This window comes from Eleutherodactylus coqui, chromosome 11 (genome assembly GCF_035609145.1).
Source record: "Eleutherodactylus coqui strain aEleCoq1 chromosome 11, aEleCoq1.hap1, whole genome shotgun sequence".
Classification (NCBI taxonomy): domain Eukaryota; kingdom Metazoa; phylum Chordata; class Amphibia; order Anura; family Eleutherodactylidae; genus Eleutherodactylus; species Eleutherodactylus coqui.
The window spans coordinates 89,075,789-89,139,216 of NC_089847.1; the positions used below are offsets into that span (position 1 = coordinate 89,075,789).

The 63,428-nt window shown below is 45.2% G+C and overlaps 1 protein-coding gene across 3 annotated transcripts; it reads left to right on the plus strand.

Moving 5' to 3' along the window:
• The first annotated feature begins 6,138 nt into the window (after nucleotides 1–6,138).
• LOC136582160 (4-galactosyl-N-acetylglucosaminide 3-alpha-L-fucosyltransferase FUT6-like) lies at nucleotides 6,139–52,279 on the plus strand. Of its 3 annotated transcripts, XM_066582988.1 has the most exons (6): nucleotides 6,139–6,169; nucleotides 12,491–12,653; nucleotides 40,358–40,436; nucleotides 40,516–40,705; nucleotides 44,204–44,322; nucleotides 49,855–52,279. In XM_066582988.1, the coding sequence occupies exon 6, from the start codon at nucleotides 49,921–49,923 to the stop codon at nucleotides 50,980–50,982; it is 1,062 nt and encodes a 353-aa protein (XP_066439085.1). In that variant the 5' UTR covers nucleotides 6,139–6,169; nucleotides 12,491–12,653; nucleotides 40,358–40,436; nucleotides 40,516–40,705; nucleotides 44,204–44,322; nucleotides 49,855–49,920; the 3' UTR covers nucleotides 50,983–52,279. The 3 variants fall into 3 exon arrangements, with proteins under 3 accessions (XP_066439085.1, XP_066439086.1, XP_066439087.1); XM_066582989.1 differs by lacking the exon at nucleotides 40,358–40,436; XM_066582990.1 differs by lacking the exons at nucleotides 12,491–12,653; nucleotides 40,358–40,436 and having other exon boundaries at nucleotides 6,145–6,169.
• The last annotated feature ends 11,149 nt before the right edge of the window (nucleotides 52,280–63,428 follow it).

The following is a 63,428-nucleotide window of genomic DNA, read 5'->3' on the forward strand; positions in this document are numbered from 1 at the left end:
AGCTGAGTAGTTTCAGCACGGCCTGCTGACGCTTGCCCAACGCTGTGCTGCCACGCCGCGCGACACCAACTGCTGGTGACGTGCTGCTGCTGACTCATCTTGATTGCGAGACAGAGGTTGCGTAGGAGGAGGGTGGTTTAGTGGAGGAAGCATACACCGCCGCAGATACCACCACCGAGCTGGGGCCCGCAATTCTGGGGGTGGGTAGGACGTGAGCGGTCCCGGGCTCTGACTCGGTCCCAGCCTCCACTAAATTCACCCAATGTGCCGTCAGGGAGATATAGTGGCCCTGCCCGCCTGTGCTTGTCCGCGTGTCCATTGTTAAGTGGACCTTGGCAGTAACCACGTTGGTGAGGGCGCGTACAATGTTGCAGGAGATGTGGTCGTGCAGGGCTGCGACGGCACATCGGGAAAAGTAGTGGCGACTGGGAACCGAGTAGCGCGGGGCCGCCGCCGCCATCATGCTTTTGAAAGCCTCTGTTTCCACAAGCCTATACGGCAGCATCTCCAGGCTGATCAATTTGGCTATGTGCACGTTTAACGCTCGAGCGTGCAGGCGCGTGGCGGCGTACTTGCGCTTGCGCTCAAACACTTGCGCTAGCGACGGCTGGACGGTGCGCTGAGAGACATTGGTGGATGGGGCCGAGGACAGCGGAGGTGAGGGTGTGGGTGCAGGCCAGGAGACGGTAGTGCCTGTGTCCTGAGAGGGGTGTTGGATTTCAGTGGCAGGTTGGGGCACAGGGGGAGAGGCACTAGTGCAAACCGGAGGCGCTGATTGGCCTTCGTCCCACCTTGTGGGGTGCTTGGCCATCATATGTCTGCGCATGCTGATGGTGGTGAGGCTGGTGGTGGTGGCTCCTCGGCTGATCTTGGCGCGACAAAGGTTGCACACCACTGTTCGTCGGTCGTCTGCACTCTCAGTGAAAAACTGCCAGACCTTTGAGCACCTCAGCCTCTGCAGGGTGGCATGGCGCGAGAGGGCGCTTTGGGAAACAGTTGGTGGATTATTCGGTCTGGCCCTGCCTCTACCCCTGGCCACCGCACTGCCTCTTCCAACCTGCCCTGCTGCTGCACTTGCCTTCCCCTCTGAAGAGCTGTCCTCAGTAGGCTTAGCAAACCAGGTGGGGTCAGTCACCTCATCGTCCAGCTGCTCTTCCTCCGAATCCTCTGTGCGCTCCTCCCTTGGACTTACTGCAATTACTACTACCTCACTGATAGACAACTGTGTCTCATCGTCATCGTCCTCCTCACCCACTGAAAGCTAATGAGACACTTGCCGGAAGTCCCCAGCCTCATCCCCCGGACCCCGGGAACTTTCCAAAGGTTGGGCATCGGTCACGACAAACTCCTTCGGTGGGATATGAACCATTGCTGCCCATTCTGGGCAGGGGCCCGAGAACAGTTCCTGGGAGTCTGCCTGCTCCCCAGAATGTGTCATTGTAATGGAGTGAGGAGGCTTGGAGGAAGGAGGAGCAGCAGCCAGAGGATTCAGAGTTGCAGCAGTGGACGGCGTAGAACTCTGGGTGGTCGATAGATTGCTGGATGCACTTTCTGCCATCCATGACAGGACCTGCTCACACTGCTCATTTTCTAATAAAGGTCTACCGCGTGGACCCATTAATTGTGAGATTAATCTGGGGACGCCAGAAACGTGCCTCTCTCGTAATCCCGCAGCAGTCGGCTGCGAAACACCTGGATCAGGAACTCGGCCTGTGCCCACACCCTGACTTGGGCCTTCGCGTCCTCGCCCGCGTCCATGTCCTCTAGGCCTACCCCTACCCCTCAGTATGGTGTATTACGAGTAGAGCAGAAACAGAACGCTGTAATAAAATGTGCCGCTTATTGGCCTGTGGTTGGAGGCTGACTTCGCTTACGGAACGCACAGCAGAGCCAGGAAAGAATTTTGCGCACGCCTGTAGTGAGACGTAGGTGCGTATGACTGAGATAGTGGAATTCACAGCGCAGAAGCAGTCAAGTGGCCAGACGCCACTAGTAGGCCTTAAGTATTCTGCTTCTATTTTTTGAACGGCAGAGCTGAGACAGTAGACAGATACTATAGGCAGCGTATATATGTATACTGTTTCAATGTGGACAGGATGACGACAATGATGTAACAGGCACCGCAGAGCCAGGAAACACTTTTGCGCACACCTGCAGTGAGACGTAGGTGCGTATGACTGAGATAGTGGAATTCACAGCGCAGAACAGTCAAGTGGCCAGACGCCACTAGTAGGCCTTAAGTATTCTGCTTCTATTTTTTGAACGGCAGAACTGAGACAGTAGACAGATACTGTAGGCAGCGTATATATGTATACTGTTTCAATGTGGACAGGATGACGACGGTGATGTAACGGGCACCGCAGAGCCAGGAAGCACTTTTGCGCAAGCCTGCTGTAACGCTTAGCTGCGTATTAATTAGGACTACTACCCCCAGCAGACACGCAGTAAACTGAGGACGGTCACAGGCAGCCCAAATATAGTTTTTTTTTCCCAAAATTTGTTTGAAAAAGCCCACTGCCTATATAGACAGTATATCTCTTTCACCTTTTTCACTGTCCCTGCCTCACCAGTACTGGCCCTATACTATGTACAATGACTGCAGACTGAGGACGCAATGCTCTGCACGGCCGATATACAAAAAAAAAAAATGGACCGTTGGGGTTCTTGAAGCCTAAAATCACTCCTAACGCTCTCCCTATAGCAGCTCCGGCACCAGCAGCACTTTCCCTGAGCTATGTCAGAATGCATCTGTGGCGAGCCGCGGGAGGGGCCGATTTAAATACTCGGGTGACACCTGATCTCCCCAGCCACTCACTGCAGGGGGGTGGTATAGGGCTTGAACGTCGCAGGGGGAAGTTGTAATGCCTTCCCTGTCTTTCTATTGGCCAGAAAAGCACGCTAACGTCTCAGAGATGAAAGTGAAAGTAACTCGAGCATCGCGTGGTGCTCGCCTCGAGTAACGAGCATCTCGAACACCCTAATACTCGAACGAGTATCAAGCTCGGATGAGTACGTTCGCTCATCTCTAATTAGGATCCTTTTAAACTTTTCCCATTTGTCCTCTGTACTGTTATTTTTGAGCGTGTTGTCCCATTTAATGTTACCGATAGTAGTTCTAAGCTGATCAAATTTTGCTTTACCAAAGTTTAGTTTGTTTGTCACTCCCTAATAAGGCTTCTTATTGAATGACAGCTAGAAGTTGATTATATTGTGGTCACTGTTCCCCAAGTGCCCCTCAACCTGTACCCCCTTTATTCGGTTCGGTTTGTTAGTTAGAACTAAGTCCAGAGTGGCCCTCCCTCAAGCTGGTTCAGGTAATTATTTTTAATTAATCTCAAGAACTTATCACCCCTATGAGATTTGCAGGTCTCATTTTCCCATATTATGAACTGCTCACATGAGGTGATTAGGATCCTTTTAAACTTTTCCCATTTATCCTCTGTACTGATATTTTTGAGGGTGTTGTCCCAATTAATGTTACTGATAGTAGTTCTAAGCTGATCAAATTTTGCTTTACCAAAGTTTAGTTTGTTTGTCGCTCCCTGATAAGGCTTCTTATTGAATGTCGTTATTATATTATAGATTTCTCTAAATAGATGTAGACGTTCATTATTTCTTAAAGCAGCTCCTAAACAAGTTCTTATAGAAGAACCTGAAGCAGTGTTTGCCCATATCAATAAGCAAAACATGTTACCAAACGTTGTCACTTCTAGCGAATGCTGATGCCGACCGCAAACTGAGACCTTGGAGACACAATTGAGATCCGCTGTATTATTTATACATGCACTGCCATATTACCAAGCTATACACCCATGTGTGTTGACAGGACACGGGACCTCAGTGCGGTCACTGTCCCGATAAAAAGTGCTCAGCGTACATTGTGAATGATAGATAACAAGTACATACCTCCTTCCTTCATAGACCGTACAGTTTTAATACTTTAGGCTGTCAGAATCATGTTTCATTTTTGAAACTGTTATTGTATCTTGTTTTGCTATTTTGTGTTTCATGGATGTTAGACCTCCTTCCCACAAGTGTATATCAGCCAGCCGTGAAGACAAGATCACATGCATCAGATCACATGGCCGTATTCCTGAGATGCAAAAGCACCCGGCTGGGCCAATATAGCGCGCGCGGGGGGGGGGGGGGGGGGGGGGCGTTTTTTCATGTCGGGCCCAAAAGATAGTCCTGGAACTATCTTTTCGGCCGGAATACGTTGGCTCCTATGGGAGCCCATGACAGCGGCCGCAGGTGGGAGAGAGTTTAAATTAAATTCTTTAGGAATTTAATAGATTTGGTATAGTTTGTAATTTCTGGGTAAATACCCCAAAGTCTGAGACAATAAACATTACCTTACTGACCCGGGAGATGAACCATCTTCAGAAAGTATTTCCTTTTAAATGGAGGGATACACTGATTAAATATCTAGGAATTCATATCTCTGCAGATAGAGATCAGGTGTCCAAATTAAATTACAACCCGCTTCTGAATACTCTTGAATCTGATCTCACAACTTGGGATCGGTTGACATCCTGGTTTGGCAGGTTTAATCCCCTGAATATGAACATCCTACCCAAGGTACTATATGTGTTTCAGACTGTTTCCTGGGTTTTGCTTAGGAATCATCTTTTTAAATTGTGTAAGCTGGCAATGCAGTGTCCGAGGAGCGGGACACGGCCTAGGAGACAGCGGGGTAGAGTTTGGGGCATTGTCACAGTGGCTCTACCGTCTCTGACCCAGAGGGTAACCAGTGTCACGTCCAAGGGCCGAGGGCAGGTTAATAAACGGGGAACCCAATACTGGATTACTATAGTTCTGTTTTGTGTCATGCGGCACATGAACGTTTCTTCAGCCGAGGGAGAATTCCTGCATGGAGGAGTAAACTCACCCTCGTGCGCCTCCATGAGGGAATTCCTAGTAATGGAATCCACAAACACACACACAGGATTCTTTTAAGACACAGCCTCCAGAAATGGACTGGCGACTGGTCGCTTTGCTTGATTACAACTTCAAAATACACGCCAGCAGGAAAACAGTGCAAAATGTCAAAGTGGTGTGACAGGGAGGACTCACGGGTGGACAGGAGAAACCACAGTCTTGTTATCTGTAGGTCCTGATCCCGGCAACACAATCTTTTTTTTCCAACACTCTACCGGTCAACACTCACATTTGATAAAAAGGGTACGCTATATGGCAGTTCCTCACTTTCTCTCTCTCAGTACGGATGGAGTCATTTAACATTTCCTGGTCATAGGAGGCCCAGGGCAGGGTGGGTATTTCTTTCAGCCTCGTCCATTCTGGGCCACACAGGCTAAAGGTGCCTGTGTGGTTCTCTTGTGGAACTCCCCAGAACACACTCTCCTCTTGCAAGCCCAGAGCAGAACAGGGCAGAACCGGACAGAGCAGCTCATGCACACACCTTGCATCGACATATATACAGCATGGTCAGGTGACCATCCACCCACAGCATAAAACGATACATTTCTAGACAGACAGCTCACATACCAGACAATTAACTCTTTCAGTGCTGCAGCTATGCAATACACACCAATTATGCAACACAGAAGACACTGACATTACAGTGGAAAAATGCATACATACTGTTATGGAAGGGCATCATTGTTCTGGGCCACTACAGTTAGTCATTTTATTTGGAAGAACTCTACTTCACACCCAAGCTAAGGACTTCTAACTAGGCCTTAAGCCTGCTTTACATGCACAGATAATCATAGACTTCCCTGGGCAAGAATAGTCCAAAAATATATATGGAACTTATTCACTGGTTTGGACTATAAAACGTAACTTTTAATCATACTGTGACTCACAAACATCTCATATACATGAGAATTTAAAACCATAGAGCATTACTCACTTATTTTAGTGAGTGATAGAGTCAGAATTATGTCGAAAGTTATTTATTCCACTTTATTAGACAGTTGTATGATTGTGTTTTCTGTCACTATAACCTTATGACGAATAGTTAATCCTATGCAGCACCTCCCTGAGGTGAAGGGAAGGTGCCAGTTTGGTCAACCCAGAACAAGAGTATATTCTGGTACTTTGCCAGGATTTTATTGCTTGTATCCTAAGATCCTCCTCTAGGTACTTGTTGAACTAGTTTGTTCTCGGTTATGCCATCACTCACAACGCTCCAGAGTCAGGCACACAGGTACGTTGCTCCCAGCTCTATAACAATCCCATCGTTTATTATAGATAAACCTAATTTCTGAATTAACCTAAATGACTAGATTCTCTGGGACTCTCATATTTAGCTGGTTTTATCACTTTACATTTGTCTTGAGACTGATCACATGGTGTGATCGAAACGTTGCTGTATTTGTCTATGGAGGAATAAAAAGTTCTATTACATCTGTTTGGCACCCGTATATGCTGCTGCAGAACCATTCTTGGATGTGTTGAGACAGGATTTTATTTTATAGATTACTCATTGTATGTGAGACGATATTAAGATGTTTGATATTTAGATTGGTAAATGAACTATAATACAGATTATAACATAATAAGACTAGAATTTCTATTTCCTGGGATGTTTTCTACATATTATATATGGGGAACCGCTGATGTTCTGCATTAGTATTCTAATTACATTTGTTCTTATATTTATAGTATGTAAACACCATTAATAGTCTTGATTTTACATATGATTGGGTGAATTACCGTATGATGCTGGTGGATTAAATAGTGGACTATATTGGATATCAATTATTTTATTCTTGTACGACTTCAGTATTTTAACGGATTCAAAATGCATCTTATTACAATATTATCATTTATAAATGGGAGCCTGGAATACAACAATCATAATATTTTGAAGTGAAGGAATATTGTATTTTTATCAACAAATTTTAATTAAATTAATGATATGCTAATAATAATAATGGTATCATTTCTGGCCTCATTTAGTAGTGAAGTACATATTATTGTATCTCTAGTCGTACATTTTTCTGACTTGGACTTCTTAAATAAATGTTTGGTGACTTATAATTCTAATAATCATATTCGAACATCAGAGTCTAAAGTTATTTGATACAAAGTATTTCTGTATTTTTGCTGTTACATATTTGCCGATAATAAGCGATAATCTATTGTTGCACTTGTTTCTGTCCATTACGTAACACCTCTACACGTTAAGCCACATAATTCATTCTTTCGTTTCTCAGGATACAATTAATTATAATTTAATATTAGAAGAGAATTGTTCGGTTGTTTTTTCATTAGTGAAACATTAAATAAGCATGTATCTAGAGTAATAAGTCACAGAATGATGGAAGAAGCTGATAACTATATAATTATTATATTATAGAATTCCCTAAATAGATGGAGACGTTCATTATTTCTTAAAGCAGCTCCTAAACAAGAAGAACCTGAATCAGTGTTTGCCCATATCCATAAGCAAAACATGTTACCAAACGTTGTCATTTCTAGCGAATATAACAAGTACAGACCTGCTTACTTCATAGACCGTACAGTTTTAATACTTTAGGGTGTCAGGATCTTGTTTCATTTTTGATACAGTTGTTGTATCTTGTTTTGCTTTTTTGTTTTTCATGGATGTTAGACCTCCTTCCCACAAGTATATATCAGCCGTCCGTTTTCACGGCCAGCTGATATACGCTGTGATCTAATGCATCAGATCACATGGCCGTATTCCTGAGATGCAAAAGCACCCGGCTGGGCCAATATAGCGCGGGGGGCATCTTTATGTCGGGCTCAAAAGATAGTCCTGGAACTATCTTTTGGGCCAGAATACGTTGGCCGCTGTATGGGCTCCTATCAGAGCCCATGACAACGGCCGCAGGTGGGAGGAAGTTTAAATTAAATTCTTTATGAATTTAATAGATTTGGTTTAGTTTGTAATTTTTAGGTAAATACCCCAAAGTCTGAGACACTGAACATTACCTTACTGACCCGGGAGATGAACCATCTTCAGAAAGTATTTCCTTTTAAATGGATCAGTGTATGGAAAAAATAGATCTGCGCTCCGAGAACTGGCACTTCTAACAAGTTTATTTACACAACGCGTTTCGTCCCTCCGTGAGGATTTTTTCAAGTGTAACAATACATTAAACACAGTCTATTTATAATAAAATCCACATACCTTCTCTTCATGCGGTCTGCTCCGTCCTGTGCCTCCTCCAGCGTCCTGCGGCGTCACGCCTCCTCTGTGCGTGTCACATGACCGGGATCACATGGTGTCGTGACGTCACATGATCGGGCGCTGCTCCTTATGTGGGAGAGAGTATGGACGGGCACGATCGCATCTATTAGAATACATCAGGAATATAAGTGTTACTGGCCTACACCTATATTGATGCTTTTCTATGATTAAAACATTCCATTTTACTGTCATTACTATTGAATCTATATTTAAATCAGTTTTTTTAAAATATATATATATATATATATATATCTCATATCCACTATTGTTATTATCTCATCATAAATACCTTAAAATGTTCACATGACTTAATATAAAACATATATGTATAGGGTTTGAATCGACTCACTATAAATTTCATAATATTACATATCATTTAAAATCATGCATTCATAATATCATAATATAATATAATAATAATAATATATATTAATAAAAATATGATAAAACTAGGAACCATCTGTCATTCCTTACTGCTTAATATCTTTTATAACTTCTCTAAAACTTCATTCAGGCCTCTGGGAACCAGGGTATTAAGATGAAATATCCAGAACATTTCTCTTGCTCTCAATTTTTCTATTGATCTTTCCTGGATATGCTCAATAGGAGTAACCTTTAACAGTGAAGGGTCTTTGGCGTGGTGTGTACTGAAATGTCGTGAGATACTATGCTTTTCAAAACCTTTCCTTATATTGCTGCGGTGTTTATTCAGCCTTTCACGTAACGCATTTATAGTCCTTCCTATGTACTTCAGCCCACATGAGCATTCTAGCATGTAGATTACTTTCTTCACACTGCATGTCATTTTTTGTTGGATCATAAAGTCTTCTCCATCTGGTAAATGTATGTTCTTGGTACCCTGGTTAATGTTTGTACAACACATGCATCTTCTTTCTCTACACTTATATACCCCGCCTTCTTCTCCGTCTTTTTTCCGTTTCCGTTCTTTTTCTTTTTTTGGGTAAGATGGAGCTATGAGATTCTTCAATGTTCTGTTCTTTCGAAAGATGCATAACGGTCTTACTGCTAGTTGTTTCTCTAGGAATGGATCTTCCTTCAGGATGGTCCAATTCTTTTTCAATATACCGTTAATTAGGCCTGAATGTGCACTAAACTTAGTGGTAAAAGCTGTTTCATATCTCTCCTGTTTCTCTCTGGAGTCTTTGTTGGTCTGTTCGTATTAAATCCGTGTGAAGTGGAGAATTTATTATTTAATTCTCCCATGGTAAATTCACCTCCGGAGATGAACGAGATATTAGATCTCAGTATGAGTAGAAGATTGGAAGATTACAGAAGGGAATTGGTAAGATTATCAATAGAGAGCAACCACAATAGTACAGTTCCTTTTTTAGGAGGGAGAGGACCGCTCACCCCGAAAGAACCAAGAACAACCTCATCCCCCAACCGAGATATAGGAAATATAAAATTGACTCCACAGAGGAATATGTTGAATATGCAGCCATCCAAGAAGGTGAATATATCCCAAAAAGAGAAAACGAAGATTCATCAATTCTACCAGCCAGTACGAACAACCTCGACCAACGCAAGAAGCGCAAGAGAAAACGGAGAGGGAAGAGGGGGGGCACTCGTACTTCTAAAATCAGCAACAGGACCGAATCATCCTGTGAGGAAGTAGTGTCCTTTGATGAAGCCAAACAGAATGGGATATATAACATAACAGATTATGCATTAAGAAGAGATGAAATGGAAGTTCTCGCAAAAGGCCTCTCGTTTAGCCCAACTAAAGGGGCACATTTATTTGAGCTCTTTGTGGATCTAAACGCCTTTATTAGAAAGATAACTTTAAGTAGATATTTTTCTATCCAAGAAATAAAAAAATATACAAATGATGAAAAAACAAGATACGGAAGAGAAAGAGTTCAATATAAATGACCCTATAATCACAGATCTGAAACCGAAAAACAGGTTTTTTCCAGTTGAAGCGAAGGGGGAATATGTGGACCTATTCTATAATAAAACTATGAAGGACTTCACGAAAATGTGCAAGGATAATAGACCCATACACCACAATCTAACCAAGAAACAAAGGAACATCTTGAAGAAACTGAAAGAAGAAAAATCAATCGTTATAAGACAAGCAGACAAAGGGAGCGCCACCATAATCATGAATTACCAGCAATACCATGAAGAAGCAGTAAGAATCCTAGGAGATGAAGGATATTATGAGAAATTGAAGGAGGATCCAACGAGCAAGATAACCAAAGAATTCAATTTGCACTTGCAGGAAGGTTATGAAAATAACAGTATATGCAAAAAAGAATACATCTATATGAAAGAAACTCCCATAGGGGTCTCATATTTTTACCACGCACCCAAGGTGCATAAAAACTTGCATCATCCACCGGGGAGGCCAATAGTGGCATGGATGGAGTCCATTACTCACAGACTATCGGAATATATAGATCGCCAGCGGCAGAAATATGTAGTTAGTTTACCATCCCATATTAAAGACTCAGGACACCTTCTAGAGATCATCAGAGACATAGAATGGCAACCCACCTACCTATGGTGCAGTGTAGACGTTGAAGCACTCTATTCTAACATTGAACATGAAATTGGAGTAGAAGCAGTGGAGAAAGTGTTAAGGGAGGACATACTCATGCCAGACCATCAGAGGCAATTCATCTCAAAAAGTATAATGTTCATTTTAAGGAACAATATTTTCATGTACAACGATAAATATTACAGACAGTGCACCGGCACCGCCATGGGAACTAAATGCGCACCTACTTTTGCAAATCTTATCATGGGTTCATTTGAAAAGGAAAGATTCATGGATAAATGGATACAACTGTATAAACGATTTATAGATGATCTTCTCATCATTTGGGATGGAACAAAAGAAGATCTCATTAAATTTGTGGAAAATCTGTCAGATAATGAATTCAATTTCAGATTGACACATGAGATTTCAGCTACAAGGATAGTTTATCTGGATCTGGAAATAAAAGGAAAAAACAACGAAATTATTATGCGAACCCACTTTAAGAAAGTTGATGCCAATAGTTATTTGAACTATAAAAGTTGCCATCACAGAAATGGGAAAAAGAATGTTCCCTATGGGCAATTCCAACGGATAAGGAAGAACTGCACTAGAGAAGAAGATTACAAAGAACAAGCGAAAATAGTGGAGAAAAGATTGAGAGACAAAGGTTACCCTAAAACATTAGTGGAGGCGGCTTACATCAAAGCATTGAATCAGGAAGACAGAACAAAAAGGAAAGAACAGACCAACAAAGACTCCAGAGAGAAACAGGAGAGATATGAAACAGCTTTTACCACTAAGTTTAGTGCACATTCAGGCCTAATTAACGGTATATTGAAAAAGAATTGGACCATCCTGAAGGAAGATCCATTCCTAGAGAAACAACTAGCAGTAAGACCGTTATGCATCTTTCGAAAGAACAGAACATTGAAGAATCTCATAGCTCCATCTTACCCAAAAAAAGAAAAAGAACGGAAACGGAAAAAAGACGGAGAAGAAGGCGGGGTATATAAGTGTAGAGAAAGAAGATGCATGTGTTGTACAAACATTAACCAGGGTACCAAGAACATACATTTACCAGATGGAGAAGACTTTATGATCCAACAAAAAATGACATGCAGTGTGAAGAAAGTAATCTACATGCTAGAATGCCCATGTGGGCTGAAGTACATAGGAAGGACTATAAATACGTTACGTGAAAGGCTGAATAAACACCGCAGCAATATAAGGAAAGGTTTTGAAAAGCATAGTATCTCACGACATTTCAGTACACACCACGCCAAAGACCCTTCACTGTTAAAGGTTACTCCTATTGAGCATATCCAGGAAAGATCAATAGAAAAATTGAGAGCAAGAGAAATGTTCTGGATATTTCATCTTAATACCCTGGTTCCCAGAGGCCTGAATGAAGTTTTAGAGAAGTTATAAAAGATATTAAGCAGTAAGGAATGACAGATGGTTCCTAGTTTTATCATATTTTTATTAATATATATTATTATTATATTATATTATGATATTATGAATGCATGATTTTAAATGATATGTAATATTATGAAATTTATAGTGAGTCGATTCAAACCCTATACATATATGTTTTATATTAGGTCATGTAAACATTTTAAGGTATTTATGATGAGATAATAACAATAGTGGATATGAGATACATATATATATAAATTTTTTTTTAAAACTGATTTAAATATAGATTCAATAGTATTGACAGTAAAATGGAATGTTTTAATCATAGAAAAGCATCAATATAGGTGTAGGCCAGTAACACTTATATTCCTGATATATTCTAATAGATGCGATTGTGCCCGTCCATACTCTCTCCCACATAAGGAGCAGCGCCCGATCATGTGACGTCACGACACCATGTGATCCCGGTCATGTGACACGCACAGAGGAGGCGTGATGCCGCAGGACACTGGAGGAGGCACAGGACGGAGCAGACCGCATGAAGAGAAGGTATGTGGATTTTATTATAAATAGACTGTGTTTAATGTATTGTTACACTTGAAAAAGTCCTCACGGAGGGACGAAACGCGTTGTGTAAATAAACTTGTTAGAAGTGCCAGTTCTCGGAGCGCGTATCTATTTTTTCCATACACTGATTTTTCTGAGCGGCTCTCTGGCTGAGAGACGGAGGACGAACGCGGCTCCCCAGCTGACTGGCCCAGCAGGACACCAGGGAACTAGAGGCACAGTATATATAAGACGATCCGGATAAGGGGTGTGAGTGAGGATCCCACAAACAGGATCTTCACTGTGCACCGGGTGAGTGCGACATGATATTATCAGTATATTCATAATATGATTTACCTGTTTACTCTGGAAGCGCTATCCTGATTTTTTGCATACTGTTCTCCTTTTTAATGGAGGGATACATCAGTTAAATATCTAGGGAGTCATATCTCTGCAGATAAAGATCAGGTGTTCAAATTAAATTACAACTCTCTTCTGAATACTCTTAAATCTGACCTCACAACTTGGGATCGGTTGCCATCTTGGTTTGGCAGGTTTAATGCCCTGAATATGAACATCCTACCCAAGGTACTATATGTGTTTCAGACTGTTTCCTGGGTTTTGCTTTGGAATCATCTTTTTAAATTGTGTAAGCTGGCAATGCAGCGTCGGAGGAGCGGGACACGGCCTAGGAGACAATAGGGTAGAGTTTGGGGCGTTGTCACAGTGGCTCTACCGTTTCTGACCCAGAGGGTAACCGGTGTCACGTCCAAGGGCCGAGGGCAGGTTAATAAACGGGGAACCCAATACTGGACTACTATAGTCCTGTTTTGTGTCATGCGGCACGCGAACGTTTCTTCAGCCGAGGGAGAATTCCTGGATGGCGGAGTAAACTCACCCTCGCGCGCCTCCATGGGGGAATTCCTAGTAATGGAATCCACAAACAAACACACAGGATTCTTTTAAGACACAGCCTCCAGAAATGGACTGGCGACTGGTCGCTTTGCTTGATTACAATTTCAAAATACACGCCAGCAGGAAAACAGTGCAAAATGTCAAAGTGGTGTGACAGGGAGGACTCACGGGTGGACAGGAGAAACCACAGTCCTGTTATCTGTAGGTCCTGATCCCAGCAACACACTCTTTTCTCTCCAACACTCTACCGTTCAACACTTACATTTGATAAAAAGGATACGCTGAATGGCAGTTCCTCACTTTCTCTCTCTCAGTATGGATGGAGTCATTTCACATTTCCTGGCCATAGGAGGCCCAGGGCAGGGTGGGTATTTCTTTCAGCCTCGTCCATTCTGGGCCACACAGGCTAAAGGTGCCTGTGTGGTTCTCCCCAGAACACACTCTCCTCTTGCAAGCCCAGAGCAGAACAGGGCAGAACCGGACAGAACAGCTCATGCACACACCTTGCATCGACATATATACAACATGGTCAGGTGACCATCCATCCACAGCATAAAACGATACATTTCTAGACAGACAGCTCACATACCAGACAATTAACTCTTTCAGTGCTGCAGCTATGCAATACACACCAATCAAGCAACACAGAAGACACTAACATTACAGTGAAAAATGCATACATACTGTTATGGCGGGGCATCATTGTTCTGGGCCACTACAGTTAGTCATTTTATTTGGAAGTACTCTACTTCACACCCAAGCTAAGGACTTCTAACTAGGCCTTAAGCCTGCTTTACATGCACAGATAATCATAGACTTCACTGGGGCAAGAATAGTCCAAAAATATATATAGAACTTATTCACTGGTTTGGACTATGAAACGTAACTTTTAATGATACTGTGACTCACAAACATCTCATATACATGAGAATTTAAAACCATAGAGCATTACTCACTTATTTTAGTGAGTGATAGAGTCAGAATTATGAGGAATATTTTTTCATCCACTTTATTAGACAGTTGTATGATTGTGTTTGCTGTCACTATAACCTTATGACGAAGAGTTGATCCTATGCAGCACCTCCCTGAGTATAAGGATATTTGCTCAGCTGGAAGATGATACTAATTATTATGTTATAATTATAAGTTGTAAAGTAGGTGCGTTTAAACTGGCAAAAGCTCTTACCGTATATACCGGCGTATAAGACGACTTTTGAACCCCGAAAAATCTGCTCTGCAGTCGGGGGTCGTCTTATGCGCCGGTAATACAAAAAAAAAAAAGTGTAAAAAAAAAAAAATTTATTACTCACCTCCCACGGCGTCCTGTCGCGCTCCGGCAGGATGTCGCTCGCTCCGGCAGGCTGTCGCTCGCTCCTCGTCCCCGCCGCAGCATAGCTTTCTGAATGCGGGGCTTGAAATCCCCGCTTCCAGAAAGCTAATACACACGCCGGCAGCCATGACAGCATTGAATGGCTGTGATTGGCTAAAGCACACGTGGCTTCAGCCAATCACACTATTCAATGACATCATTGAATGGCTGTGATTGGCTGAAGGCGCACGTGTTAGCAATCACACCCATTCAATGATGTCATGGCTGCCGGCGTGTGTATTAGCTTTCTGGAAGCGGGGATTTCAAGCCCCGCATTCAGAAAGCTATGCTGTGCGTTTTCATTCCACACAGAAGTCTATTGGCAAAATGCCCCCCCCCCCCAAAAAAAACCCGCCATAACCCAGAACAGAACATGCTATGCTTTAACCCCTTCCCGCTCCAGGACGTACCGGTACGTCCTGGGAGCCTGGTACTTCCCGCAACAGGACGTACCGGTACGTCCTGGGGATAGCGCGAGATCACATAAGATCCCGCGCTATCCCGCAGCGGGAGCCGGCTGTGAGTCACAGCCGGCGTCCCGCTGCAACAGCGGGGGGACATCGGAGATGCGCCCCCCGCTGTTAACCCCTTCCCTGCCGCGATCTAAGTAGATCGCGGCAGGGAAAGAGTTCACAGAGGGATCGCGATCCCTCTGTCTCCGGCCGGCTCTCGCGATGTCATCGCGAGAGCCCGGCCTGTCACCATGGCAACAGGATGCAAGACACTGGCGTCCTGTATTGCCTGTGCCTATAATCGCTGTACAAGCGATAAGGCATGGCAGGGCAGTAGCTCTGCCATGCCTTATAACAGCGATCATCGGTACAGTGATGTAAGTCCCTCAGAGGGACTCAAATAGTATAAAAAAAGAAAAGAAAAGTGTAAAAAAAAGAAAAATGTAAAAAAAAATGTAAAAAAAACCCTTTTTATGCTTTTTCTAATATTAGCATAAAAAAAGGGAAAAAAAATTAAAACCCCACATATTGGGTATTGACGCATCCGTAACCATGTGTACAAAAAGTTGAACATGCTTTTTATTTTTGTAAAAAAACACGCTAAAAAACAGACAAAATGCTAATTTTTGGCATTTTGCCTCACAAAAAATGCAATAAAAGTGATCAAAAAAGCTGTATATTCCCCAAAATGGTACCAATAAAAACTACAGCTCATCTTGCAAAAAATAAGCCCTCATAGAGCTCCGTACATAGAAAAATAAAAAGTTACAGGACTTTGAATGCAGCTATAGAGAAAAAAAAAGATTTTAAAAAAAAGGGGGTTTTATTGTAAAAAAGTGTAAAAACCTAAAAAAATATAACAATTTTGGTATCGTAACTGTACCAACCCGCAGAAAAAATTTAGTGTGTCATTTATGCTGCATGATTAACGCTGTAAAAAAAAGAAAAAGAAATCTATGGCAGAATTGATGCGTTTTCTCTCCCTGTTATCATAAAAAATAAAATAAAAAATTTTACGATATTGTCTATGTACCCAAAAGTGGCACCGATAAAAACTACAGATCGCCACGCAAAAAACAAGCCCTTATACGGCCACGTCCACGGAAAAATAAAAAAGTTATGGCTTTCGAAAAATGGAGATGGAAAAATACCAAAAAATCGCTTGGTCCTCAACGCCAAAAGAGGCCGTGTCCTTAAGGGGTTAAAGAAAAACACCACTTATGAAAAATGAAAATATAAAGCCACCAGAATGTAACAAAGAAAAACATATTTTGTAGTACCTTCAACCTATGCAGCCTGCACGACAGAAGGCAAAAGTGATTAAAAACTATTCTGCCTTCTCCTCAGGTTCCTCGGCTGTGATTAAAAGCTGAAGACCTGACTTCTTCCTGCTACATTGCAGGAGCAAAGCTTTAACCCCGCAGCATATTTTTGCTATTAGCCAGGATTAAAGCTGAGGACTAAGTGATGTAAATTTACAGGGCTCAATCATTAACCCCTTAGTGACCAGCCTATAGTGTTTTTACGTCCTGCCCAAGTGGGCTTTATTCGCTCAGGACGTAAAAACATGTGTCCTGCAGGGAATAAAGCCACGTAGGCTCTGGGCGTGACAGCTCCATGCTGTCGGTGCCCGCAGGTAGCCGACAGCATGGAGCTGTCATCCTGGCCTGTTTGAAAAAAGTTAAAGATTCAGCTACCCTCATGGATCGGATCCATGGGGGCAGCTGAAATTACTCACCCATGTCCTCCATGTTGTCCCCCAAAGATCTGGTCCTCCAGGACCCACCGCCACTCTTCTGTGCATGCGCGCCAGACGGATGACGTCACGCGCATGCGCAGAAGCCGGGGAGCCCCCGGCAAATTTAAAGTCTCCTGGCTCCCGGCTCCTGAAGGCAGCCAGGAACCAGGAGATGTCGCCGGGGACCGCCGTGAGCGGTCCCGGGCCCTTGATTGCCACTATGCAATGGATAGCGGCGATCACGAAAAAATGTAATAAATTTTTAAAAAGTACAAGTTTCACCTCCCCTCATGGATCGGATCCATGAGGGGAGGTGAAAAGACTCACCTCGGATCCTCCGCCATGTCCCGGTGTTACGGGACCTGAAGTCCCCTTCTTCGCATGCGCGCCCGATGTCAATCATCCGGCGCGTGTACAGAGGAGCTCAGGCCCTGGGAAATTCAAAATCCCTCTGCTCCTGGCTACCATGTGTAGGCAGGAGCAGAGAGATGTCACTGGGCACATGATCACTGTTATCCAACGGATAACAGTGATCATTTAAAGTAAAAACAGAGTGTAAAAAAATAAAAAGTTTTAAAAAAAGTTTAAAAGGCTTACGTTTCATCTCCCCTCATGGATCATATCTTTGAGGGAGGATGAAAATACGTACATAAGGCCCCCGGATTTATTTTACTGTGGATATCCGCAACATAGAGCCATTGTGCTCTATGGTCATAGATATACCCACAGCCCATACGCAACTACATTGTGTACGGGCTGCGGGAACCCGCGTCATCGCTAAGCGACGGCGCGAGAAATACAAACAAAAAAAAGGCGTACTGCGCAGGACCGCCTGTGTAAGTAGGCAGTTATGCGCAGTACATTGCGCGGTCGTACGCAGGGTCACAGCCGGGCTCTCAGCTGGGATCCGCTGCGGGCCTCCATAAGCGGATTCCACCTACGGCTGCGTGAGCACGGCGTTCTTCAGACCGCTACCTGTAATACGTATTTTACAAGAAGCCCTGGGAACGCTCGCTTTCCTGCAGTTCCAGGAGCAGCTTGTTGAGTGCCTTCTGTGTGTGACCGCCGCACCTCAGTGAGCTTACGAAGACTCACAGAGCGCCACTTTTTACACCCCGTCCCCGCCACTGAGGTCAAAAGATACCCCCCAAAAAGCATGAGAGGAGGGGGGATACCCAGTTTTATTGCCCCATGTACCCATCCCAACCATCCTCCGTAATTACACCTGTCTTTGGAAATACCACACAGTTCACATTATTACTTTTATCTAAGATTTGGGGAGCGCCGAAAAGGGCGCGCGGGGGGGGGGGAGGGAATTTTTAGGGAGTCAATTTTTATTCCGTACAAGTGAGCAATGGCGCCTGGAATTTATTCAGTTGTGCCGTGCAATCCAACTGGTGTTCCCTCCATTATGGGCCTTACAATGTGTGTAAGTAGATTAGGGCCACAATGGGTATGTTTCTGAACACGGGACAAACAGGGGGATCCATTCTGGGGTGAACGTCTTCATTCCTATGTACACTGTACAAAAAAACTATTTTTAAATTGACAAAATTGCCAAAAAAAAAGAAAATCGTAATTTTTTTCCTTCTGCTTTGCTTAGATTCATTCAAATACTATGGGGTTAAAATATGCAGTACATGCCTAGAGGAACTTGTTAAGGAGTCTAATTTTCAAAATGAGGTCATTTGTGGGAGTTCCTTATCGTTTTGGCCGCTCAATGCTCTATAAGTGGGCAATGGAATGGAATTTATTCAGTTGTACCCTGAAATCCAACGTGTGCTCCTTCCGTTATAGGCCTAGCCATGTGTCCCGTAAGAAGATTAGGGCCACAATGGCTATGTTTCTGAACACGGGACAAACGGGGGGATCCATTCTGGGGTGAATGTCTTCATTCCTATGTACACTGTACAAAAAAACTATTTTTAAATTGACAAAATTGCCAAAAAAAAAGAAAATCGTAATTTTTTTCCTTTCTGCTTTGCTTAGATTTATTCAAATACTATGGGGTTAAAATATGCAGTACATGCCTAGAGGAACTTGTTAAGGAGTCTAATTTTCAAAATGAGGTCATTTGTGGGAGTTCCTTATCGTTTTGGCCGCTCAATGCTCTATAAGTGGGCAATGGAATGGAATTTATTCAGTTGTACCCTGAAATCCAACGTGTGCTCCTTCCGTTATAGGCCTAGCCATGTGTCCCGTAAGAAGATTAGGGCCACAATGGGTATGTTTCTGAACACGGGACAAACGGGGGGATCCATTCTGGGGTGAATGTCTTCATTCCTATGTACACTGTACAAAAAAACTATTTTTAAATTGACAAAATTGCCAAAAAAAAAGAAAATCGTAATTTTTTTCCTTTCTGCTTTGCTTAGATTTATTCAAATACTATGGGGTTAAAATATGCAGTACATGCCTAGAGGAACTTGTTAAGGAGTCTAATTTTCAAAATGAGGTCATTTGTGGGAGTTCCTTATCGTTTTGGCCGCTCAATGCTCTATAAGTGGGCAATGGAATGGAATTTATTCAGTTGTACCCTGAAATCCAACGTGTGCTCCTTCCGTTATAGGCCTAGCCATGTGTCCCGTAAGAAGATTAGGGCCACAATGGGTATGTTTCTGAACACGGGACAAACGGGGGGATCCATTCTGGGGTGAATGTCTTCATTCCTATGTACACTGTACAAAAAAACTATTTTTAAATTGACAAAATTGCCAAAAAAAAGAAAATCGTAATTGTTTTCCTTTCTGCTTTGCTTAGATTTATTCAAATACTATGGGGTTAAAATATGCAGTACATGCCTAGAGGAACTTGTTAAGGAGTCTAATTTTCAAAATGAGGTCATTTGTGGGAGTTCCTTATCGTTTTGGCCGCTCAATGCTCTATAAGTGGGCAATGGAATGGAATTTATTCAGTTGTACCCTGAAATCCAACGTGTGCTCCTTCCGTTATAGGCCTAGCCATGTGTCCTGTAAGAAGATTAGGGCCACAATGGGTATGTTTGTGAACACGGGACAAACAGGGGTATCTATTTTGGGGTGAAGGTCTTTATTAGAGATGAGCGAACGCGTTCGTCCGAGCTTGATATTCGTGCGAATATTAGGGTGTTCGGGATGTTCGTTATTCGTAACGAACACCATGCGGTGTTCTGGTTACTTTCACTTCCTTCCCTGAGACGTTAGCGCGCTTTTCTGGCCAATTGAAAGACAGGGAAGGCATTACAACTTCCCCCTGCAACGTTTAAGCCCTATACCACCCCCCTGCTGTGAGTGGCTGGCGAGATCAGGTGTTCGCCTAATATAAAAGTCGGCCCCTCCCGCGGCTCGCCTCAGATGCCTGGTGAGTTAGATGAGGGACAGTGCTGTTTATACCGGAGCTGCTGTAGGGAAAGAATTGGTAGTTAGTGTAGGCTTCAAGACCCCCCAAAGGTCCTTATTAGGGCCACTGATAGCTGTGTGTTGGCTGCTGTTAGCAGTGGCATTTTTTTTTTCTCAAAATCGGCTCTGCAGAGCGTTGCACCTGGCATTAGGGACAGAAGTGCTGCATAGGCAGGGAGAGTGTTAGGAGTGAGTGTAGCCTTCAAGAACCTCAACGGTCCTTTCTAGGGCCATATTTATCCGTGTGCAGTACTGTCCAGGCTGCTGTTAGCTGTGCTGCATTTTTTTTGGGCTTCTCAAAATCGCCTCTGCAGAGCATTCCACCCTCCATTGATACTGCAGGGAAAGAATTGTATAGGCAGGGCCACAACACAGTTATTATTCATAGAATATACGCAGTGCTGCCTTTTGGTGGAAAAACAAGTGAAAACAAATCTATTTGTCCAGCCTCTGTCCGTCCTTACGGGCGGTGGACACGTGTGAGCTGCGTGAAAAACATTGCTAAATCATACGCACCCAGCTACGCTTTACTGCTGGCTTCGCCATTTGCTTTCCTTAATTGGGAAAAAAAATACCTGCTCTGCCAGAGTTATAATAACTCTGCTACCCTCACGTTCTGTGACACATTAGCAGGGACACAGCACAGTTATTAAACTTCTCATGTTCATTGAATATACGCAGTGCTGCCTTTTGGTGGAAAAACAAGTGAAAACAAATCTATTTGTCCAGCCTCTGTCCGTCCTTACGGGCGTTGGACACGTGTGAGCTGCGTGAAAAACATTGCTAAATCATACGCACCCAGCTACGCTTTACTGCTGGCTTCGCCATTTGCTTTCCTTAATTGGGAAAAAAAATACCTGCTCTGCCAGAGTTATAATAACTCTGCTACCCTCACGTTCTGTGACACATTAGCAGGGACACAGCATAGTTATTAAACTTCTCATGTTCATTGAATATACGCAGTGCTGCCTTTTGGTGGAAAAACAAGTGAAAACAAATCTATTTGTCCAGCCTCTGTCCGTCCTTACGGGCGGTGGACACGTGTGAGCTGCGTGAAAAACATTGCTAAATCATACGCACCCAGCTACGCTTTACTGCTGGCTTCGCCATTTGCTTTCCTTAATTGGGAAAACAAATACCTGCTCTGCCAGAGTTATAATAACTCTGCTACCCTCACGTTCTGTGACACATTAGCAGGGACACAGCACAGTTATTAAACTTCTCATGTTCATTGAATATACGCAGTGCTGCCTTTTGGTGGAAAAACAAGTGAAAACAAATCTATTTGTCCAGCCTCTGTCCGTCCTTACGGGCGGTGGACACGTGTGAGCTGCGTGAAAAACATTGCTAAATCATACGCACCCAGCTACGCTTTACTGCTGGCTTCGCCATTTGCTTTCCTTAATTGGGAAAAAAAATACCTGCTCTGCCAGAGTTATAATAACTCTGCTACCCTCACGTTCTGTGACACATTAGCAGGGACACAGCACAGTTATTAAACTTCTCATGTTCATTGAATATACGCAGTGCTGCCTTTTGGTGGAAAAACAAGTGGAAACAAATCTATTTGTCCAGCCTCTGTCCGTCCTTACGGGCGGTGGACACGTGTGAGCTGCGTGAAAAACATTGCTAAATCATACGCACCCAGCTACGCTTTACTGCTGGCTTCGCCATTTGCTTTCCTTAATTGGGAAAAAAAATACCTGCTCTGCCAGAGTTATAATAACTCTGCTACCCTCACGTTCTGTGACACATTAGCAGGGACACAGCACAGTTATTAAACTTCTCATGTTCATTGAATATACGCAGTGCTGCCTTTTGGTGGAAAAACAAGTGAAAACAAATCTATTTGTCCAGCCTCTGTCCGTCCTTACGGGCGGTGGACACGTGTGAGCTGCGTGAAAAACATTGCTAAATCATACGCACCCAGCTACGCTTTACTGCTGGCTTCGCCATTTGCTTTCCTTAATTGGGAAAAAAAATACCTGCTCTGCCAGAGTTATAATAACTCTGCTACCCTCACGTTCTGTGACACATTAGCAGGGACACAGCACAGTTATTAAACTTCTCATGTTCATTGAATATACGCAGTGCTGCCTTTTGGTGGAAAAACAAGTGGAAACAAATCTATTTGTCCAGCCTCTGTCCGTCCTTACGGGCGGTGGACACGTGTGAGCTGCGTGAAAAACATTGCTAAATCATACGCACCCAGCTACGCTTTACTGCTGGCTTCGCCATTTGCTTTCCTTAATTGGGAAAAAAAATACCTGCTCTGCCAGAGTTATAATAACTCTGCTACCCTCACGTTCTGTGACACATTAGCAGGGACACAGCACAGTTATTAAACTTAGATTATTCATTCACTAGAGGCAGTGGGGCCTTTCGTTTTCCAAAAAGGGAAAAAATTATATTTGGCCTGCAGTCTTGCGCCAATTTATTTCCTGCCTGTGAAATCAAATCACTGGTAATACAGCATGCTGAGGGGTAGGGGTAGGCCTAGAGGACGTGGACGCGGCCGAGGACGCGGAGGGCCAAGTCAGGGTGTGGGCACAGGCCGAGCTCCTGATCCCGGTGTGTCGCAGCCGACTGCTGCGCGATTAGGAGAGAGGCACGTTTCTGGCGTCCCCACATTCATCGCCCAATTAATGGGTCCACGCGGGAGACGGTTATTAGAAAATGAGCAGTGTGAGCAGGTCCTGTCCTGGATGGCAGAAAGTGCTTCGAGCAACCTATCGTCAACACGCAGTTCTGCGCCGTCCACTGCTGCAAATCCGAATCCTCTGTCTGCTGCTCCTCCTTCCTCCCAGCCTCCTCACTCCACTACAATGACACCTGCTCAGGAGCGGGAACACTCCCAGGAACTGTTCTCGGGCCCCTGCTTAGATTGGGCAGCAGCGGTTCCTCTCCCACCAGAGGAGTTTATCGTCACTGATGCCCAACCATTCGAAAGTTCCCGGGGTCCGAGGGAAGAGGCTGGGGACTTCCGCCAACTGTCTCAACAACTTTCTGTGGGTGAGGAGGACGATGACGATCAGACACAGTTGTCTTGCAGTGAGGTAGTAGTAAGGGCAGTAAGTCCAAGGGAGCAGCGCACAGAGGATTCGGAGGAAGAGCAGCAGGACGATGAGGTGACTGACCCCACCTGGTGTGCAACGCTTACTCAGGAGGACAGGTCTTCAGAGGGGGAGTCAAGGGCATCAGCAGGGCAGGTTGCAAGAGGCAGTGCGGTGGCCAGGGCCAGGGGTAGAGGCAGGGCCAGACCGAATAATCCACCAAGTGTTTCCCAAAGCGCCCCCTCGCGCCATGCCACCCTGCAGAGGCCGAGGTGCTCTAAGGTCTGGCAGTTTTTCACAGAGACGCCTGACGACCGACGAACAGTGGTGTGCAACCTTTGTTGCGCAAAGCTCAGCCGGGGAGCCAACACCAACAGCCTCACCACCACCACCATGCGCAGACATATGATGGCCAAGCACCCCACAAGGTGGGACGAAGGCCGTTCACCGCCTCCGGTTTGCACCCCTGCCTCTCCCCCTGTGCCCCAACCTGCCACTGAGATGCAACCCCCCTCTCAGGACACAGGCACTACCGCCTCATGGCCTGCACCCACACCCTCATCTCCGCTGTCCTCGGCCCCATCCAGCAGTGTAGTTCAGCGCACCGTTCAGCCGTCGCTTGCGCAAGTGTTCGAGCGCAAGCGCAAGTACGCCGCCACGCACCCGCACGCTCAAACGTTAACCGTCCGCATAGCAAAATTCATCAGCCTTGAGATGCTGCCGTATAGGGTTGTGGAAACTGAGTCCTTCAAAAGTATCATGGAGGCGGCGGCCCCGCGCTACTCAGTTCCCAGTCGCCACTACTTTTCCCGATGTGCCGTCCCAGCCCTGCACGACCACGTCTCCCGCAACATTGTGCGCGCCCTCACCAACGCGGTTACTGCCACGGTCCACTTAACTACGGACACGTGGACAAGCACAGGCGGGCAGGGCCACTACATCTCCCTGACGGCACATTGGGTGAATTTAGTGGAGGCTGGGACAGAGTCAGAGCCCGGGACCGCTCACGTCCTACCCACCCCCAGAATTGCGGGCCCCAGCTCGGTGGTGGTATCTGCGGAGGTGTATGCTTCCTCCACTAAAGCACCCTCCTCCTCCTCCTCTGTCTCGCAATCAAGATGTGTTAGCAGCAGCATGTCGCCAGCAGTCGGTGTCGCGCGGTGTGGCAGCACAGCGGTGGGCAAGCGTCAGCAGGCCGTGCTGAAACTACTCAGCTTAGGCGATAAGAGGCACACGGCCCACGAACTGCTGCAGGGTCTGACACAGCAGACCGACCGCTGGCTTGCGCCGCTGAGCCTCCAACCGGGCATGGTCGTGTGTGACAACGGCCGTAACCTGGTGGCGGCTCTGCAGCTCGGCAGCCTCACGCACGTGCCATGCCTGGCCCACGTCTTTAATTTGGTGGTTCAGCGCTTTCTGAAAAGCTACCCACGCTTGTCAGACCTGCTCGTAAAGGCGCGCCGGCTCTGCGCACATTTCCGCAAGTCCCACACGGACGCTGCCACCCTGCGCACCCTGCAACATCACTTTAAGCTGCCAGTGCACCGACTGCTGTGCGACGTGCCCACACGGTGGAACTCTACGCTCCACATGTTGGCCAGGCTCTATGAACAACGTAGAGCTATAGTCGAATACCAACTCCAACATGGGCGGCGCAGTGGGAGTCAGCCTCCTCAATTCCTTTCAGAAGAGTGGGCCTGGTTGGCAGACATCTGCCATGTCCTTGGTAATTTTGAGGAGTCTACCCAGGTGGTGAGCGGCGATGCTACAATCATTAGCGTCACCATTCCTCTGCTATGCATCTTGAGAAATTCCCTGCAAACCATAAAGGCAGCTGCTTTGCGCTCGGAAACGGGGGAGGGGGAAGACAGTATGCCGCTGGATAGTCAGGGCACCCTCCTGTCTATTTCTCAGCGCGTACAGGAGGAGGAGGAGGAGCATGAGGAGGATGAGGAGGAGGGGGAAGAGACAGCTTGGGCCGCTGCTGACGGTACACCGGCTGATTGCCTGTCATCCTTTCAGCGTGTATGGCCTGAGGAGGAGGAGGAGGTGGAGGAGGAGGAGGATCCTGAAAGTGATCTTCCTAGTGAAGACAGCCATGTGTTTTGCGTACAGGTACCCTGGCACACATGGCTGACTTCATGTTAGGATGCCTTTCTCGTGACCCTCGCGTTGCACGCATTCTGGCCACTACGGATTACTGGGTGTACACACTGCTCGATCCACGGTATAAGGAGAACCTGCCCACTCTGATTCCCGAAGAGGAAAGGGGTTCGAGAGTGTTGCTATACCACAGGACCCTTGCGGACAAGCTGATGGTAAAATTCCCAGCCGACAGCGCTAGTGGCAGAAGGCGCAGTACCGAGGGCAAGGTAGCAGGGGATGTGCGTAGATCGAGCAGCATGTACATCCCAGGCAGTGCAACAGTCTTTAAGGGCCTGGCCAGCTTTATGGCTCCCCACCAAGACTGTGTCACCGCTCCCCAGTCACGGCTGAGTCGGCGGGAGCACTGTAAAAGGATGGTGAGGGAGTACGTAGCCGATCGCACGACCATCCTTGGTGACGCCTCTGCCCCCTACAACTACTGGGTGTCGAAGCTGGACATGTGGCCTGAACTAGCGCTGTATGCCCTGGAGGTGCTTGCTTGTCCTGCGGCTAGCGTGTTGTCGGAGAGGGTGTTTAGTGCGGCTGGGGGAATCATCACAGATAAGCGTAGCCGCTTGTCAACCGACAGTGCCGACAGGCTAACACTCATCAAGATGAACAAAGGCTGGATTTCCCCAGACTTCTGTTCTCCACCAGCGGACAGCAGCGATACGTAAGCAATACGTAGGCTGCACCCGCGGATGGAAGCTACGTTCTCTCTCACCATCCAAAACGGGGACATTTCTGCTTCATCAATCTGTGTCTAATATTCCTCCTCCTCCTCCTCCTGCTCCTCCTCCTGAAACCTCACGTAATCACGCTGAACGGGCAATTTTTCTTAGGGCCACAAGGCTCACTCAAATAATTTTTCAGAACAATTTTTATAAGTTTCAATGCGCTTAAAAGCATTGGAACTTTAACTTGAACCAATTTTTCGTTACACTGGGCTGCCTCCAGGCCTAGTTACCACTTAAGCCACATTAACCAAAGCGATTAATGGGTTTCACCTGCCCTCTTGGCTGGCCATGGCCAATTTTTGGGATGTACATTAGTACTGTTGATACAGCAATTTTTGTGGGCCCTCGCCTACAGTGTAATCAAATTAATTTTTAGGCCACCTGCATTACAGCTGACGTTACCTCAGCTGTGTTGGGCAATGCAATGGGATATTTTTATGTACCGCCGGTGGGTTCCAGGGAGCCACCCATGCTGTAGGTGCACACTGAGTTTTTAATACATCTGTACACTTCTAAAGAACCCGTCTGACTGGGGCATGCAGTGTGGGCCGAAGCCCACCTGTATTACGCACGACATTACTACCTCAGCTGTGTTGGGCAATGCAATGGGATATTTCTATGTACCGCCGGTGGCTTCCTGGCACCCACCCAGGCAGTGGGTCCACAGGGAGTTTAACCTACATGTGTCCACTTGTAAAGAACCCCAGTCTGACTGGGGCATGCAGTGTGGGCCGAAACCCACCTGCATTAACCCTTTCCAGTCCACTGTGTGACCTGTGAAGACATTAGGGTTTAAGGCTGTACAGCTCCGTTGTTGGTAGACGTCCGTCGGGGTTCTCTTACTGTATATTGCCAGCCTCTCTGCTGTCGGAGCCTATCCTACGTGTCAGCTCATGCAGTACTGGCTTTAGCCAGCATATAGCGCCGTTGTATAACAGCAGAAAAAGAGTAAGCCCCCTAGGAAAACCATATACAAATTGGATTGGAAAGGGTTAAGCACAACATTACTACCTCAGCTGTGTTGGGCAATGCAATGGGATATTTCTATGTACCGCCGGTGGCTTCCTGGCACCCACCCATGCTGTAGGTGCACACGGAGTTTTTACTACATCTGTACACTTATAAAGAACCCCAGTCAGACTGGGGCATGCAGTGTGGGCCGAAGCCCACCTGCATTAAGCACGACATTACTACCTCAGCTGTGTTGGGCAATGCAATGGGATATTTCTGTGTACCGCCGGTGGGTTCCAGGGAGCCACCCATGCTGTGGGTCGACAGGGACTTCACAATAGGGAGTTGTACCTGCCTGTGTCTATGAATTAAAAAGCCCGGTCTGACTGGGGCATGCAGACACCTTGACAGAATGAATAGTGTGTGGCACATAGGTTCCCCATTGCTATGCCCACGTGTGCAGCTCCTGATGGCGGTGGCACAGGATTCTATTTCTCATTGCTTCTGTACAGCATTGTGGGCTATCGCTCCGCCACTTTTAAAGAGGGTCGCTGCCTAGCCGTGCCAACCTCTGCAGTGTGTGCCTGCGGTCCCTCGTCATGGCAGACGCAATTCTAAATAGACATGAGCGTGGTGTGGCATGAGGGCAGCTGAAGGCTGCCCAGGGACACTTTGGTGTGCGCTGTGGGGGGGGAGGGGGGGCGGTTGGGCAGCATGTAACCCAGGAGAAGTGTCAGTGGAGTGTCATGCAGGCAGTGATTGTGCTTTGTTGGAGGTAGTGTGGTGCTTAGCAAAGGTATGCCATGCTAATGAGGGCTTTTCAGAAGTAAAAGTTGTTGGGAGGGGGGGGGGGCCACTCTTGCCGGTATTGTGGCTTAATAGTGGGACCTGTGAACTTGAGATGCAGCCCAACACGTAGCCCCTCGCCTGCCCTATCCGTCACTGTGTCATTCCCATCACTTTCCTGAATTGCCCAGATTTTCACACATGAAAACCTTAGCGAGCATCGGCGAAATACAAAAATGTTCTGGTCGCCCATTGACTTCAATGGGGTTCGTTGTTCGAAACGAACCCTCGAGCATCACGGGAAGTTCGTTCCGAATAACGAACACCCGAACATTTTGGTGTTCGCTCATCTCTAGTCTTTATTTATATGTGTGCTGTATAAAAAAAACTGTTTTTAAATTGACATAATTGCCAAAAAAATGAAAATTGTAATTTTTTCCAACTGCTTTGCTTAGATTTATTCAAAAATTGTAGGGTTAAAATACACAGTACACCGGTAGATGATTTTGTTAAGGGGTCTAGTTTTCGAAATGAGGTCACTTGTGGGGGTTCTCTATAGTTTTGGATGCTCAAGAACTCTACAAGTATGGTATGGGACATAAAAGGCCTTCAAGCAAAATTTATGTTCTAAAAGCCACTGATTACTCCTTTCATTTTGGGCCCCCGTTGTGCATCCAGACAAAAGATTAGGGCCACAATGGGTATATTTTTGAAAACAGGACAAACAGGGGTCTCCATTTTGGTGTGCAAGTCTTCCTTCATATGTGTGCTGTACAAAAAAGCTGTTTTTAAAATGACAGAATTGCCAAAAAAATGAAAATCACATTTTTTTCCTTTCGCTTTGCTTGAATTCATTCAAAAACTGTGGGATCAAAATACACAGTACACCCCTAGATAAATTCGCTAAGGGGTCTAGTTTTCAAAATGGGGTGATTAGTGGGGGTTCTCTTTGGTTTTGGCCGCTCAAGAGCTCTACAAAAGTGCTATGGGGCCTAAAACGCCTTCAAGCAAAATTTCTGTTCTGAAAGACACTGACTACTCCTTTCATTTTGGGCCCCATTGTGCATCCAGACATAAGATTAGGGCCACAATGGGTATATTTCTGAACACAGGACAAACAGGGGGATCCATTTTGGTCTGTAAATCCTCATTTTCATGTAAACTACAGGGAAAACATATGTCTTTAAAATGACATATTTGCAAAAATATAAAATTTTACTTTTTCTCCTCTAAATTGAGTTAATTCCTGAAAAAAACTGTGGGGTCAAAATACTCATGACACTCCTCAGTGAATACATTAAGGCCTCCTTCACACGGGCGACAAAGTCACGCGATTTTGTAGCATTGCTATGATGCTACAAATCGCATGTATATGAAGCCCATGGTTTTCTATGGGTTCCTTCACACATGAGATGTTTTGTAGCATGCTACAAAACGACACACAAACCTCACAGGTCCGGCGATATGCCCGCGACATGCTAGGTTTTGTAGCCCATGTTTCTCTATGGAGCCTTCCTCTCTGTTGTATCGCATCGCACGAAAACGTGGTTTGCATGCGATGCGATGCAACTTTGACAGTAGCGGATGCTACAAAGTCGCGTGATTTTGTAGCATCACATGCGACTTTGTAGCGCTACAAAATCGCGGTATTGCTGCGAGAAAATCGCAGTGATATCATACAGTGCAGCGATGCGATATCGCTGCGATTTTCTCGCAGTGATGCGGTGTCGCCCGTGTAAAGGAGGCCTAAGGGGTGTAGTTTTTAAAATAGGGTCATTTGTTGGGGTATCTATTATTCGGATACCTATGAGCCTTTGCTATCTTGGCTTGGTGCAGGAAAACAAAGTGTTCCTCAAAATACTGAAAAGTAATGTTAAATTTGTACGTCTCCTTAATGGTTAAAAAAAACATAAAAGTTTTTCAAATGTGCATTCAGAATAAATTTAACATATGGAAATATATATATCTTAGCAAAAGTTTGTACAGTATGTTTGCACATATTTGATATATTACAATTAAAAATGTGAAAAAACGATAATTTTTTCAAAATTTTCCCAATATTGGCACTTTTAATAAATATACGCAAATTATATCGGACTATTTTCACCACCAAAATGAAGCACAATATGTGGTGAAAAAACAAGGCTATTAGTATATGCAGTCACTCCTCCCCAATCTGGGCTGGGTTGAGTGGGTGACTGCATATTGCCTGCCAGGAACAAGCTGCTCCTCCACATTATTGTCTGGCTAACTGCATATCTTCAGGGCTTATGGCCATTGCGCCTGCCCTACGGCGATTGTGCCGGTGGCAATTGTGCCTGCCTTATGGCGATCGTGCCTATGGCGACCATGTCTGCTTTGCAGACCTTCACGTATTGTATTTTTGGCTTTTTCTGTGAATAAAAAACAATGTCAGAATCACTTGGATATGCAAAACCTTTACGGAGTTATTCTATGTTAAAGTGACACATGTCAGATTTCCAAAATTGGGCCTGGTCATTAAGGCGCAAACAGGCTTGGTCACTAAGGGGTTAATGACTTAAATCTGCATCATGTGAATTTATGCTGTGGATTTTCAATGCAGATTTCACTTTTTCAAATGAGGGGGTGAAATCCATTTCAAAAACTTCACTTGCATAAAGTCAAATACAGATCTCCATTAAGATCGGCAGTTGAATTTCAGCTGTTGAAATTCTGCATGCGATTATACACTTAGGTTTATTTCACACGGACTATCACAATTTTGCCATAAGAAAATCACAGCAAAATTGCGTCTTTTTTGTGCAATTTTGAGCGTCAGCGCAAATTTTTCTCACAAAATCATCACTGCCACTTGCAATTTTCTGTCTTTTTTTCTTATTTTTTGTGAAAGTCAATAGGACTATCTAATGTTAAAGTTGCATTGCAACACAAGTTTGTTGCATTGCAGTACAATAAAAAGGAGGCTCCATAGAGAAACATAGGAGATAAAAAAAATTTTTTTAAATCGCACATGGCAGAAAGGTAGAGCATGGCGTTGCATGAGTGAAAACATCGCTAATGGGAAGGAAACTATTATAAATCATTGGTTTCAGAATCTGCTTTTTTACTGACTCTCGCATCACACGTAAATTGCGCAATATTCTCGCCCGTGTGAAACCACCCTTATTGCAAATAAGGGAGATGGAATAAATCCTCCACAGTGCCACCTACTGAAAGGCAGCATTCCTTCGAGTCAAAGTGGGACTTTTTATACAAGTCTTGTGGGACCACTTTGACTCGAAGGAATGCTGCCTTTCAGTAGGTGGCACTGTGGAGGATTTATTCCATATCCCTTATTTGCATATTACCCAGAGGAGCGTGCGTGGCCATTTGAGTCTCCTCACTTAGTTTATAGTATATAGTTGCTCTCCCTAAGGAGAAAAGAGCGTTTCTGACCCCTGTCCCAGGCCTCTCACTAGCAAAAGCCAGACTCCTACTGTACACTGATGATGGGCAATAACCCGGAAACAGCTGTATGTACATGGGGTCTGGCTTTGCTTTTGATTCCCAGTCATTGTAGCAAGACTTGTATAAAAAGTCCCACTTTGACTCGAAGGAATGCTGGCTTTCAGTAGGTGGCACTGTGGAGGATTTATTTCATCTCCCTTATTTGCATATTACCCAGAGGAGCGTGCGTGGCCATTTGAGTCTCCTCACTTAGTTTATAGTATATAGTTGCTCTCCCTAAGGAGAAAAGAGCGTTTCTGACCACCCTTATTCAAATAACAATATGTCAGCTCGCCCAGTCCGGGGTAAGTTTCTAAAATATTCTAGCTAAATGCAATTTTGAAGGGTGCACAGAAGTTCTAGTGGATGGCTAGAACAAGATCCAGCACCAACTTGATAAATAAAAACTTCACTTTATTATGGCATCTGTAAAAACAGTTCTGACAGGCAGCACTTGCCCCCTAGTCAGTGTGTTTCCAGTGTGACCGCTCTTAATCATGGCATATATATATACAAGTGAGTACACCATAATATTAAAACCAAGTAACAACCAATCAAAAAAGCGCAAGCAAGGTCACATGTTCTGACTCAATATAAACATTCCATATGCACATTTATATAGAATTATAAACCAATAAAAATACATCATTCATAATTAGAGATCAGCGAGCATACTCGGTAAGGCGATTTACTCAAGAGAGCATCGCCTTTTTCGAGTAACTGCTGGCTCGTCCCTGAAGATTTAGGGGGGGGCGGCGCGGGGCAGCGGGGGAGAGAGTGAGAGAGATCTCTCTCTCCCTTCCGATCCCCTGCGCAACCCCACGCTCACCCCCGCGCCCCCCTGAATCTTGAGGGACGAGACAGCAGTTACTCGAAAAAGGCGATGCTCTCTCGTGTAAATCGCCTTACCGAGTATGCTTGCTCATCTCTATTTATAATGCAATTCAGTAAATACAGTAAATATGCAAAATGTCAATTTTCAAACCCAGTGGGTATCTTGTGTTCAAGGTTAAAATCCAATACGCCTCCCGGAGGGGGGGTTGCTTCCGTCTATCACCTCCACTTGTGGGCCTGTTAACTGTTTCAATATCATAATACCGAAAATAACTTGTATCCCCCATGTATATTTACGAAGTGTTTAGCAGCCCCAGATATATTTCTATCAGCAGGGTTATTGAAGTCTACAAGATGTTCTGATACTCTGCACCTAAGTTTACAGGTAGTACATGCTACATAGTTTAGCCAGCAGTATGTCATCCACTCAATGATATACACCACATATTACACATCACAATTGATGTATGACTGTTTTTTGTTCACACTGATGTCATATAATTCATATAAATTTGCGTTTTATGTGAAAATTGACTTGGGTTCTGGTGGGCCATCGCATACAGCAGTTAGTAACATCTAGTAAAAGTAGGAGGGACAATGACAGCTCAGCAACATGTTCAGGACATCCTGTACCCACAAATGTTGTCTCTCCTGGCATCTTCCAAGAGACATTTTCCAGCAGGATAATTTTTGGCTGCACACAGCAAGGGTGTTGTAATACCCCAATGCACTTACAGTTGGTATGGCCGGAGGCCTTTTGTTGTCACGGTGACACCACACTCTATTTGGACACTCCGGATGATGATGACGCAGAAATAACGGAGACCAGTCCAGTGTAGTTTAGTAAACTGAGAGTGAGCAGTTTTACTAACTTTGGTATCGATAAACGACAGGTTAACTTTACAACTTTTTGTGAAGGGCTTTGTCTCAGGTAAACACAGATGCAATATAAGACAGGCAAGATACAGTAAGATTGATTGGATGATTCTCTGATTTTTAACACTCTATTATTTAGCTGAAGGCTGATTTGCTAGACAACTTTCCCCGCTACTGAAGTTAGATGGACAGATTTGAATTTACTTTAACTGAAGGTATTTTGTGAAGCAGAGAGACTAGTGATGATTTGCTGATCCTGGCTTTGATTTCACTGGGTAGCTGTAACGCACTGTTTGATGAAGATGCACCTCTGAAAGGGTCTTCTTGAACTCTGCTGTAAAATAAATAACAAGGGAGCGGGTTGTGCACCACACTCGACCTCAGGTGAGAATAACTCACTGAACACTCCTCCTCGCCGACTACGGAAACTGCAACCCCTCCTCACACGCTTTTGGCTGAGTCTGCTAACTGCTCTGTGTCATTTCCTTTTATCACCTCTCCCACTACCTGCCCGCTTTTATAGGGACTTGTATGTTTGTTTCCCGCCCTTGGGGCTCTGCACCAGTGAGATTAAACCTGACTGTCAGCCAATGAGACGCCAGCTGACGTCAGTGATGAGCTCTAGCTTAGAGCAGAAGGGACGACACCCACAGACGGCACCTTTTGTATCCAGGGGTGGCATACAGACAGGTGAGACAGGACAAGTGTGCTTCTAGTGTTCTGTAGTCCCGGCTGGGCTACAACAGTGTCACAGGAGCCTCCACAACATTGTCACACTTCCTTGGCCTGCCTGGTTGCTAGATTAATCGACAATAGATCATGAAATGACCATCTTGGATGGCAACTTCAACAGCCTACAAGCTTGCACAATCTAGAGGCTCAGTTGCAGAAAATGTAAACCAATATGTCACAGTATACAATATGGAACCTGTATGCCTCCATGCCTTCCCGTATCACATCTTGCATCTAAGCTAGAGGTGGTTCAACAGGTTACTAGAGCCTCTATGCCCACCTGTATCACATCTTGTATCCAAGAGAGAGGTGGTACAACAAAGTACTAGAGCCTCCATCCCTGCCCATATCACATCTTGTATCCAGGCTACAGGCAGTATAACAGGATACTAGAGCCTCCATGCCCCCCATCTTGCATCCAAGCTAAAGGTGATACAACAGGGTACCCGTATCATATATTGCATCCAAACTAGAGGCAGTACAACAGGGTACTAGAGCCTCCATGCCCACCCATATCACATCTTGCATCCAAGCTAGAGGCGGTATAATAGGATACTAGAGGCTCCATGCTTGCCCATATCACAACTTGTAACCAACTTAGAGGCGGTACAACAGGGTACTAGAAGCCTCCATGCCCACCTGTATCACATCTTAAATGCAATCTAGAGGTGATACAACAGGGTACTAGAAGCCTCCATACCCACTCCTATCACATCTTATATCCAAGCTAGAGGCAGTACAACAGGGTACTAGAGCCTCCATGCCTATCTGTATCACATCTTGTGTACAAGCTAGAGGCAGTACAACAGGGTATGAGAGCCTCCAATTCTGCCCATATTACATCCTGTAGCCAGGCTAGAGGAGCAACAGAGCCTCCATGCCCACCTGTATCACATCTTATATCCAAGCTAGACGTGGTACAACAGGATACTAGAGCCTCCATGCCTGCCCGTATCACATCTTGTATCCAAGCTAGAGGCGGTACATCAAGGTGCTAGAGCCTCCATACCCCCCATCACATCTTGTATCCAAGCTAGAGGCAGTAAAACAGGGTACTAGAGCCTCCATGCCCATCCATATCACATCTTGTATCCAAGCTAGAGTCAGTATAACAGGGTACTAGAGCCTCCATACCCACCTATATCACATCTTGTATCCAAGCTAGAGGTGGTACAACAGGGTACTAGAGCGTCCATGCCTGCCTTTATCCCATCTTGTATCCAAGCTAGAGGCAGTACAACAGGGTATTAGAGCCTCCATGCCAGCCTGTATCACATCATGTATCCAAGCTAGAGGCAGTAGAACAAGGTACTAGAGCTTCCCTTCAAGTGTTCAGTTTTATGCAATAAATAATCTTTTTGCTCCGATATTGTAATCACTTACTGATTACAATGCTATAATCACACATAGAAAGCGTCACTTGATTCCAAAAACTCCTAGGTGCTTCATTTTTTTTTAGAATGAGTGTTGTGAGACACTGAAGGAGTTAATAGTGGACGGTCAATATGTTCCCCCTCGATTTAGATGTTCGTGTCTCACTGTATGGGACACAGGGAAAACCAGGGTGCAATATGATCTCCAGCAAGAGTAGTTGCTGGAGATGTTTTATAAAACATGTTTGGGCCTGTTTTTTTGGAATAGATGGCAGGCTTGGTAGTGGGGCTGTCCATATACCCATCCGTATAGTCAGGGATGGACTCTGTATAGAAAGATTTTTGTTTTATGCCTGAAGTTAAGGCTGTATTTTGTTTATTTTTACGCCTTCTAATAAACACAGGCCAAGCCTGTATGGACTTTATATGCTGTTGTGGTCTCTGAATGCCGCTCACCCTGCAACCCCGCGCTCTACCTGAGCAAACTCTCTCACATATGGTGCTTCGGAGCGGGCAGTGAGCAAACGCAGTCTTAAAGAGACATATCAGAAAAGGACTGTTATGTTCTGCTGACCCTTCATGTTCTGGGTGAAAGCGGCAGGTGACTTGCGTAAAAAGGCTGCTAACATGGAGGACCTGGTCAGACAGATTGTGCAGGGGAGCCACCCAAGGGAGCCGGTAAGACTGCTCCTTTTACTTCTGGCGTGAGGTAAAGGGAGCTGGCTCAGAGGCGGAGCCAGCGGCTGGGCCTCCACGGGGGTCTCATGACAGAGGTCCAGGCCACGTACAGTGCTGGAGGTGTCATGAGTGGGGGCACATAGCAGCCCACTGTCCCCCTACTACCGAGCCCATAGACTGCAGCACCTCCAGACATGTGTCCCTATATGCACGCCCCGTTCTGGCCGCAGAGACTATGGCAGAGACTGAGCCACAAGTGTGCACCGTGTGCATTGGAGGTCATCCCGTACCGGCTTTGCTGGACTCTGGAAGCCTGGTGACACTAGTACATGGAACTCTGGTCAAGTTGGGGGCATACACAGGACAGAAATTTGGAGTGCTTTGCAGCCACGTGTTCCAATAAAGGTACCAGAACAAGTGGATGAATATCCCACTTCTCGTTTTATTTAGAATATTAAAATTAAAATCCAGCTTAAAAAAGTGTTTTGGGGTAAGCCCCTTCATCAGTAGTGCTGGGATGACTTCACTCTCAGGGAAGGGAACTCATAACCCTAAGTACTGAGTGACAGAGTCTCCCTTGGACATCCGCTGTGCTCCAGTTCATGTCATCCAGACCCTCGGAAGCCCTTTTTTGCGGTGGTAGACGCTTCGAAGGTTGGGGTGGGGGCAGTCCTCTCCCAGAAATTGGGGGGCCATTCAGGGTATAGTCCGTGTGCATTCTTTTCCTGTAAATTCAGTAGCGCCGAGCGAAACTATGATGTTGGGAACAGGGAACTGTTTCGGATTGGGGGGTGCAATTCGTGGCCCAATTTTGGAGGGCCTTCTGTAAAAACTTGGGAACATCTCTGTCTTTCTCATCAGCTTTTCATCCGCAGATGAATGGGCAACGGAACGTAAAAATCAAGACCTAGTACAATATTTGCGTCTTTTTCTGAGCAAGAGGGTCAGTCGGTGGGTAGAGTTTTTACCTTTGGCCGAATTTGCCATAAATAATCGTATCAGTTCTGTGACGGGGGTGTCACCTTTCCCCTGTGTGTTCGGTTGGCATCCCCGGTTCCTGACTTCCATTCCAGTACCTACAGCTTGTCCCGCTGTTGTTACTAGTGAGGTCTGAAATGGTGTTCACAAGAATCTGGAGGAAGCAAGTGGTCATATGCAACTATGTAGTTGTAAAAGTTCCACTGTGTCTGAGCCATTTGAGGTCAGTTAGAAGGTCTATCTGTCCACAAAGAATTTAAAATTGAAGCTCCCCTCGGTAAAGCTTGCGCCGCGTTTTATCGGTCCCTTTGCCATAATGTGAGTCATTAATCCTCTAGCTTATGAGTTTGATTTACCGAGTTCTTGGAGGGTGCATAGGGTGTTTTATAAATCCCTTTTGAATTTGATTATCCCTCCGGTTGTTCTCCTGTTCTCCAGGAAGTTTCAAAGATTATGGCGAGTGGTTCAGCAATTACCTCTGCTGCTTCCTTTAGTATCCTAGGATGTAATTTATCTGGACCTTGAGACTTGAATTCATTAAAGTGAGCCAAGAGTAACCTCAGCATCTCTCTGCTTATAGATAGCCTACATTACTTTATTCCCCCAATAGCACAGGGAAGATCAGTTGATCTTCCATCTACTTTCTGAGAGAAAACAGACGCAAAATAGGAATTCAAAAGTTCGGCCTTCTCAACATCATTTTTAGCAAATTCACCATTTTCATCCTGTAAGCATCCAATAGCATCTTTAACTTTTCTTTTGCTTTTAACATACCCCCCAAATCTTTTTTTATTGCTTTTGGCCTCTCTTGCAAGCCTCATTTCATTATTAGCTTTAGCTTTTCTAACACTTGTCCTACAGTTTCTGCAGACCGCATTATATTCTTCTTTAGATATTCCACCCTCTTTCGATTTGATAAACATATTTTTCTTCATTTTTAACATGTGTGCAAATTCTGTGTTCATCCATCCTGCTTTTTTTTTAAGGCTTTCCATTCTTCCTTCTTTTAGGGATTGTTAACGATTGTGCTTTGAGAATCTCATTTTGCAATGTTTCCCAACCTTTTTGAACATTTCTGTCCTTTAGAAAATCAAGCCATTTGATTCTTCCTACCCTCTTTCTGAGTTCATTGAAATCTTCCTTTCTGAAATCCAACATTGAGGTCTGAGTTTTCTCAGGTCTTCCTCCTTTTTTTATCCAAAATTCAAGGATAGCATGATCACTGCCTCCTAAGGTCCCAGCCACCCTTACTTCCTCAACCATTTCCTCCCTGTCGGTAAGAATTAGGTCCGAAATAGCAGATCCCCTTGTTTTCTCTTTGACCTTTTGGAAGATAAAGTTGTCAGTAAGAGCGGATAAGAATTTGTTGGATCCATTACTTTTACCTGAGAGAGATTCCCAACAAATGTCTGGATAGTTAAAATCTCCCATAATAACGATGTCATGCTTTTTTGAGAGCTTGGTCATCTGATGTGGAAAGAGTTCATCCATATCTTCTGCTTGTCAAGACGGCCTATAGTAAATTCTCCTTGTATTCTTACCCAAACAGTGTCTACAGAACTACCATGCTCTGAAGCTTGAATCTCTGTGGAGATTAATGTTTTCCTAACATACAACGCAATACCTCCTCCCCTTTGTTTGGTCTGTTTCTTATAAATAAGTTATATCCTTCAAGCCTTGTATTCCAATCATATGTATCATTCCACCAGGTTTCTGTGATGTCTATAACACCATACTTCTCTTTCTGTGTTAGGAGCTCCAATTCTCCTTGTTTGTTTCCCGTGCTCTGTGCATTTGTGTAAAAACATTTTCGTTTGTGATCGGTATCTCTTGCTCCACTACTTGCCTTCTGATTTTTTTGTCTTTGTTCTTTCTTTCCACTTTTAATAGCAAGGTTCTCAAATGTATTAATTAGCTGTATATTTTTACCTGGCCTTTCACTTCCTTTCCCATGTTGTTCTAGTTTAAAGCTCTCCTAATGAGTGAAGCAAGGCGCCTGTCAAATATATGCTTACCTGTTTTTGTAAGGTGCAACCCATCTCTAGCAAGCAGTCCATCATATAGGTAATTCACTCCTATATGCTGCTCATGTTAATTGGACAATCAGATGATCCTCTTTACTGGTGGTCTATCGAGGGTGTCCTGAGCCTAGTTGCCTTATGTGTGTGCTCTCATGCATCCACTGGTCCCAACACCTACTGAAGTCTTGTCAGATCGGTCCAGGTAGCGGCAATTCATCAATATGACCAACCAGCTTCTTGCATTCCAATAATACACCCCCTCTCAGACTCTGGTAACTGGGCAAAATCTATTTGATTTATAAGTGTACATAGAGGTGCATTACACATATGTAGCCTCTAAAAGTTTTTTTATAGGCCAAGGGGGTAACTACTTTTAGTACCCCAGGTAGCAGGACAATTCATCTACTTACATCACAACACCCTGGGCGTTAGCAGCAACTGAAGTCACTTCCGGTGGAGACATCCTACACCAGTACCACACAAGTCTTAGTAATGTCTTTTCTGTGTGACCCTCGTAACTTTTTTATTTTTCTATTAATGCGGCTGACTGAGGGCTCATTTTTTGCACGGTGACTTGTAGTTTGTATTGGTATGAATTTAGGGAACATTGAACTTTTTGATTGCTTTTAATAAAAAAAATTTCTAGGAGACAGAGTGCCAAAAAAAGTGCAGTACAGCCATTCCGTATTTTTTTCCGACAGAGTCAACCATTTTGGATTAATAATTAGAGATGAGCGAGCGTACTCGGAAAGCACTACTCGCTCGAGTAATTTGCTTTATCCAAGTATCGCTGTGCTCGTCCCTGAAGATTCGGGTGCCGGCACGGAGCGGGGAGCTGCAGGGGAGAGCGGGGAGGAACGGAGGGGAGATCTTTCTCTCCCTCTCTCCCGCCCGCTCTCCCCTGCTCCCCGCTGCGACTCACCTGTCAGCCGCAGCGGCACCCGAATCTTCAGGGACGAGCACAGCGATACTCGGATAAAGCAAATTACTCGAGCGAGTAGTGCTTTTCCGAGTACGCTCGCTCATCTCTATTAATAATGTTACACTTCCATAAATCAGACCTTTATGGGTATAGCTATACAAATTTTTATGTTTTAAAAAATATTTATTTTTTCGGTGTGACGACTGGAAAACGTTTATTTTTTATTTTCAATTGCTTTTGATTTTTATAACTATAAAAAATCTTTAATTTACGTATTCTTACTTTTTTATTATTCCCCATAGGCAACTTAAACTTGCGATCATTTGATCGCTTATACAGTATGAGCCAATATAATGGTATTGCATTAACTACCTATTAAAGGTAGGTTTTTAATAGGCTACCTATTAAAAATATGCAACTTGCATCCTCGTATCCTCACACTTCATCTTTGATTCCATAGTATATCGCTGAGGAGGGGTGAGAGGATGAAGAAGCAGTCTGCACGCAGTGCCATGTGCCAGCAGCTGAGACCCTTTGTGTGAAGAACTAACGCAAAGATCTGAAAGTTCAAAACAAACAGGATGCATAAGGAACCACCATGCAGTTGCAGATGGAGAAATACAGAGAAAACCAACATTACCTTGCCAAGGGTGAGAAGAAATGCAGAGGGGACCACCATTACTTCCTTGTGCGGGGAAAACATACAGAGCGATAAATACAGAGTTGGCCATCATTTCTTGTGTGGGGAGACTTAGAAGACCACCATTATTTTGGAAGGGGACAAAAAAAACGTTAGATTGTGGGGGGACACAGGGAGCTGTCATAATTTTTTTTGGGTGTGGGGGGAGAAACACAAAGAACCACCATTATTTTGTAAGGGAAAGAAACACAAGGGATCACCATTACTGTGCAGGGGAGGACAGACTCAGGGGACCAACATTATTTTGTGTAAGGAAAAACATAAGAGCTCGCCATTATTTTGTACGGGAGAGAAACACAAAGGATCACCATTACTGTGTACTGAGGACAGACACAGGGGACCAACGTTATTTTGTGAGGGAAAGATTAACACAGGCGTTTACCATTATTTTGTGGAGGGGGAAACACAGTTACCACCATTACTTTGTGGTGATTTAGATAAATACAAAGACCACCATTGTGAGGGCACAGAGGGACCACTATTACCCACTATTACTTTATGGGGAACCACTATCTTGTCGGGGGGAGGGGAGCTTACTACTTTGGTGCACAAAGTGGGTATTATTACTGTGTTAGAGCACAAATAGGCACACTACTATTGTAAGGCACAGAGAGAGGACATTATTACTATGTGGAGGCAAAAGAGGGAGATTTTACAGTCTAAAATCACAAAGGGGGCAACTATTACTGTGTAGGGGCACAAAGGAGGTGACTATTTTACTGTGAGGCACAAAGGATGCATTATTTTGATATGGGGACAATGGGATACTTATTAATGTGTTGATAACTGAGCTGAGCCATTAAATCTGAGCCTATTGTGTTGTAATAATTGCCATATAGATATGCTGACTGATGTTTATAATTTTGAGGGCTAGGACCGTGAATTATGAGGTGAAGTTGCATGGGGAGAGGAGAAGAGGGGGTCAAGCTGACCATTTGCACCAGGGCCAATAAGCCTTTAGCCATGCCCGTGCACACAGCCAATCTCAAGAACTGCCCCCTACCTCCAACCTGGCTGTAAGCTACCGGCTGCTGCATTTCGCGGGCTATTGCCATCCTAGCCATATTTTCATAGTGCTTATGCATTTTTAATCCATATGGCCCTACTGCCCAAGTTGTAAAAACCCATGATAAAGCACCTATAGAAGTATGTTGAGACAGTAGAGAAAAAAAAGTTCCATACTCCATTTGATGCTCTATTATGGAGGTAATCTCTGTAATATAATGCCATACCAGGGCACTATGCTTGATACACAGAGCACCTATGGCTCCATAATATGGAACTTAAGGCGCTCCACATGCCTTTGTACAGGCTCTGCTCTTTGCATGATTCTTAATAGGAAATTGCATGCTCATTTCCCTTGGAGCAAAGGAGTAAGTTGAAGATCTTGGCTTCCAGCAGAAAAGTTATACCTACTGCAGCTCTATCCCCATATATCATGTAGAATCTATATACATACATGGTGCTTTTTCACTATTGACTAGCACATTGTCCAGCACCCCTTATAAACATTACAGTTGAACTGGCCTTATCTTTACTGATGCAACAACACTAATGACGCACAGCAATATAACTGGTCAACATTGTGTTTTTTGCCATTATGTCTTCTTTTTCAGGTACTCCACCTTTAACTGTTATTATGGTGATCTCACGGTTTGCAGGCTGTTTTGCTTCAAGCAGCAAGGCTTAGGTTTTGGTATGGCTTTAAAGAGAGTTAGATAATATGGAAGGTTTGACAATAATAGTATATTCAAATTAAGTGATAATTCGAGCATAGTGATGAATAATTGTCCTTCTTTTGTAAATTATCTATATATAAATGATAAAGTTTGCAATATACATCACATCACTAAGTATAAAGATTGTAAATTACATCACATCATTATTAGAGATGAGCGAACGTGTTCTTCCGAGCTTGATATTCGTGCGAATATTAGGGTGTTCGGTATGTTCGTTATCCGTAACGAACACCATGCGGTGTCCGGGTTACTTAAACTTTCTTCCCTGAGACGTTAGAGCTTTTTTTTGGCCAATATAAAGACAGGGAAGGCATTACAACTTCCCCCTGCAACGTTTAAGCCCTATACCACCCCCCTGCTGTGAGTGGCTGGGGAGATAAGGTGTCCGCCTGATATGAAAGTCTGCCCCTCCCGCGGTTCGCTATGGATGCATTCTATATGCGCTCAATGGGGCCAGCGGCAGCAGCGCTGACCCCATTGAGAACATATAGAAGACAAATCCTTCTTCTCTGGCACAGCTGTAACAGCTGTAGCAGAGAAGAACGATGTTTGCCCATTGAATTCAATGGAGCGGCAATACAGCATGTTCCACTGAATGCAATGGGCTGCCGGCGATCGCAGGATGAATGGTCGGAAAGGGGTTAAATATATAACCCCTTTCCTGCAATTCATCCAGAAATGTGTTACACTAAAAATATATACCGGCGTATAAGGCGACGGGGCGTATAAGACGACCCCCCAACTGTCACCTTATACGCCGGTAATACAGTGGAGCAAAGAATAAAAAGCATTACTTACGTTTTTAGATGATCTGCGGCGCTCCTGCAGGCTGTCACTCCCTCCTGGTCCACGGCAGAGTATTGCTTTCTCCACGAAAGACTTTAAATCCCTGCCTCCAGAAACACAGCCAATCACAGCCATTCAATGACATCATTGTCATTGGCTGTGATTGGCTGAAGGCACGTGTCTTTCTGGAGGCAGGGATTTAAAGCCTTTCATAGAGAAAGCAATACTCTGCCGTGGACCAGGAGGGAGTGACATCCTGCAGGAGCGCCGCAGATCATCTAAAAACGTAAGTAATGCTTTTTATTCTTTGCTCCACTGTATTGCCGGCGTATAAGGTGACAGTTGGGGGGTCGTCTTATACGCCCGGTCGCCTTATACGCCGGTATATATTTTTAGTGTAACACATTTCTGGATGAATTGCAGGAAAGGGGTTATATATTTAACCCCTTTCCGACCATTCATCCTGCGATCGCGGGCAGCCCATTGCATTCAGTGGAACATGCTGTATTGCCGCTCCATTGAATTCAATGGGCAAACATCGTTCTTCTCTGCTACAGCTGTTACAGCTGTGCCAGAGGAGGACGATCTTTATGCTGACAGTGGGGGGGGGGGGGCACTCTTGCCGCTATTGTGGCTTAATAGTGGGACCTGTGAACTTGAGATGCAGCCCACCATGTAGCCCCTCGCCTGCCCTATCCGTCACTGTGTCATTCCCATCACTTTCTTGAATTGCCCAGATTTTCACACATGAAAACCTTAGCGAGCATCGGCGAAATACAAAAATGCTCTGGTCGCCCATTGACTTCAATGGGGTTCGTTGTTCGAAACGAACCCTCGAGCATCGCGGGAAGTTCGTTCCGAATAACGAACACCCGAACATTTTGGTGTTCGCTCATCTCTAATCATTATCTATATATATAAAGGTTACAACTTACATCACATCACTGGGAGACAGCATCGTCTCACTTGTATAACAGCAGCTGGGATGCCCACTTTCAACATCACCAAGACAGAGAACCTTCTCCAATAATTGGATCAACAGGTAGGGTATTCACTCATTTGTCTGAAGAACTTCTGTCTTAGTTCCAGAAAGCACAAATGCCTACATGTCCCTTTTCTAGTCAGATAATAGTAATGCTAGCGTATTTTGACATGTGAAAAAAAAACATATTGTGTGCACACTCTGTTATACAACCATAATTGCCTCTTCCCAGACACACAATAATCTTTAGACATACACATCTACATTTGCTATACAACCAAAAATATGTTAGCTCTCTACCAGGTGAACAGAAGGAAACTCAAAATTCATGTATGGCTAAAAAACAGAATGGAGCCTATATAATCACACAATCAGCATATTCTTGATACAGGTGGGCACTTGCGGCTGGTGACGTCTGTGCTTATGCGTGTGTGCACAGTAGCGTAATGCCACATAGGCATTGCATTGGTAGGGTCTGTTGAAATAATGAGGTGTTTCACGTGCCCTGTGGTCAGTCTGTATGAGATAGTGAGTGACAGTGACAGTCTGGAAGTCCTGTGAATGGAGTTGAGCCTGCCAAGCAGGATCAATGATCCTGAAATTCAACTGAGTGGTTAAGGACGACTTTTAGTGCCTTGAATCCACTCTGGACTGCTGTGTGGTCTGGTAAGCTGGGAAGAAGGAAAAGCTGTTATGAGCAGAGATGGTCTAAAAATCCTGCAAGTGCTTCCAGAGCACTTCCAGAGTGATACCTGTACTGAGGGTGGGTGAAAGCTATGATGCCCTGCCTGATTTGTGTGACCAAGGACTGAGACCCTGCCAGAGCACTAGACCTTGCACACCATTTACTCTGACTTAAGGCTCACTCACATGGGCCTATTGTCAATGAGTATTATGTGTGTATTACTTACACATGTAATATGCAGTTTTAAAAGCCCATTGATTTAAACTGAGCCACTCACACCTGCATTTTTGCATGTGCATTATGATGAATGGGCAGCATGTCCTGTTTTCGCTCATATTACTATTTCTCTTTACCCAGGCCAAGATCCCTATGAGAACTTTTTCAGCCACAACTCATGTCTGCACACTCTCTCCACTCTGTTGCTACTTTCACACTTGTCAGTATCCACCCCCATAATAATAGTGCCCCATTGAATAATGGCCTCCTCTGTGGCCCCATAAAGTAATTGTGCACCATCTGCGTCCCCAAATAGTAATAGCGCCCCCACTAAATAAGTGCTCCCCTTGTTGGCCCCATTTAGAATAGTGACCTTTTTGTGCCACCAAATGGTAACACTGCACCCTCTGTGGCTTCAATTAGTTATACTGTTTCATTCTATGGCCCCCAATTAGTAATAGTGCCCAATTATATGTCCCTAATTGGTACTACTGCCCCTTTGGTAGCCATAATTAGTAATTGTGCCACCTCTGTGGACTAAATTTGTAATAGTGCCTTCACTGTGGTCCTGATTAATGATAGGACCACCGTGGAAGCACTATTACTAATTAGGGTTACAGGAGGCATTATTACTATTTAGGGCCACAGAAGGGGATACTGTTACTAATGAGGGTCACAGGGGACACTGTTATTAATTGGGACCACAGTGGAAGCACTATTACTAATTAGGGTCACGGGGAGGCATTATTACTATTTAGGGCCACAGAAGGGGATACTGTTACTAATGAGGGTCACAGGGGACACTGTTATTAATTGGGACCACAGTGGAGGCACTATTACTAATTAGGGTCACAGTGGGGGCACTGATTAATAACAGTGCCCCCTGTGGCCCTCATTAATAACAGTATCCCCTTCTGTGGCTCTAATTAGTAATAAGGCCTCACTGTGGCTATAATGCCCTCTTCTGTTGCTATTCCCTTAACTGAACGTCTGGCTGGCCAGCAAAGTAATCAACAATCTTTTGACAAGCAGCTTCTCCTGTCACACTCACTATGAAAAGTTCAGGCCACCATGCAGTGCTTTAGGACAATTTGACGCTTCCCCCTTCTCCTGTCCTATACTGCACTACATACAGGAAGGCTGAGAATTCATGTTAGTCTGAGTATAAAGCAGCATGCATTACAGCCAGAACTTCGCACAGTGAGTCTGACAGAAGAAGCTACTTGTCAAAAAGAAGAGGTTGCTGCTCAGAAGTGTAGTGGGTGTGCAGTACCAGTGTGTTGGTCCAGTACATGCTTTCCTGGCCCTCTCCATAATGTCATACATGTCTGTCTTATGTTGATGCACTTTGCAAAACTGTCTTCTCACTCTGTTATGTGTATTGCATAGCTGCAGCATGTGATGGGTTAATGTCTGCAAAGTATGAGCTGACTGTTGGCAAATGTAACAATTCTATCCTGTCACGTGGTATGAGAAAGGTTATAAATGTGAGTGCTTGGGTGTGGGAAAAGGTCTTCCATTCTAGTCTTCAATCTGATAGAGCAAAGCACAGAGGCACATGGGGGCACCTTCAGGCCTCATGTGTTGAAGATGGAAGAAAAGGTGATACTTCCCGGAATGCCTGCTTCTGTGAACTGTAAGTGAGCCCCCAAGTGAGAGAGAGAGAGAGAGTGTGAGCTAGTACTAAGTCTTTCTTACACAAGGCCCAGTGCAGAGGTACTCTTCCTTTCTCAATTATTCACACCCAAGCGTCCTGAAGTCTAGGACTGCTGTGGTGGAGGTACACATCTACATTTGTCATGCACACAGGCGTCCTAAAGTATGGGACCACTGTGTGGAGTAACTCATCTTCCAGATTGTCTGCATATATTCCTAATCTTGCCTGCACTTGGAAGACTGTCTATTTTGCCTTGTATTGCTGAATTTGCCAAGTAAAGTTATTCCAGGCCCTGACCGTTCCCAGGGACCTGAGGTGCTATAAACTTGTCTGTGGTTCAATTATTTTCCCGCCGATGTTCATACCGGTGGGTACCGGAATGGTGGCATTATCTTGCACAAGCCTTTCACCTGTCCTAATGTTTATTGGGCATCCCCATGCCGGGGTAGTCCGGAAGAGGCCCAGCGCTACCCTGGCCTTGGCTGTGTGCGTCCCTCTAGGAGGGAGCCTGGTAAGTGCCGCCGTGGTAAGCCAGCATCCTGCCCTCCCTGCTCCTCAGCGCATGCCATGTGTCCGGGGTCACCCAATGGGATTCTGCAGCATGCAGGTGGTTTGAAAAGTGGCAAGAACAACCAGATAAAGTCCGAAGTGTAATAACCTGCTTACTGTTGGATACAATTATGGACTGAGCACTTTATGGTGAAAAAATATCTGTATGTATACTTTTGAGATAAAACAAGAAGTAAAGAATTTATTGCAGGTGTGAAAAGTTGACAATTAGTATAAGTAAATTGATACAAAACACTCATGGTAATTAAATTGTATAATTCTGTTAAATGCCAAGTGGGTTCACCAGGAGCAATGACACTGCTATCGGGGGCTCAGTGACTCCTTCTGCAACAACTTTTGGAGGAGTTTGTTACTGAACAATGGCCATGCTCTGATGGAAATCTTATCAGACAGCACACGGATACTTGTCCAATATACATAGACCCCGCACATTGTGTATGCTAGTTTCATCTGTGAAAATGGACAAGAATAGGACATACAGTGATTATCTTTTTCACACCTTCGGTCTGTGTGAAAGAATGTTCATGTGAATATCCTAAATGGCTATCATGGGTCTGTGTATTGTTCATGGAATACATGGACAGCACACAGCCCAAAAATACAGCTTTCTAAGGGTAGATTCACACAAGGGTGTTTATGTGCGTACATACGTGCACACAAAAACATGCTCCTATTAGAAACATTGGTTCCCTATGGTGTGTTCACATGTCCATGTTTTATAGGCGTGCAAACGCACGTACCTGCAAAACATAGGACATGTGTGCGCCATAGGTCTATCACAGTGATTAGTGCCAGGAGGACTCCCCATGGGGAGTAAAGAATCCCCTGCCACAGCTGTGACAGCTGTGGCAGGGGATCGCGATGTTCTTCCATTGTTTTCAATGAGACTGGGGGCACTTTTAACCTATCTATAGCTCGTTTAACCTGTAACCAAAAAACATACAAACACAACTTCTTGCTGAAAAAAACGTGGGTTGGCCACAGCTTTATTAAATAATACCAACATATATATTAACTTTACTATTTAATTTTAACTTTACTAACTTTTTTAACTCTAACCTCCCATGCCTAACTGAACTCTTGTCAAAACTGTAACGGCCCAGAGGACGTTCGTAAGCCCCTATACATGGGCCTGTAAACCTTCCTATTGCGCCGTAGCCCGCATGGGAAGCTCCCGGCCTCACTTTCTGCTGTGACAACTTCCTACCTACTCCTACTTCCCAAAAAAAAAAACAACACCCCCTTTTTACCCTCCCCTGGGCGGGCGGGTGGGCGTTGTCCTCTAGCGCTCCTTCTCTCTCGCTGTCTAACACTCTACTGCTTTCCCGCTCCCCGCTCTCGTCTCTTCCTGTCTGTAGCTCCTCCCCTTCCCTCTAACCCCTCACTATTCTCAAATCTCCCTCACCTTCACGCCCCCAGTCCCACGCCGCCTCGTTAAACACTTTGCGGCATACAAGACCGGCACTTCTGCAGCAATGGACTGCTGGCAAGCCCAGCAGGGATTTTCGGGGTAGGGCTTTCAATATAATCCCTTCCCTGAAAATCAATTCCTAGAATGTGTTAAAAATAAAAAAATAAATTATACAATGAATGGCAAGCACTGCCTGTGATTGGTCAAAGCAGTCAGCCAGTCACAGGCAGCACTCAGCTGTCATTCAATGAATGGCTGAGAGCTGCCTGTGATTGGCTAAGCGCTCAGCCAATCAGATACAGCCCTTTCAGCAGGCGGGGATTTTAAATCCCTGCCTGCTGAAAGAGATTCAGAGCAGTGTAGGAAGAAGACAGGCTAGATGCATCTGAGCCCTGGCAGCTGAGGAGAGGCGAGTATAATTTTTTTTTATTTTTAACACATTCTAGGGATTATTTTCAGGGAAGGGCTTAGTTTTAAAGTCCTTCCCTGAAAATCTCTGCAGGGCTTGCCAGCAGCCCATTGCTTTCAATGGGACTGCAGATGTCCCATTGAAAGAAATGGGAGACCATCGCGATCCTCTACTACAGAAATCCATCATGTGCAGGAGGCCTTAGAAAGAAGATGATAACCACAATGCTCAATAGTGGAAATTAAAGGGGTTTTCTGGGCAAATACTATTAATTACCTATCCTCAGGATAGGTCATCTGAAGTTGATCCCAGGGATTAGCTGATCGTCCAGCCTGTGGTCAGTGCAGCAGGGCTGGACGTTGTCATTTGGGTCAGAGCAGGAAGTCTCTCCCTTTAAAATCAATGAGAGTGAAGCTGCCAATTACACATTCATCTCCATCCCCAGTGCAGAGCAGGAAGCGTAATAGGCAGTTTAGACCCTTATGATGATGTCCAACCCTACTACACCTGCACAGACAGCAAGCTGAACAATCAGCTGATCCCTGGGGACCCCGAGCAGTAAGGGTCATCACTTGTATTTACCAAAAAAAAACATTTTAAAGTTCATTGTTTATGTAAATATATTCTCTTGCTTTCTCCAATAGGTATCATACTTGTCATACGGGTCCGACCTCCATTTACAAGCTGCTCCATCAGTTCTCCTTCAATAAATGGAAAGCCAAGGGAAGACACTAACATTCCAGAAATGTTTTAAGATTGTCATTGCACAATTCTGCCTTGCAATCATTTTATTTTCATACTACAATTATGTAAACCGCTCGGTGTTCATTGATAAATCAGCATATACAAATATCAATCAAGAACCAGCTAACACCACAAAGTTGATCCTTCTTTGGGTCTGGCCATTCGGTAGTAAATTTCCACTTAATGACTGCCCGCCTCCATACACTAATATATCTGGATGCCTTTACACAGATAACAAAACATTGTATTCTTCTGCAGACGCAGTTGTTTTCCATCACAGAGATGTATGCTATTCCAGAAAACAGTTACCTCAGGCTCCAAGACCACCAAATCAGTATTGGGTGTGGTTCAACTTGGAGTCTCCATCCCATAGCGCAAACTTGCATCTTATGGATAATCTCATCAACCTCACAATGTCTTACAGAGCGGACTCAGATATTTTCTCACCTTATGGTTGGCTAGAACCCAATCAGCAGCAAGAAGATAACTTCACCATACCTCCAAAGACCAAGCTGGTGGCCTGGGCAGTCAGTAACTGGAACCCAAGTTCCAAAAGAGTGCGCTACTATCAGGAGCTAAAGAAATATCTATCTGTAGACATATACGGAAGGCAGCATTTACCTCTTCCGGGAGATGACAATGGAAAAACACTGTCCAAGTACAAGTTTTACTTTTCCTTTGAAAACTCAATTCATGAAGACTATATAACAGAGAAACTCTGGTTGAATGCATTAACATACGGGTGTGTACCAGTTGTACTGGGTCCTTCTCGTAAAAGCTATGAGCGGTTTATTCCAAAAGACTCTTTTATACATGTTGATGACTTCCCGACACCTGAAGAGCTCGCTAAATATATCTTAAAGTTGGACAAAGATGAGGATGCTTACCAACAGTATTTTACATGGAGGTCCAGACTTCATCCCATTGGAAATACTAATTGGCAGACTCATTACTGCCGAGTATGTAAGGCACTAAAAGAAGCTCCTATGCACAAAACTATTTCAAAACTTGGAGAATGGTACAAATAATTTTAGGAGTTGTTTGATACTTTTTATTTTATTTTTTCCTATTAATTATATCAACCCAAAAAAGTATGATAATTTAACCCAAAAGGATTTCCCCCTCTTTGTTTTTTTCCACACTTTCAAAGAATCATAACTTTATTTTTCCATTAACATAGCTACAAGAGGGCTTGTTTTTTGCGGGACCTGTTTTATTTTTCAATGGTACTATATAGTATACCATACAATGTACTGGAAAACTTAAAAAAAAAACTTAAGTGAAGTGAAATAGAAAAAAAACCTCTCAGTTTTGGGGGTGTGGAATCTTGTTTTCACGGCATACATGTTGTAGCAAAAATAACATGATACCTTTATTCTGAGGGACGGTACGATTATGAAGATACCAAAAATTATATAGTTTTACTTTTTCTGTATTGATTTTAAACAGTAAAATATGTTTGGAAAAAATAACATTATTTTCTGCCGCCATCTTCTGACAGCCATAACGTTTTGTTTTTCTGTCGATATAGTTATAGGGCACTTTTTTTTCTATTATCCCATTTTAGAGTTCGTATAATTTTTCGATCACTTTAAATTAAATTTTTTTTCTTGGTGACTGCTCGACCAAAAAACTCAATTCTGGCATTATAATTTTTACTGATAATGTACACCATGTGCGATCAATATATGTCACTTTAATAGATTGTACTTTTATGGATGCGGAGATGTAAAACATGCTTTTCAATAATTTTTTTTACTATTAATATTAGAAAAGGTTTATTTTTAAACTTTTGCTTCCTTTTTTCCAATAATTAAAAAAACGTTTTTTCCCCTTATTTTTACATTTTTTTTTAGTCCCCACAGAGAACCTTGAACTTGTGATCACAGCATTACCACAGTATTACATTGTACTGCACTTTTGCAGGCAGTCTATGAAGGAGTGCCACAGGCAAACATTCATCGGCATTTATTCATTGCAGTCCTGGGACATTCAGGACCCTCAAACAATGATAAGGGAATTTAAATACTGCTGTCAGAATTGACAGCGGCATTTAGAGGGTTAACAGCCATGATTAGCGTTAGCGCTGATCAAGGCTGTTGCAGATGAGTGTCTGCTATCACAGAGAGCCGGCACTCACCTTGTGTGGAGTGTGATCGGCTTGTGATCCCAATCCATATAGACCCTGCATACCCAGGACATAAATGTATGCCCTATGGTGTTAAAGGGGTTGTCCGATTATGGGACAACATTCCTTGTACAGGTCCAATGCTGCTAAAATAACAAAAGGATCTGCATGTACTTCCCCTCAGCCCTGCAAACTAGCGCTGTGGCCCTGAGGAACTTCCAGCGTTTGTTGTGGAGGATGATGTTACGGAATGTCACCTGATTGCTGCAGCGAATCAGAGGCTGCAGCATCATCGCTCTCAACTCCTTGCATCATGCAGCTCAGGATGTGAGCATTGATGCCAGGAGTTCAGAATGATGGTGCTGCAGCCACCGCGTTACACCGGTCAGGTGACAGTGTGTGATGTCATCCTGCACAACAAACACCAGGAGATCAGCGAGGCCATAGTGCTGGATCGCAGAGGCTGAGGACAGGTAAGTACTGTGTCTTTTGGTATTTTAGCACCATAGTACCTGTACAGGGAATGGTGTCCGGTAACTGGACAACCCCTTTAAAAGATGTAACCGTTACAGTATACTGTAGCATAGCAGACACATTACGATACTATATAGTAGAATAGATATGGATGATGTATCTGTTCTGCACTTATAAGAGTATTAGAAGTCATCAAGTTCTGTGACCATCTCAAAGCACAATTATAGTGCATTATGCCTTATAAAACCAACCTGAACTGCTGCAGAAGCTTTCTGAAAAGTGAGGAAGAGATCCCTGTTTACTAATGGTTAGGTTATTGAATAGGTTATGTTAATAAGGCAGAATTTTCCGTGGAGAATTCCACCTTTAAAAAAGTACATTAAAATCCAGGGCCTTCTGCCGCGGTTTCTGGTACAGATCTGCACACAGAATTTGCCCATAGAAAGCTATTTTCTACATCAGAATTAGGCTACATTCACACGGTCGAGCGTAATATCGGGCTGTGAATCATGGCCTGGTTTTGTGCTCACCAACATGCAATTTTTCCCACAGATGGAAGATGATTTTGTTTCAAAACCGCCTTGAATCAACACTGGGAAAAAGCGGTCTTCCACCACGACTGACAGCCCTCGCATCACATCGTGTGCGCCAAGCACCATGCTGACGCCGGCCCCATTGAAAACGATGGGTGGTGTGATACGAGAGCACGCACAATGATTGAACATGGAGCGATGCGGGAACAATTCAAAAGAATGGGGTTCGTATTCTTGCAAGATTTGTGCGCCCGTGTGAAGGCAGCATTACACATGCGGATTTTGCCCATTAACGGCAAATTCGGTGTATGAATCCACACCAATAACCGCAGTAGAAATCCACGGATTATGACATGATTTTTGATGCAGAATTTGTCGTGGAAAATTCCATGGTGAATTACGCCGTATGAACGTACCCTTACAGTAGTTTAACTACATGCCTGAAAGATAGGGCAGGTTCTATCTTTTCCCCTACATATAAATCATGGCTGGTAGAAGAGGTGGTGAAAATGAAACCATTGAAATCAGATAGAGATCAGTGGTTTCGTCTTGTCCCGTCATACGGCTGTGATTATCATGGCCGTAGAAGGGGACAAAACCGCGCCTGTCTCACTCCGCCCTAAAAGAAAGAGGGAACACTACGTATCAGTCAGTGGCGGGCGCAGGAGAATAAACGTCCTGCACAAGCCATGTGTAATAGACTTCTACAGATGGAGGTAGCTTCTATCTATGTAGCACAATTAAACAGGAATTGTCATGTCCTCACATCAGTGGGGCCGGCAGAATGGATTAGCAGCCGTAGCCCTGCTGTTTCCAATAATGTCTCTCTTTTCCCTCCTGTTGTAGCCACGTTAAAAAATCATGAACATGTGAAGCATTGGTTTCCAATATATTCATTCAGATAAGCGATTTTTAGGCGCAAAAAAAATAGCACATCAGCGACTGCAAACCGCAACCAATTTTATACACAGTGTCAAAAGATTGGTCTTGTCCTATCTTTTGCCAAGATACACAGGAAGCTCCCAAAGATTATTATGGGAGCTAAAAAAAAGGGGGGGGGGGGTAGAGTTTAGCAGCGTCCAACACTGGGAAAAGAAGACAGCTGGCTCTATTTAAGCATTTGCAGGAATTCTGAGGATTTCTGCCGACCGAGGGATTTCCACACTGCAGTGTATTTTTTCACCAATATGCCATCTGTCGGAATGGACAAGAAAATGCTAATTAAATCGGAACTTGATCGTGGCTATTCTTCATTCATGCGATTTTTAGCCGAGATCTGCCGAGCGTAAAAACACATATGGTTGTGTTAACAAGGCGTTACTCACAAAACTATGCAGTCATTAACAAATAATATTAATACCCACGGTTAACACCTGAGGGTAGGTCATCATTATTATTTGCCTGAAAACATCTTTGAATTTAACACAATACACTTGTATGAGGCCTGGTTTTTGCAAAACTAGTTCTTTTTGGTTCTTTTTATGGCTACATACTTTATACAGTGAGTAACTAATTTATATGTAATAGAAATCATACAATAAGCTATTTAATACTGTTTCTTTATTTTTCACACGATTCACCAATCTCTTTAAGTAAAGTAATACATTCCTAGAACTTATTTGTTACATGAGATATATATACTGTATATATATATATATATATATATATATATATACCGTATATACCGGCGTATAAGGTGACGGGGCGTATAAGACGACCCCCCAACTGTCACCTTATACGCCGGTATACAGTGGAGAAAAAAAAAAAAATCATTACTCACCTCCCACGGCGTTCTGTCGCGCTCCGGCAGGATGTCGCTCGCTCCGGCAGGCTGTCGCTGGCTCCTCGTCCCCGGCGCAGCATAGCTTTCTGAATGCGGGGCTTGAAATCCCCGCTTCCAGAAAGCTAATACACACGCCGGCAGCCATGACATCATTGAATGGCTGTGATTGGCTAAGGCGCACGTGGCTTCAGCCAATCACACTATTCAATGACATCATTGAATGGGTGTGATTGCTAACACGTGCGCCTTCAGCCAATCACAGCCATTCAATGCTGTCATGGCTGCCGGCATGTGTATTAGCTTTCTGGAAGCGGGGATTTCAAGCCCCGCATTCCGAAAGCTATGCTGCGCCGGGGACGAGGAGTGAGCGACAGCCTGCCGGAGCGAGCGACATCCTGCCGGAGCGCGACAGAACGCCGGGGGAGGTGAGTAATGAATTTTTTTTTTTTTACACTTTTTTTTTTTTATATTACCGGCGCATAAGACGACCCCCGACTGCAGAGCAGATTTTTCGGGGTTCAAAAGTCGTCTTATACGCCGGTATATACGGTATATACTATTTGCTGCTTCGTTACCATTATAAAATAAAAAATATTATATGTAAAATGCGTTTACACTATTTTGTTCTTATTTACTTTGTAGTACATACGTTTTCTCTCCCAAGTTTTTATTGAAAGTTTTACAAAGTTTACAAATAATTGATGCAAAGTGAAAGGTTGATAAATACGGGTTGTGTGGCACTATGAAGGTATGGTTATGTGAAATGGAAGCTCTCATACAAAATTGTGCAAAAATACAGATAAAGAAGTTACATAAAAGAGAAGTAAAACTGTTTTATAAGTTGTCGTATCAAAACTTAATGTCATTATTATAACTACAAAGTATTAATCTCAATGCTCACAAGCCTCCATGAGCTGTATGCAGAGAACAGCAGGTGGTCTGTTTGCTGCATACAGCTCCTTTGTTCTGCCATGGGACTGCAAGCTGAATACAATGTAATCAGTGCTCCCGTGGAGAACAGAGCACTCCGACCGAATGAAGGATTTTATGCTCACCTAAAAATCATCGTTTGGGCAAAAAATTTAAATGATGCTAGCATTTACACGCAAGGATTATTGCTCAAAAGACATCGTTTGAGCAAATTTTGAACAATAGTGGTTGCCTGTAAATGGTCCTTAACAAAAGTCTTTGGAAAGTGATTAAAAAGTATGCAAACCACAGCGCAGCAAGTTATCATAACGCTTTAAAAGTCAAGCTAAACTCTGCTGCATCTGTAGGAAACTTAGAGACTAGGTGCACATAGGACCTCAACCTGCAAGCCCAAGATTGGTGAACAGGTAGCTGGACTGAGATAGGGAATATATTAGAAAGTTGCCCTGCAAAACTTTTACAGTTTGATTTTTCAAAAATGTTAAAATATATTATAGATGTCCTTACAATTCCCCACAATCTATAATGTCCAGTAATGTGATATTTGAAGGCAGTGTTATATTTGCATTGACCAAAATTTCATACAATCTCTCATAGAAACCTAAGAAAACATTTTTTACTTGGTCTGATAATAATTGGTTCTGAAAGTATAAGTAGTCTGAGAATATTTAGGGGTTCTGGTCTTGGGTCTAAAATTAATATAAGGTCTGATCTGGGGTCTGAAGATGTGAAATATTAGGCTGCCATGTTGTCATCAGCAGCCATATTGTAAGGCTGCATTCAGATGAACGTATATCGGCTCGGTTTTCATGCCGAGCCGATATACGTTGTCCCCGTGTGCAGGGGGGGGAGGATGGAAGAGCCAGGAGCAGGAACTGAGCTCCCGCCCCCTCTCTGCCTCCTCTCCGCCCCTCTGCACTATTTGGAATGTAAGGAGGCAGGACAGGGCGGGGCTAAGTTCTGATATACGTTCGTCTGAATGCAGCCTAAGGGCTTAGTCAGACGGGCGTTTTTTGCCGCGATTTGCGCATGCGCATGCGTCCGGCGATTTTTTAAAACCATTGCTTCGCAATGGTATCGGACACATGAGCGCTTTTTATGCGCTCGTCCGAAAAATTATAGAACAAAAAATCGCAGATTGCACCTATCTGCGATCTGCGATTCCTGTTCGCTTCTGTATATGCGCTCAATGGGGCCGGCGGCAGCAGCGCCGACCCCATTGAGAACATATAGAAGACAAATCATTCTTCTCTGCCACAGCTGTAACAGCTGTGGCAGAGAAGAACGATGTTTGCCCATTGAATTCAATGGAGCGGCAATACAGCCGCTCCATTGAAAGCAATGGGCTGCCGGCGTGCGCGGGGTTAATTGTCGGGAAGGGGTTAAATATATAAACCCTTCCCTGCAATTCATGCTAAAATGTGTTAAAATAAAAAAAAATTGTATACTCACTAGAGATGATCGAACATGTTCGGCCCCGCCCCTTTTCGCCCGAACACCGAACTTTGCGAGTACTTCCGTGTTCGGGCGAAAAATGTTCGGCGGTCGCCGTGGCAGCGCGGGGGGTGCGGCGGGGAGTGGGGGGGAGAGGGAGAGAGAGAGGGCTCCCCCCTGTTCCCCGCTGCTGCCGCCCGCGCTGCCACGGCGACCCCCGCCCCCCGGCGGCCCCCGAACATTTACGCCCGAACACTGAAGTGTTCGGGAAAGCCGGTGTCCGGGTGCGTAAGTGTCCGTAACGGACACGTTCGATCATCTCTAATACTCACCTTTCCGCTGCAGCCGGAGTCCAGCCGCGGCCGCTGTCAGTTCTCCTGAACTGCTTCTCGGCACTATTCAGCCGGCGGGGCTTTAAAATCCCCGCCTGCTGAATGATCTGCTCTGATTGGTCACAGCCTGACCAATCAGAGGCCGGTTTCACTCACACACCCATTCATGAATTCATGAATGGGTGAGTGACTGCTGCCTCTCAGCGCTGAGCCAATCAGGGGCAGGTCTGACTCACATCCATTCATGAATTCATGAATGGGTGTGAGTGAGGCATGCCTCTGATTGGCTCAGCGCTGAGCCAATCAGGGGGCAGGTCTGACTCACACCCCCTTCACACCCACTGCAGGACGGCTGCCCGGAGCTGCAGGCAGAAGGTGAGAATGCAATTTTTTTTTATTTTAACACATTTTAGGATGGATTGCAGGTAAGGGCTTATATATTTAAGCCCTTACCGACAATTCATCCCGGGCTCGCCCGCAGCGCATTGCTTTCAATGGAGACGGCTGTATTGCCGTCTCCATTGAATGCAATGCGCTGGACAGCTCCGGCCCGTTTCTAATGAAACGCGGCTAGGAGCAGATTTTCGGGCGATTTGCGGGCGACTTGCGCGCACCGGTCACGCGATTTGCGGATGCGCATCCGTCATGCGATCCGCAAATCGCGGCAAAAAACGCCCGTCTGACTAAGGCCTAAGGCCTCAGTCAGATGGGCGATTTTTCGCGTCCGGCGATTTTTAAAAACCATTGCTTTGCAATGGTATCGGACACATGAGCGCTTTTTATGCGCTTGTTCGATAAATTATAGAACAGAAATCGCAGATCGCACCTATTTGCGATCTGCAATTCCTGTTCTCTTCTCTATATGCGCTCAATGGGGCCGGCGGCAGCAGCGCCGACCCCATGGAGAACATATAGAAGACAAATCATTCTTCTCTGCCACAGCTGTAACAGCATGGGTGGGTCCCAGGAAGCCACCGGCGGTACATAAATATTTCTCATTGCAGTACCCAGCACAGCTGAGGTAACGTAAGGTTTAATGCAGGTAGGCTTCGGCCCACACTGCATGCCCCAGTCAGACTGGGGTTCTTTAGAAGTGGACACATGCAGTTACAACTCCGTGTGGACCGACAGCATGGGTGGCTCCCTGGAACTCACCGGCGGTACATAAATATATCCCATTGCAGTGCCCAGCACAGCTGAGGTAATGTCAGGTTTAATGCAGGTTGGCCAAAAATTACTAGGATTACACTGTAGGCGAGGGGCCAAAAAAATTGGTGTACCAACAGTACTAATGTACCTCAGAAAAATTGCCCATGCCCAACCAAGAGGGCAGGTGAAACCCATTAATCGCTTTGGTTAATGTGGCTTAATTTGTAACTAGGCCTGTAGGCAGCCCAGTTAAAATAAAAATTGGTTCAGGTGCAAGTTTCAACGCTTTAATGAGAATTGAAACGTATAAACATTGTTTACAAAAGTTATATGACTGAGCCTTGTGGGCCTAAGAAAAATTGTCCGTTTGGCGTGATTATATGAGGTTTCAGGAGGAGGAGCAGGAGGAGGAGGATGAATATAATACACAGATTGATGAAGCTAAAAGGTCCCCGTTTTTGATGGCGATACAGAACGATGCTTCCATCCGCGGGTGCAGCCTACGTATTGCTTAGGTATCGCTGCTGTCCGCTGGTGGAGAAGAGAAGTCTGGGGAAATCCAGGCTTTGTTCACCTTGATGAGTGTTAGCCTGTCGGCACTGTCGGTTGACAGGCGGGTACGCGTATCTGTGATGATTCCCCCAGCCGCAATAAACACCCTCTCTGACAAGACGCTAGCCGCAGGACAAGCAAGCACCTCCAGGGCATACAGCGCGAGTTCAGGCCACGTGTCCAGCTTCGACACCCAGTAGTTGTAGGGGGCAGAGGCGTCACGGAGGACGGTCGTGCGATCGGCTACGTACTCCCTCACCATCCTTTTACAGTGCTCCCGCCGACTCAGCCGTGACTGGGGAGCAGTGACACAGTCTTGCTGGGGAGCCATAAAGCTGTCAAGGGCCTTAAAGAGTGTTGGCCTGCCTGTGCTGTACATCCTGCCTGATCTCCGCGCCTCCCCTGCTACCTGGCCCTCAGAACTGCGCCTTCGGCCACTACCGCTGTCGTATGGGAATTTTACCATCAGTTTGTCCGCCAGGGTCCTGTGGTATAGCAACACTCTCGAACCCCTTTCCTCTTCGGGTATGAGAGTGGAAAGGTTCTCCTTATACCGTGGGTCGAGCAGTGTGTACACCCAGTTATCCGTAGTGGCCAGAATGCATGTAACGCGAGGGTCACGAGAAAGGCATCCTAACATGAAGTCAGCCATGTGTGCCAGGGTACCTGTACGCAACACATGGCTGTCCTCACTAGGAAGATCACTTTCAGGATCCTCCTCCTCAGGCCATACACGCTGAAACGATGACAGGCAAGCAGCATAGGTACCCTCAGCAGTGGGCCAAGCTGTCTCTTCCCCCTCCTCCTCCTCATGCTCCTCCCCCTCCTCCTCAATGCGCTGAGATATAGACATGAGGGTGCTCTGACTATCCAGCGACATACTGTCTTCCCCCGCCTCCGTTTCCGAGCGCAAAGCGTCTGCCTTTATGCTTTGCAGGGAACTTCTCAAGAGGCATAGCAGAGGAATGGTGACGCTAATGATTGCAGCATCGCCGCTCACCATCTGAGTAGACTCATCAAAGTTTCCAAGGACCGGGCAGATGTCTGCCAACCAGGCCCACTCTTCTGTAAAGAATTGAGGAGGCTGACTCCCACTGCGCCGCCCATGTTGGAGTTGGTATTCTACTATAGCTCTACGCTGCTCATAGAGCCTGGCCAACATGTGGAGCGTAGAGTTCCACCGTGTGGGCACGTCGCACAGCAGTCGGTGCACTGGCAGATTAAACCGATGTTGCAGAGTGCGCAGGGTGGCAGCGTGCGCCTTGGAATTGCGGAAATGTGCGCTGAGCCGGCGCACCTTTCCGAGCAGGTCTGACAAGCGTGGGTAGCTTTTCAGAAAGCGCTGAACCAACAAATTAAAGACGTGGGCCAGGCATGGCACATTCGTGAGGCTGCCGAGCTGCCACCAGGTTACGGCCGCTGTCACACACGACCATGCCCGGTTGGAGGCTCAGCGGCGCAAGCCAGCGGTCGGTCTGCTCTGTCAAACCCTGCAGCAGTTCGTGGGCCGTGTGCCTCTTCTCTCCTAAGCTGAGTAGTTTCAGCACAGCCTGCTGACGCTTGCCCACCGCTGTGCTGCCATGCCGCGCGACACCGACTGCTGGCGACGTGCTGCTGCTGACACATCTTGATTGCGAGACAGAGGTTGCGGAGGAGGAGGAGGGTGGTTTAGTGGAGGAAGCATACACCGCCGCAGATACCAGCACCGAGCTGGGGCCCGCAATTCTGGGGGTGGGTAGGACGTGAGCGGTCCCAGGCTCTGACTCGGTCCCAGCCTCCACTAAATTCACCCAATGTGCCGTCAGGGAGATACAGTGGCCCTGCCCGCCTGTGCTTGTCCACGTGTCCATTGTTAAGTGGACCTTGGCAGTAACCGCGTTGGTGAGGCTGCGTACAATGTTGCGGGAGACGTGGTCGTGCAGGGCTGGGATGGCACATCGGGAAAAGTAGTGGCGACTGGGAACCGAGTAGCGCAGGGCCGCCACCGCCATCATGTTTTTGAAAGCCTCCGTTTCCACAAGCCTATACGGCAGCATCTCCAGGCTGATCAATTTGGCTATGTGCACGTTTAACGCTTGAGCATGCGGGTGCGTGTCGGCGTACTTGCGCTTGCGCTCAAACAGTTGCGCTAGCGACGGCTGGACGCTGCGCTGAGAGACATTGCTGGATGGGTCCGAGGACAGCGGAGGTGAGCGTGTGGGTGCAGGCCGGGAGACGGTCGTGCCTGTGTCCTGAGAGGGGGGTTGGATCTCAGTGGCAGGTTGGGGCACAGGGGGAGAGGCAGTGGCCACTATTAAGCCACAATAGCGGCAAGAGTGGGCCCCCCCCCCTCCCAACAACTTTTACTTCTGAAAAGCCCTCATTAGCAATGGATACCTTAGCTAAGCACCACACTACCTCCAACAAAGCATAATCACTGCCTGCATGACACTCCGCTGCCACTTCTCCTGGGTAACATGCTGCCCAACCCCCCCCCCCCCACGACCCAGTGTCCACAGCGCACACCAAACTGTCCCTGCCCAGCCTTCAGCTGCCCTCATGCCACGCTACCCTCATGTCTATTTATAAGTGCGTCTGCCAGAGGAACCGCAGGCACACACTGCAGAGGGTTGGCACGGCTAGGCAGCGACCCTCTTTAAAAGGGGCGGGGCGATAGCCCACAATGCTGTACAGAAGCAATGAGAAATCCAATCCTGTGCCACCTCCATCTGGAGCTGCACACGTGGGCATAGCAATGGGGAACCTATGTGCCACACACTATTTATTCTGTCAAGGTGTCTGCACGCCCCAGTCAGACCGCGTTTTTTTATAAATAGTCACAGGCAGGTACAACTCCGCAATGGGAATTACGTGTACACCCACAGCATGGGTGGCTCCCTGGAACCCACCGGCGGTACATAAAAATATCCCATTGCATTGCCCAACACAGCTGAGGTAGTAATGTCGTGCTTAATGCAGGTGGGCTTCGGCCCACACTGCATGCCCCAGTCAGACTGGGGTTCTTTAGAAGTGGAAACAGATGCATTTACAACTCCCTGTGGACCCACAGCATGGGTGGGTGCCAGGAAGCCACCGGCGGTACATAAAAATATCCCATTGCATTGCCCAACACAGCTGAGGTAGTAATGTCGTGCTTAATGCAGGTGGGCTTCGGCCCACACTGCATGCCCCAGTCAGACTGGGGTTCTTTAGAAGTGGAAACAGATGCATTTACAACTCCCTGTGGACCCACAGCATGGGTGGGTCCCTGGAACCCACCGGCGGTACATAAAAATATCCCATTGCATTGCCCAACACAGCGGATGTAACGTCAGCTGTAATGCAGGTGGGCTAAAAATTCATTTGATTACACTGTAGGCAAGGGCCCACAAAAATTGCTGTATGAACAGTACTAATGTACATCAGAAAAATTGGCTATGGCCAACCAAGAGGGCAGGTGAAACCCATTAATCGCTTTGGTTAATGTGGCTTAATTGGTAACTAGGCCTGGAGGCAGCCCAGTTAAAATAAAAATTGTTGGAGGTGAAAATTTCAACGCTTTAATGAGCATTGAAACGTATAAAAATTCTTTAGAAAAATTATATGACTGTGCCTTGTGGGCCTAAGAAAAATTGTCCGTTTGGCGTGATTATATGAGGTTTCAGGAGGAGGAGCCGGAGGAGGAGGAGGAATATTATACACAGATTGATGAAGCGAAAAGGTCCCCGTTTTTGATGGCGATACAGAACGATGCTTCCATCCGCGGGTGCAGCCTACGTATTGCTTAGGTATCGCTGCTGTCCGCTGGTGGAGAAGAGAAGTCTGGGGAAATCCAGGCTTTGTTCACCTTGATGAGTGTTAGCCTGTCGGCACTGTCGGTTGACAGGCGGGTACGCGTATCTGTGATGATTCCCCCAGCCGCAATAAACACCCTCTCTGACAAGACGCTAGCCGCAGGACAAGCAAGCACCTCCAGGGCATACAGCGCGAGTTCAGGCCACGTGTCCAGCTTCGACACCCAGTAGTTGTAGGGGGCAGAGGCGTCACGGAGGACGGTCGTGCGATCGGCTACGTACTCCCTCACCATCCTTTTACAGTGCTCCCGCCGACTCAGCCGTGACTGGGGAGCAGTGACACAGTCTTGCTGAGGAGCCATAAAGCTGTCAAGGGCCTTAAAGAG

Coding starts and splice junctions, on each gene's coding strand:
- LOC136582160 (XM_066582988.1), top strand. CDS start 49,921: ATGGAAAGCCAAGGGAAGACACTAACATTCCAGAAATGTTTTAAGATT.